The sequence below is a fragment of the Enhydra lutris genome, unplaced genomic scaffold (genome assembly GCF_002288905.1).
Source record: "Enhydra lutris kenyoni isolate GAN:26980312 unplaced genomic scaffold, ASM228890v2 scaffoldscaffold13, whole genome shotgun sequence".
Classification (NCBI taxonomy): domain Eukaryota; kingdom Metazoa; phylum Chordata; class Mammalia; order Carnivora; family Mustelidae; genus Enhydra; species Enhydra lutris.
The window spans coordinates 55,985,100-56,054,227 of record NW_019154097.1 but is presented as its reverse complement, the minus strand read 5'-3'; the positions used below and the strand labels follow the sequence as shown (position 1 = coordinate 56,054,227).

Sequence of the window (69,128 nt, the reverse complement as noted above, 5' to 3'; positions counted from 1 at the left end):
GGCCCCCGTTCAAGTCCTATCAGCAGCTACAGGAGCTTTCCCCACCCACCCTCCACCATCCACATGGGCAGCCTTGCTTTCAGGCTGTAATTAAGGAAAAAATAAACATTACTGGAGACATTACAGGATGTGACACTTCCTGCTCTGTTTCTGAAGCTGTAAACGTGATGGATGACCCATCGTGAGATTATTATGAAAGATGAACCCGCTTATGAATTTCAACAGAACCTAAAATATCATCAATGAGCACAGTCAGTTTAATGGTTCATAAACCAGCTGCTTAATTGTTGTGACACAGAAGGTCGAGAAAGATTGCCTGGCATTTTTCCAAAAGATGTTAGCCAAGAACATGGATTTCCTCAGTAGCCTTCCGGTTCGTTTTCCTTCGTGTCCTGCGGCCAGTGCTCTGGAGAGTTCCGGGGCCTGCTTTCTATGCTAGAAATGTTTTTCTTGGGCAGCAGCATGGCTGTGCCCAAGATGTTAAACTATAGGGGAGACAGCTCTGTAATGATTGTGGATTTGTTATTCCCTATGATTTGGTTCAGCTGTGTAAACAGAAAGCCAAAACAACACTGGCTAAAATAAGCCCAAAATGCATTCTCTTTCCGGGGAAGGAAGCATGGCCATTGGCATTCCCCGCTGGCATGGAATTTGCAGTGGGGCTTCTAGCAAGCGGGAATCCCTCCATCCCACTGCGTGCGCCTTCCGTTCTCCCTCCAAAAGTGGCTGCCGCAGCTCCAGCCTTCACATCTGGTCAGATAGCCTCTCGGGTGGTGGCCGTTCAATGCAGAGGAGAACCGTGGCAGGCCAGGCTGGGGGAGCATATGGGAGGACCCCATGGGCATAATGGTAACCCACAGCACGCATGGCACAGGCTGGGAGTACGTGGCTGTGAGCGCAGTGAGGGGCGTGTGAGCACAGCTGTGGGGAGCTAGGACCTGGGGAAGGGAGGCAGTGAGGCCACCCTGGAGCCAACCACACTGGGCATTTGGAGAAGGGGGGAGTTGGTGAGGGGTGTTTTGGGAAAGAATGGGACCCATGGCAGTGAGTGCTGCTGGTCAAGCAAAACCAGAGGGCGGCGGAGAGGGGCCTCATGGTCTGGAGGCCACGGTTTGTGGACAGAGCTCATCACGGCCACGAGGAAGGTGTGGTACTGGGCAAACCTGATGTAGGTCTGTGGGAGGCATTGTGGTTGACCTGAGGAGGCTTTTACCCCTTCTGAGCCCAGCCACAGGCCTTCCTGGGGCTTGGGGGTCTGAGTGGGAGGTGCTGGAGCAAAGACTCTCACCCCCTCTTTTTACTGTGTCCTGTTAGTCACCATGCAAAAATCATTAGTGTTTAGTGTGGTGTTCCATGAATCATTGTTTGCATGTAACACCCAGTGCTCCATGCAATCCATGCCCTCCTTAAAACCCACCACTGGGCTAACCCATGCCCCCACCCCCTTCCTCTCTAAAAACCCTCAGTTTGATTTCCAGAGTCCGTGGTCTCTCATGGTTCCTCTCCCCCTCTGATTCCCCCCCTTCATTTTTCCTTCCTTCTAATATTCTCCATGCTATTTCTTATGTTCCACAAATAAGTAAAACCCTATGATAATTGACTTTCTCTGCTTGACTTATTTCCCTCAGCATAATCTCCTCCAGTCCCATCCATGTCAACGCAAATGATGGATATTCATCCTTTCTGATGGCTGAGGAATATTCCATTGTGTATATGGACCACATCTTCCTTATCCATTGGTCTGTGGAAGGGCATCTCGGCTCCTTCTACAGTCGGGCTTTGGTGGACATGGCTGCTATGAACATTTGGGTGGCCCTTCTTTTCACTGCATCTGTATCTTTGGGATAAATACCCAGGAGTGCAGTTGCTGTCACCCCCCCTTTCTGTTCTCTTGGCTCCTCAGGTGGGTGTCCGGTCCCTGCTGGGTTTGGGGGTGGGCAGCAGGGTATGGAGGCAGAGACCTCCCACCAAGGGGTTGCATTGCTCCTTCTCCTGACACCTGCCAGAGAGGTTGCACGGGCAGGCACTGGAGAAGGAGTCACTGAGCTATCTTTTATTCTGCAAAATAAAAACAAAAAGCCCAGGTCCCTGTTTACTGGAAGGTAAAGAAATCATAGTTATCAAAGCTAGCAAAGTAGTCATTTAGCTTGATACGAGGCGTATATTTAAAGTGTCTGAATGTTTCCTGATGGAAGCGTTTTCAAGGGCATTTCAGCGGCTGCTTCTGTCGGCCAGCCGCACAAGGAGTGGACCCCCCTTGGAGGAGGGTCGGCGGGACAGTCCACGGGGACGCGGGAGCAGGAGAGCTTCTCCGCCAGGCACCACCCCTCCAGGAGTGAGGACCCAGGGCCTCCACTGGCATCAGTGCCTGCTCAGGCCATCCGCGTGGGCCAGCTTGGGCCTCCCAGCACCAGGTTTCATCAGCAGACACCTCGACTCTCTGGGAGGCAGATTCCCGGGGCTCCAGCCCAACAATCTCACTGCACTGCCACCCAGATGGGCATCTTTTCACAGCTCTCAACCTAACTGAACCTCACGGGGTTCAGATGGCAGGTTTTCTTAGAGGGAACTGTGCTCCCTCTGCCTCCCACCGTGAGAGGGAACGGTGGTCTCCCAGCTGGGAGGCTGACTTGTGGAGGACCCTAGGTTCTGGGACCTGAGCACACATAGACAGCAACTCCTGGGGCTTCATCTTATGGCGGGAGAGCCTCCCTGTGCCCCAGATAGGGCTCCCCCTCTAAGGGACTAGGGACGTTGCTTCTGGCCATTGGCCACATGACCCTTAGGACGCCCCGCCCCCATTTCCCCTCCCCCCTGGCCCACCCCCCACAGGGCACAGGTTGCAGGGACAGGGGGCGTGTGCGGTCCGTCAAGAGCACCCCCACGGGCAGCCCTTCACTCCCAACTGCACTGTAAACATCAGCTGGGCTCGACCACTTCCCTGGTCCAGGTGGTCAGAACCACGTGGGCCAGTTCCACAGGGTCTCTGTGACTGGCCACGCTTGCACCAGGACCATGTGGCAGAGGGATGCATCCTAGCCTGGAGCACAGAGCCAGGGTGGACAGAAGGAACCAGTCGTAGAGTGCCTCCCCATGGCCGTGGGTGTCACCCGGCCACCCGATCCTGCTGTCCGTGGCAGCACCCTTCCGTGTGACCACGTGCGAGCCCTGAGTTGCCGGCAAGACAAGCAGACGTGTGGAGACCTGGCCTGGGCGGGGGTGCCAGCCTGAGGCTCACAGGGTGAGTGGCTGAGGAGGCGGGGGTTGGGGGACGTGTGGTCTCTAATTTGACACGCGCGGGAGAAGGTACTCTCCATAGTCTGTGCCTGCAGTGAGGTCACGGAGGAAATGACCCCCTCGAGCAGCTTCTGTGGAAGAGCACGGAGCCCTTCCTCACAGGTCTGTGGGTCAGCACGGGTGTGGGGGTGCAGGCCTGTGCTTGGGTCTGGGTCCGTGGTGGCAGCAGGAGCTCAAGAAGAGAGACCCAACCCCTCACGCATATGGCAGGGCTGGCTGACATCACACCCACCAAAATCTCACTGGAAGACAGGGTCCTTCTGTGGAAGCCCAGGGCAGGAGGGCCACCTGGTCCAGGCAGCTGGGAGCCTCGCCTCAGTGCTGGCTACAGTTGTGTGCATGAGCCCCGGTTCGTGCCCTGCATGAGACCCTGCATTCCCAGGGGTTTCCAGACCCCTGCCTCCAAGGTCGAGTTCTAACTGCCTGAAGCAACACACAGGCCCTCGGCACTGCCCCCACGAGCCCCAGGTTCCCACACCATGTGTTCTACCAACCCAGCACGCAACCCCAGCTCAGCCCTCCTATCCGTCCATGCCTTCCGTCTCCTCCTGGAAACGTTCTCCTAAGCCTTCAGGCCCAGGGACCTCAGCAGCCTGTGTTTGGGGGAGGGTCTCATCCTGAGATCCAGCTTTCTGGACAGAAACACTGGGACGATGGTCCCACTGGGGAGGGGGCTGAGTGCCAGGCCCTGGGCAGGGGTGGGAGGAGTTCTAGTAGGAAGGGCATGGGGTAGGTGGTATGAGGACTCCTGCCCTGTGGCTCCACACCTGCCTGACTCTGTGTAGGAAGGAGGGTGGAGAAAGTGGGTTCCAGTGGTCAAGGGATCTTCCCACTGGACATCTGCCTGGGAGTCAGAGGCTCTTGTGCTCATGGGCAGGAACCAGATCCCAGATGAGGGGGACCAGGCTCAGGGGTTTGGGTCCCATCACAGCCACACACCGGCCTCTGCTAGCCCTGAGGACAGAGAGTTCTCCCTCCCAGGGACCAGGTCAGGTAGAGAAACAATATCTACATCCTACATCCATGAGGCTAAGGAGGGAAAACAGAATCAGCATTTATAAGCACTTGCTGTGTGCTTGATTCTACCCTGGGTAGCAACACAGTGCAGGCTCCGATGCATGCCAGCCCAATGCCCCTGGAAAAGCCTCCTTAGTCTCCCCAGGCCTCTGTCTGCCTGTTCTTAAAATGGGCAGAATAACCCTCTGGGCTGGGTGATTGGGAGCGTGACATGGGACCGTCCCTTTCTGGATCCAGGTCAGCAGCCCGGCCCACAGAAGCAACATTGTGTAACTCCCTTTGCATTTCCAAGAGTCCTCAAGAGTCTCTCTGGGTTTATGCCTCCTGCCCAAACAGGTAGTTAAGCAACCATACACTGAGACAGCCCCCCTCCCCGATCAGTACAGAGGTCATGGTAAGAGGCAGCTCCCAAGACCACTCTTCTGGGGCCGTCGGCCTTTGGTGCCCGTGAGCTGGGCCCCATCCTCCCGCCTTATAGAGACGAGACTCTGCTCCTCGCAATGTCCAAGGCAAGTCTCCAGGGCTGGTTGCTGCTAACGTTGTGGGTGGGAGCTCCCTGTCCTGTGTCGTGGCCTGGCCAGGCTGCACATTGTCCATAATCACACCTGTCTTGTCTCAGGAGGTGCTCCAGGCCCCACCAACCAGGGTCCACGGGGAGAGAAAGCCCATGCTGTCAGATAGGTGTGCCCTGTGTGCAGGGACGGCCAGCCCCTGGCAAGTCGGGGTCTCTAACAGGGTCCCTCCGATCCTGTAGAGCTATAGGGGCACGCCTGTGCCACCGGAAGGGGGTGAGGAAGGCCTTGGGGGGGTGGATTCCGAGGACCCACTCTTGGCAACTCCCTAATAACTCCACTGTGATATTTTCTCTGCTTTTATTGAAAAACCCATGAAAAGCAGAATATAAAATCATTGCCTCTAAAGCACTTGGATGTTAACAATCCAGAGGATTATTTCAGAGGGAAAACAGGCTTGAGTTGCTCCCTGCCTCGGGGGGAGACCCAGCCTGGGAAGTCTTTAAATGGAGCCTTGGGGAACGCAAGACCCTTAAGTCAGCCCGGCCCTGTCCTGACGCCCAGCTTGGGGGAGCATAGGTGTGTCCTTCTCCCAGGGCACCCAGGCCACGTTGGGGGGAGGGCTGTGCATTAGGCAGGCCTCAGAGGCCTCCTGCCAGGGGCTGCAATTTCCTAGTCCTGTGGGCTCCAGCCTTGCTTTTAATAGCACCCACAGCATTACCAGGAGGAAATGGGCCCTCTTACTTGGTGCGGAGAAGAATTCCATTAATGTTCTAAGAATTCCATTAACGTTCGCTCTGACCTTTGCTAATTCCAGCATCATTAGCCGTGCATACGTTTCAAAATCTCCTTAATGCCAAAAACCAGTAATGGGTGTCTGCTATGCTTGCTTAATGAGCCATAAAATGAACCAGTGGGTGATGTGTTTCTCGCCATCAAGCCCCTGGTTAAGTAATGGCCAGGCCAGTGCACCGAGGCTATGCGTCTTGTCGCCAGACAACAGCTCCAGGCACTGGCTTTTCTAATCACAATTGATTAAAAGGCAAAAATATTTATAGGCACACAGCTTATTTTCCATTATCTTTAAAAAAAATTTTCTCTGTAATTAGTTTCTCCATCATCATTTTGAGAGAATGTTAACATCATTGATCTTTGTTTCTTTCATGATGATAAATCCCGCAGAGACTGGGCCTTCCTCCCCAGGCCTGGCTCCCACCTCCTTCCCCGAGGTCCTAACTCCCACTGGCAGCTTCCCTGCTCAGACCTGGTCTGCACGCCGGGCAGGCCCCAGTCTCTGTGTTCACAAAATCTGTATCTTCTTGATAGGGAGAAATGTGAGAAAAACACATATCCCGAAGTTGGTTACTCTACCTTTTTTTTTTTTTAAACATTTGCTACATCAGGTAGCATGTTTAGTTCGAGCAGACATTTGAAGTGGTTTCTGTCTTAGTGCATATATAATACTGTTTTAACCTCTAATCCACACTGTTTTCTCAAGATCTAAGTCATTTTGAAAGCTATTATTATAAACAGTTACATCATATTCCAATAAGCTTGTAAGTCAAAGTTCACCTTCTATCTCTCGAATGTGGAAAGACTCTTTTCCCTCTGATATATATCCTTCAACAGATCATGCCACAAATATCTCTAAGAATGGAAGTTTGCCTTTTCATTGTTGTTATGTGTTTGTTTGCCTGTTTCTTCAGTTCAGTGATTTCTTTGTGGGGTCAGGGGTGACGAATAGCTTTATGGGTTTAGCTTTTCAAAAAGGCGGTGGCAGTCTGCAGGGTGGGATCCCTCTGGACGGAGCCGAGTGACAGGTCCTAGAAGAGGCTCTGGGGTTTGACAGGTCCCCTCCCCTCTGTTCTCACTCTGTGTTTCGTGAACTCCTCCCAGGCACTGCCCCATGTGGCCCCCGCCCCTTTGCATGGCCAGGACCCGGGGACTTGCTTCCAGTGATGGCTACCTCTTCCTTGGACACTGGGTCGTAAAGACTGTCCCTCCCGTGACTTTCCGTTTCCCCACTTTGCCCTCAGCATGATCTCTCTGGAAGCCCATTGTGTTGTGAGCTGCTGATAGAGAGACCCACGTGGCAGGGAACCGAGGGCAGACTCTCCAAGGCCCTGAGGCCCCGATGAAGACACTGAAATTTCAGCATGAGACGTAATCTCCCCCAGAGTCCAAGCTGCGGCCAGGTCAGGTCAGGGGCTGGTCTGTCTCCCCAGACCACAGGTCTGCAGGGCAAGTTCTGACGGGGCACCTCCCTCCCACTCCGACACCCCCTGTTGGGAGCCACCTCCCGATGGTACCTGGATCCCAGGCAGAGGCAGCATCGGAGTCCCTTTCTCTGGGCTCCTCGGCCCTGGCTTCATTCTGGAAGGAGAACCTGAGCACTCCCCACCTCCTCTGTCGGGCTGCTATGAGGGGACCAGTGAGTCTCAGAGAGCCGGCATGCAGTAGGGCCTCCACACTGTCAGCCCCCAGCCTCCCCAACCCATGTGTTCCTCCCCTGGGGCCTGACGACCTTGCACGCCCCTCTCCCACATCAAACTGTAGACAGCTGTCCACTCTCCCAGCACCCAGCCAGCACTCTGAGATGCCTGGTCAGCTAATAAGGGGGCGTGTGGACCAGAGGGTCCGTCAAGGCCTTCCAGGAAGGACAAGGTCCCCGGCAGCCCCGGGGACCGTTCCCAAGGGTCAGGGCTGGGAGGCCGCAGTGTAGCCAAAGTGCAGGGAGCCGGCAGGTCTGGGGACCGCCAGAGGTTTGGCCTGCTGTCCTCTTACGACATCTCCTCTTTTCTCCTTCCAAGGGCCTGAACCCAGATGATGTGCTGAAGATGGAGAGGGGCAGAGAAGTGGGGTGCGGGCGCTGGGGTGTGCGAGGGGAGGCTCACTGGGCCTAGCCCACTCAGACCCACCGCCCCAATGCTCCAAAAGTGAGGCTGGGTTGCTTGCCTGGGGCTTCTCCGGGAAAGACACCCATGTCCACCCTTCTGGGTGGGGCTGGGGCCTCGCCCATCTTGCACAGGAGCCCCATTCCAGGCCTGTGCACAGGCACACACACAGCGGTGCCCTCGAATATACGTGCATTCGTGCATACACACACATGTTTGTGTACATGCACAAACATGTGTGCAAAAAAGAGTGCATGCTTCGGCCTTGGCATCAGAGGGGCTTGCCCTAATTTCCTGCGACAGGACAGTGACAGGTGTGCAGCCTCCGAGGTCCCTGGGCTGCTTGGGAGATGGCCCTCTGTGCAGGTGGGGGCAGGCAGGGGACAGCCCCTTCACACTGCCCCCTGCCCATCAGGCCCCCAGAACCTGGGTTCACTCCCTGGCGGACTGGGCACCTGCCTGCTGGCTGGCCTCAGTTTACCCGCTTGTGCTGTGAGCAGATGGACCCGTGCATCACTGGGGTCGTTTCAGCTCTGGTGGTGAAGGAGGCTACCCACGCTACCCAAATCCTGGCTGGTTTTTCCTGCATCCCTGCGGTTTTCTGACAAAGAGGGGCATGCTAGCACTTGAAATGTTCTCACCTCTTGCTATTTTTGCAAGAGGCCTGAACGCAACTGTTAAAAATAGAAATAATGAGGGAAGGCAGAAGCTTCTGACCTTGAGTCACGAGGCCAGGACAGGTTCCCAGGATCCTTTCCGGCTCGTAATGATAGATGATGGTCGCGCTGCATGTGTCCTTAGCTAATTTATCCTTGGCCTAGAGAGAGAGAAAGTTTTCTGCCTGCTTTTTTTCGGGGAGAGAACTGGAAAAGTGCTCTAGGCCCAGTAGCTTTGCTCAATCTGTTTTAGGTGCTCTCTGGCTGACAGGGCTGGAGGGAGCCTGTCCCAGGTGCTCTGAGCTGCCAGGCCACCTGTACTGGTCAGAAGCCAGACAGGCCCCACCAGAAATCTGGCTGTGTGCCAGGAGTGACCACCCATATTCCTGCTCCCTTGAGCCACCCTGTCTCCCTGCAAAGGGACCCTGAAGGCTAAGGATCCTCCTGCACCCTCGGGAGGCTGGTTGTAGGTGAAACAAGGGCCGTCCTCCCCAGTGTCCCACGCAAAGCTGTGTAGGGTGGGGCCTGGGAGGTGGCGGGACCCCAGCATCTGGCAGTGGCAGGCCTGGCACCTCTTGAAGATACAGGAGAGGTTTGCATCTGGAAGGGTCCTTGGGATCTCATACCCAGGAATATTCAGGACACCAGCTTCTTTCCACTCTCCCCGTACACACATGGCCACCCCTTGTTCCATTCTGCCACCTCTCCCAAACAAGAGGATCCCCCACTCCCCAGGAACTCTAGAGAGGGGCAGAGTTTCAGGGAAGCTGGGACCCACCCCCCCCCCACAGCACCTGGAAGTGAGCTGAGATGCTGTCACCATCCAGATCTTCAGTCTGCACGATTTAGAGCTGCTTTTTTAAAAATCCGGGACGCTGCTCAAAGCTCACAGTGGTACCTCTGCCTTCAGGTGCTGAGACTGGGAGAGATTCAGTGAGAAACAAACCAAAGGAGTTTCTTGCATGTTATGGTGTGGAGAAGGGTGTGCAGATGTGGCCAGGGGGCGTGGGTCCACGCAGGAGGGCAGGTGGGGAACCCTGGCCAGAGTGAAGGCATGGGTGCATTTTGGAGACGGGGTGGGCACATTTCACTTTTTGCCTTTTATGAATTACTCCAAGGCAGGTTCTGGATCCGTCCCAGGAGCAATGGGACGATGGCTGGTAGCACGTGTCTTCTGTGACCAAGAGGACGCTTTGGCATGGGTGTTCCCGCCGTTCTGCTGCCCTAGGTTTGTGGGATTCAAGATTCACTGTGTGGTTGATGCTACAGGGAGGAGGGTGGGGGTGGTGTGTGTGTGTGTGTGTGTGTGTGTGTGCGCACAGAGCCACATGTCCATGCGTGTCCATGGGTGTCCATGTGCGGGGGGGGGGGCTACCCAGATACTCAGCTGTCCTTCCTGCCCTGAGCACCCCCGCTGGGCTCCCCAGAGCCCATGGTTGGCTAGGGAGTCTTGGTGAGGCCCAGTCCTTGGCTGGCACTTCCTGCTGCCACGAGAGAATGGCTCTCTTTGTCCTTCCTCAACAAGAACTAAACCTCTGATCTGGGATTCTCGGGGTTTCCTCTGCTCAGCCAGGAAGATAACAATAAGGCAAGACCCTACCAGGCTTTAACACGGTGTCCCAGTGGTGTACACCGGTGAGAGGGGTCCGGGAGTCTTGCTTTAAAGCCCGGCAACAGCTCCCCAAGACGGCCTGGGAGACAGATGCCAGCCAGATGGCCTCTGGGAAGCCGGGCTCGCCTGTGGTCGGCTCCTGTCACCACCCCAGGTCTAATGATTCCAGAATTGGGGCATACGGGGCCGTTCCGTTACCACACCAGTCTCCACAGGACAGAAAAGGAAGGAAGACATCTGCAGATGCCCAAAATAGAGAATCGGTTGAGTCACCCTAGGCCAGAAACAAGTGGTTTTGGTGAAGGAAGAGGCCCGAGGTCCCGAAGCTGCCAGGCATCTGCAACCTGGCCTCAGCCATGTGTTATGGCCAGAGCAGCCTGGGCTTTGGACCCCGAGTCCTCAAGACTAGCTGGACTCACCCATGCCCTCGAGAGGACACAGAAATGGCAAGGGGTGTGCAGACGGCACAAATGCAGGTGACTCCTTTTCCCAGGAGAGGCTGGGCATGGGCCATGGGGCAGCCGGTGGGAGTCAGGCCACGGCTGGTAGGTCAGCACCCGGGGCTGGTGGAAGGCTCTCATTCCTCGGGGAAGCCCCTCTGGGTTTCTCCTCCAAGAGGAACTTGCCGGCCCTCCACCTTCACTCCAGCCTCTCCCTTCTCGTTTCTCTGATGACATGTCAGCCCAAGGGGTGCCCCTTTGATCCCGGCACCAGGTCTGGGCAGGGGATCAACCCCCTTCTATCTCACTGATGGATTCAGACTCTCGGATGAGCTGAAACCCTAGTCCGCTCCCCCCACCCATTCATATATGGAAACCTGATGCCCAGGGGGATGGTGTCAGGAGGTGGGAGCCCCAAAGGATGGCATTAGTGCCCTTATAAGAAAAGACCCCAGAGAGCTCCTTTGTCCTTTCGGCCACACTAGGAGACGGTGTGAAGATGGCCATCTAGTGTCCAGGAAGCAAGTCCTTGCCAGACATCAAACGTGGGGGTCGGTGCCTTGATTCTGGATGCCCAGCCTCCAGCCACCCGAGCGGACTCGGACACCTTCTTCTGCACCCTGCCTGCAGCCGGCCCAGCCAGCGACCACCGTGCTGGGTCTGGGGGCTGACCAGCGACCGCAGGAAGCGTCAGACCGTGATGGCAGCAATACCCGCAGAGCCCGGGCTCGCCACCCAGTTTTCCAACAGAGACCAGGAGGGAAGGCGGAGCTTGGGGCCGGAGTGTGGAAGGAGGGACGGCCAGTCTGCCTCTTTCACATCCAGGGATTCAGTCCCTAAGTGTTCAAAATAACACCAACCATATCCCAAATTGTTGCTTTGTCCCTGATTCAGCAAGCACGACTGGGTCCATGGTTCAGGCTTGGCCCTGTGCCTGTGTGTGGGGCTGCTCCTCCCCCTCTGGGGTCTCCCTGGTGGGAAGGGGGGGAACACTGGAGCCCAAAGGCCGGGGTGCAGCGGTCACCTCCCAGGAAGTCAGGAAGTCCTGCCCCCAGGTCACACCCGAGCCTCTGTTGTTCTGCAGTGTTGGCCCCTTGCTTTCCCCAAGCCCAGATTACTGGGCAGGCCACACCCCCCTCCCAGTCCTAGGGCTCCCCCAAACCCACCGGCAGATTGAGGTGTGAGCACCCCGCTGAGGAGTTACCGTGGGCCCCAGGCTGCTGCTGGCCCTCGGCTCCTGCACCCCCTCTTTGCACTTTCCCCGTGCGTGGTCCAAATCGCCGAGGCCTCCCAGAATACCACAATCCTTGCAGCTGTGTTCTCCAGGGACCGGCCAGCCGCATGGAGGAGGGTGTGCTGGGCCGGGGAGACAGACCAGGGGAGGGGGCTGCATTTTCCGGGAGGCATCAAAGGCAGTCTGGGCAGCCCTGGGGTCCCCTGAGGGCTGGGGCTGGGGGTTTTCTAAAGGGCACCCGGTGTCCCCCAAGACTGTCCGAGGCTCCTCCTCATCTCCCCGGAGAACATGAAGATTGCCCTAAGGGCACCAGCACGGACCATGGTCAGATCCCATCTGGGGGACAGCAGCCTGGAGTAGGCTCTGCTCAGAGGGACAGAAGAGATGTCCCCTGGCCACGGGGTGGGGAGGGCGGTCTGGGAGGTTCAGGGCAGAGCGCCTGCCGGGGTGCCTGGGGTGCAGACCCTGAGACCCAGGTGATGAAAGTGCTCCCGGGGAAAGTGAGCGACCTCTGGGGTCCCTTCGAGAAGCTTCTGAACACCCCCACATCTGTCCCTGTCCCTATTTCTACTGCAGTCCCTCTGCCTCCCTGCTTCTAGATGGGCTCCATCCTGTAGCTTGTCCTGCCTTGCTCGCCCTGGCTGACGTTCCCAAGGTTCTTTCTCTGCCCCTCAACTCCAGCAGCACAGTTTGGGCCCTGACCTGCTCTCAGGCGGCCAAGCTCTCCCGCAAGCCTTTGGACAAGGAGCCCAAGCTGAATTTGGGATATTCAGACCATTCCTCTTTAGTCCAGTGCAGTGATTTCCCCGGACTGAGAAATCTTTTCCAACCCTGTTGTCATGCCAGGAGGCGCGGGAGCAGATCTGAGCCCCAGTTACGGGATCCCCTGGAGACAGGCACCCATCCAACAGGGGTCCAGGGGAGAGACGGAGGAGAATGGGGCTTTTGGCCTTGACCACTAGACACAGGTCTGAACTGCAGGAGCTCAACAAACACTGATTTCTGTCTTTTGGTAAAGAAAGCAGGTTGGGGGCACCTGGGTGGCTCAGTGGGTTGAGCCGCTGCCTTTGGCTCAGGTCATGATCTCAGGGTCCTGGGATCGAGCCCACATCGGGCTCTCTGCTCAGCAGGGAGCCTGCTTCCCTTCCTCTCTCTCTGCCTGCCTCTCTGCCTACTTGTGATCTCTCTCTGTCAAATAAATAAATAAAATCTTAAAAAAAAAAAAAAGAAAGAAAAGAAAAGAAAGCAGGTTGGGCAGGGAGGTCCACGCAGATGGCCATGGGGCAGAGGGTGGAGGAGGAAGGACAAAGGCCTCGGTGCGGGGACCTTGGGGGTGGGGGGCAATAGATCCCTGTGGAGACTGGCCTGTGCCGGGGCTGTGCCTGATACGGGGGCACCAGCAGTGGCTTGTCCTGCTGTGACGCAACTGGCAGGAAAACAGAGTGGGAAACGCCCCTCAACCGGTGTGGTCCAGAGACCCCCTACTCAAGGCCAGACCTGCAGGCTGTGCCCACGCCACCCTCTCAGGTGTCCATGGCCACGGGGCATCACCACAGCGCCGTAAGCGGTACTGCAGAGGTGTGATAAAAGCCATCTGTCATTGATAAAAGGCGACGTCGTCTGTTTGCAAAGCCATAAGCCATCCTGGGGCTCAGCCAAGAAATGGCCTATAAAATTCTGAGTAATGACCTCAAAGCATACTTTCCAATATAAAGAATATTCTAGGCAGCTGTTTCTAGGATTTATCTGTGGGCGGTAATTTTATTCCCAGAACGATTACTGATGCCCCTCTTCGACGGCACACTCCCTCCCCCCTCCATTAGCAGCAGGAAAGCGTCTAGAACGTGTTCCACAGCCCTGGGAGCACAGGACCCTGTCCCCTGGGGGACAAGTGGCCATGCCTGCCCATGAGCCGTACCCTCTGCCGTCAGATGCATCGGCACACGGGGGCCTGGGGGAACGCCGGCTGGCTTCGGGGTCTCCCAGTCACCGGGGGAGGAGCTCAGCCCGGTACTGAATCTGCTTCTACGGTAACACAAGAACAGCCGGTTCTGTCTGGGCTGGAGGAGGGCAGGCATCCTCCCCGGCAAGGAGCCCTCTGACCACGCGACCCGGGGCAGAGCCTGAGATGTGCGGAGGACAGGGAGCCTCGGAAAGACAGGCCTGCACAAACCTGCTTGGGCTCCCCTGGAGCTTGTGCCCGACAAACAGAGGAGACTTGGAATTTTTTTTTTAAGGTTTGTTTGTTTGTTTGTTTGTTTTTTAGATTTTATTTATTTATTCAACAGACAAAGATCATAAGCAGGCAGAGAGGCAGGCAGAGAGAGGAGGAAGCAGACTCCCTGCGGAGTAGAGAGCCCAACGCGGGGCTCGATCCCAGGACCCTGGGACCATGACCTGAGCCAAAAGCAGAGGCTTTAACCCACTGAGACACCCAGGCGCCCCGAGACTTGGAATTTTCATGATTTGGCTGAGGAGGTTGTCAGCACTGGCCGTTGGGGTCAACGGCCTTCTTCGCACAGCTGATCCCCCCAGGGAACCTGACATCCCCATACAGGGCAGGGTATCGGCAAGGAACATGTGCCCCAGACCCGGAAATTCTAGGGCTCTGTATAAGAAGTCTTACTGTAATTTAGTCTCTCACTTGCCTCCAAATATCAGAACTTACTTGTCTAATATCTGCATTTTCATCTCTAATCTGCAAAGCCGTAGATTACATTACACATAAAATAACGTTTGATGAATGCCTTTTAATTTCACAGAATGCCTCTTTCTAAAATTATTCCCCTCGACCCAGGAAAGGACAGAATTACGTCACTGGCAACTTGGAGGTGAGAATGTTTTGCAAGTTTTACCAATTTTGGCTTTTTCTCTTCAGGTGAGCAAACACGGATGGACATCAGACTGATGTCCTCAGTTGTTGAGAGGAAGGAGACAATGTAAGTGATACCACGTTCCTTTACTCTGTCCCTGTCCTCCCCCAGACTCTCCCCTTAGCAGGGGCCGTGGCTCCAGTGGTTGGTGGTCCCAAAGCAGCGCCCCAAGTGCCTTGCCGTCAGGATCTAGAGGCATCTGCCCCCAGATTCTCACAACTCTGTGTCTACCATCTCTGATCTCCAGGAGGCCCCAGCCTCTGCGGAACCAAGAACACAGTACGGGCTTCCTTGTGGCCGGCTCCCACCGGGCTACACTCGGCTGAAAGCTTTCATTTAGAGAAGAGACCCAGAAACAGTTCCTTGGGTTTACTGAGCATTTTCTGCCCTGCGCACAGGGCTGAGCCCTCACTTGGAGCTCTGGCTCCCCACTCGGACACAGAGACTCTACACTCCAGGGTCCTTCCCACAGCCCTGGGAGGAGGAAGGGGACGCCCGTCCACTCTTGCTCAGGGCAGAAGCCAGGCTCAGAAATGCAAGCAAGTTTGCACGCCTCGTGGGTGGGACGTGGCCGCAGCTGGATATAAACCTGGCTAGTCTGACCCGGAGCCCTGTCCCTAATGACCCACCGAGGCAAATAGGTGTGGCTCCCCAGGTATGGACTGACCCACAGGGCAAAGCATAAACATCCCTTTCACAGCAGGGTAAACCAAGGCCCCAGAAATGTATCCACATGCTCACCATTACTTTGCAGTGAGCGATGGACCCCACTAGACCCAGGTCTTCAGGGCTCCCTGCTCAGCTGTGTCCACAGTCCCCCCCCCCAGCACCCTGTCCCGGGGGTCAGTCCCCAGCCGCAGTGCACAGGCCACTGTGGGAGGAAGCTGTGGGTCTTCTCCCTTATAAGAAGTAGTAACAGCCCCCATGCTTTGTAAGGGCGATTTGCTCTGTGGCCGCTGTGGGAGGTTATCGGGGGGCACCACAGCCAGCTCCTCTATCCTTCCAACTGTGGTCCCCTCTGAACTGGTGATGTGGCCCCCGTGGAGGTCTGCCCCCTCGTTTTTTAAGGCCAGGGTCTGCAGGGGAAAGATCCTTCTCCTACCCCTGAGGCCAGGTTGGCTATGTCTGTGGGCTCTTTCAAGCGGGTCCCCAGGAAGGACCTGCCTCCCTGACACCAGGAGGGGGCCTGAGTGCCCCTGGCCCCTTCCCATTATGCCCAGGGTTTGCCTGGTCCTGCCGAATGCTCAGGAAGGAGAGACCCTGGCCATTTTTTGGAAATGTTTCAAACTATTAGAATTTGCTATTTTCAAAGTTCAGTCATTGCTCTAAGTGGCTTCTTGGTAGGAGTTCCAGGTGACAGGATAATGCCAGGCCTTCCAGCAGGGACCTGTCTGGCTCACTCCTTCTCTCCCCTGAATCCCTAGCAGAGGGCCTGGCACACAGTAGGTGCTCAGCAAACAGCGGCAGGTCCTCAGCAAACAGCGGTATGTCCGCAGCAAACAGCAGCTGAATTGAACAGGTCTGGGTGACCTTTACCCCCTTGCCCCCATCCCTACCACACCGAGTGCCCTGGATGTGGGGGTGGGGGGAGGTGACAAGACAAAAGGGACATGAAGCAATTGGGACCCAGCCTCCTGCAGAGGCTGGTGCCAGTCATGGCAGGAAATGACGCTCACCGAGACGATCCCGAGAAGGTGAAACTCAAACCCAAACCTCAGGAGAAGGAAAGAAGGCCGCATGTGGTGACCTCTAGGAGCGGGGTCACTTTGGCCCCACTGACCCACCAGGGTCTTCCCAACTGACCCAGCCCAGATCCTCAAACACGTCCTCCTTCCTTCCCATCTTCAGCGGCTGACAATGTGAACTCTGGGATTCTCCACAGGATCACGCATTCCCCACTAGTGTCCTACTGGTCACTAAGCATGGCTCCCATGACCAAAGGGTGACACACCATGAGAATCTTCTGGGACTCCAAGTTGTTCTCTTCCAAGGAGCTTAGCAAAAAGCCCTGGGCTGCCGCCTGCATGTGACCTTGGGTCCTCACTGGGAGGCGCAGTCTCCGACTGGTCCCCTAATGCTGCTTTTGCCCTGTGATTAGAAATTAAAGCCGCTTTTTGCTTCACTGACCCCAAGTGAGTCTGCTGAGAGCAGTTCTGTCAGCAGGGTGAAGGGTGGCAAGCGAGGGTGTGAAGATCTAAAAGAAATGAGAGAACAAGCCCACAGACATCTGGCCATAGTCCTTCAACAGTGCATGCAAAGGTCCTGGGGTAGGCACCTGCTTGCCTAGGAAGGAGAGGAGGGAAGTACAAGACAAGTCAGAGAGTGGGATGGAGGCTGATCCTGGATGGCCTTGCAGGTCGTGGGCAGTGCTTTGGATGGAGAGTAACTGAAGGGCATTGGGGGGAAAACTGACCTACTCTCTGTCTTAGTAGGATCACTCTGATGTCCTGTGCAGCACGCAGTGGGAGTGGGAGGGCAGGACAAGGACGGAAGACAGGAAACCAGGGAAGAGGTTATCCCAACAGTCCAGGCGATTGACTCCGGCTTCAATCAGCAGCAGCAGTGGTAAGGACGAGTTTTGGAAAACTGCATTAGCAGGATTTATATCCAGGATAATTCCAAGATTTCTCAGCCCAGGCAAAGATTTGACTAGGAGGGGTCCTGGGGTAGTGGGGGGCGGTGGTGGGGGGTGGCAGACAGATTCTGGTCTAGGGCATGCTAGGTTTGAGATTTTCATCAGCCATCCGAGCGGAGAAAGCCAGCTGGGCGTTCGGCCTGCAGACGTGGAGTGGGAGTGCACCAGTGACTTTCAGTGGGACTGGAGGAGACACCGGGGGCACGTGGAGACAGGGGTTCTGGGCCTGAGCTCTCATCTCCAGGCGCAGGAGCCGGGTTATCAGACTGCATAGCGAGGGCGGCCGAGAAGGAGCAGTGGGGGTCAGAGGGGACTGGGATCTGCTCAGTGTTTGGGATGTTAGGGCTGGAGCCAGGGAAGTAGGTGGGGCCCGGAAGCCCCAAGCCACGAGGACATGGGCGCATGTGTGTTTCCGAAGTGCTTCCTCCCTGCGTGGCGTGTTTGTAACAACCCTCTGGTGAGTGGTTGGAGCAGCAGGGTGCGTCGGAGAGAGGCGATTTCCTACCGTTTGTGGTTTGCTGGGTATGTTAACACCGACAAGGGCTGAATTTTACAAAGTGGATTTTTAGCAGCTATCGAACAATCAGAGGACTCTCTCCTTTCTCTATGAAGAAAACGGAGTGGCGTGCTCGCTGCTTAGACGTGGGATGGCCTTATCTGGGGACATCAGTGTCTGAAGTGGCCGATGACTTTCCACCCTTTTCCTCTACTCAGGAGCAAGTTCCGTAACATGCCAAGTATCTGTTCTTCAAACGTCTGATGAAGGTCCGGCAAACGCTTCTGTGTTTAGGGATAAATACTTGACCGTTTTTCACCTTCTACGATGATGTGTCTAGCCCTGTTTTCTAGACCTCCATTTGAACTTTTCTTTAAAAACACCTCTTCTGTTTGCATCATCAAGCTGGCATCGAGGCACTCTCTCCTCAGGGACCTCCGCCCAGCCCTACACCTCTCTGCAGGGCTCTCATCTGCATCCCCTCCCGTCCCTCACTCTGGCCTCACCACTCACTGGCTCTCCCGCTGGCCTTTTCCATCTTCTTAGCCACCTCCAGCCCTGTTCCCTTTCTAATGCACTTGCTTTTGGTTTGCTCTGCATGAATTCATCCCTTCTTTATCTGGGTTTTTTTTTAAATTGCTCTTCTAGTTTCTTGGACCGAAAACTCAGTTCACGTACATGTGGTCATTCCTGTGTTCTAGTGAGTGCGGTCATCACCCCAACCTCCCACTGAGCACCCTTTGGTTTAAATGGGTGCTGTTCTCACTTGTTTTCATTTTCATTTTTTTTTGAAGATTTTATTTATTTATTTGACAGAGAGAGATCACAAGTGGGCAGAGAGGCAGAGAGAGAGAGAGAGAGAGAGAGAGAGGGAAGCAGGCTCCCTGCTGAGCAGAGAGCCCGATGCGGGACTCGATCCCAGGATCCTGAGATCATGACCTGAGCCAAAGGCAGAGGCTTAACCCACTGAGCCACCCAGGCACCCACTTGCTTTCATTTTTAAAGAGTGTGTAATTTCCCTTCTGGTTTCCTTCATGACCCCCCAAATTATACATACGAGTTTTTATTTGTAGTCTTAATCTCCAGGTAGAAAAATTTTTAAAGCTTAGCTCTTGTTTCTGTTAAACTGCGTTGTGTTCAATGAAGGGACCACAGGTCGTGTGTATCTGCGTTTCTCTGTCAGTGTGTCCATGCACACACACCGTGAACAGACGGTAGACATTTGCCTTTGCAGTTTCTTAACATTTTCCTTATGGTCAACAGATGGTCAGTTTTTGTGGCTATTCCATGTATGCTAGAATATAAATCACGTATTTAAATGATCCAAAATCTCCAAAGTAAAGTCAAGCTTTTTTATGGTTTTATTTGTTCATTTTTGGCTTCTTGACCTGTTGCTTTAAATTAGAACAAAGAAGCTCTCTTTTCCAAAGACCCCTCAGGCGATGGCCTGGTGGCTGGAGAATGAACGAGCCAGAGGCCCCACCTTGTCCCCCTGCTCCAGGGGGAGTGGCTCAAAGCCAGCACAGAGGACGCTGGTGTCAGCTCACCGTCTCCTGCGGGGGCATTTCACCCGGTGGTGGGCCTTCCCTGTGTAAGTTCCGCTGCCCAGGCCCATGAGCCTGTCCCCCTGCCCACCAAGTCCAGTTCCATGTTGCCTGGTGCCAGTGGACAAGGGTTAGAACCGCACACCCCATGACGCCTGGACACGGGTCCCAGGTGAAGACCATGACCTTCTCCCTGCTGCCTGCCTGCCCCCAGCTCCCAGAATAGCCTGTGGCCAGGACTGGCCTGTGGTCAACAGTTCCAGAAGCCTCCCCGCTGGGTCCTGGATGAGTAATCCTTAGGAAAACATCAAGGGACTGAGACATGTCGGTGCCAGGACCTTGTGGGTGGGTCCCTCTGGGCCTCTCTCCTGGGCCCTTCTGGAAAGTTCTCCAGCCATTTGGGCAGGAAAACCAGTCATCCTCCGCTGCTGGGCCTGCAGCTCCCAGGACAGTCTTTCCCCAGCAGCTCTGCTTCGTCACCTGTTACACCAACCCCAAAGTGTCCTTGTGGTGGGGGTCCCACATCACAGACGACCACTGCTCTGGTTCCCCCGTCCCTCACTCCACAGCCAGCACTGTGCATCTCCTACACTGGCACTCTTCCTTGGCCTCACCTCTGCCCTCCTAAAGGAGCCCTGTATTCAGGGCACCTCCTTGGCCAGCCCAGCTGGGGGCTTCGCACACCCAGGGGTGGTTCAGGGTGGGAGGCTCGCCTCCTTTGTGCTTTAACCAAGACCGAGGAGTGACTGACTTCTGGGTTATCCTAAGCACTTTAGAGCAAGCGGCATCTCCTCGTGCTGCCTGTCCCCAGGGACCAGCCACAAAGAACCCGAAGGCCTTACATCTACATCCAGGGCCCAGGCTGCTTGCCCCCTCTCTCTGCCTGGAAAACCCCTCCCTCCACAGTCCTCTGGGACACCATCTCCCTCCCTAGCAGATTGCCTCAGATGGCACTCTGGGGACCACACTCCCACTGGGGCGTCCTCAGAGAACCCAGGGGCCCTGAGCACCTGCTCTGCTCCAGGGTAGAGCTGTGAGCAAGGCATGCTGGGAGGCTCCTACATAGTGAGGCCTGTGCATTTTAGGGGAGACCAGCCATAGACAAGAACAGAAGATGTTACTTTCAGGTAGTGGTGGGTGTTGCTAGGAAAACAGAGTAGTGGGACATTGAAACCATCTGGTCAGTAAGACAATGCCTCCTCAAGGTGATAGTTAAGGTGAACCAAGAACTAGGCAAGGGAGCCATCCAGTGGTGAACAGAAGTCCAACTAACACCTCAGCTTTCCTAAGAAACCATGGTGGGAGGGGGGTTGGGCTTGAGACCCACGGAGGCCCCCTACATGCTCTCCATGATTCATGGGGTCAGGCCTCCCCACGGCCACCCTGAGGCCACAGTCCAGGGAAGGGCAGAGGGGGCCAGAGGCTGCAGAACCCCAAGGCCAAGGGACACATTGTGGGGCTCATGGCTCTGCTCTCCCAGTGTAAGGGGGAGGGGCTCCTTCACCAACCTCTCATCTTGGACATCATCTCCTTGGCCTGTCCAGGTAACCTTGGCCAAACTTACCTCTTCTGCACACAAATGGTGCAGTGTGGGAGGGAGGAGGAGCTCTTGCCAGGTCAGATCCGCCTTCCCTTCCCGCCCCCTCCCACCTCCAGCTCTATCTTCAGCTCCAGATGGAGCCCAGTGACCTTTCCACTTAATTCAAATGGCTTCAGAGATCTTCACTTCTCTGGCCAGCTGGGCTGGGACACCTCTCCGTCACCAGCATCTGGTGGGTGCCTACTGCATGCAGAGTAGGGCCCGGGCCAGACACGGAGAGTCCATGAGTCCCAGGGGTGAAGCACCCTGAATGCAGGTAAGAGGAAACTGGCGTCCAGAGAGGGCAGCACAGCAAGTGGACAGGAAAGCAGGGGCTCACTCCCAGGCCCCCCGACTCAGTCCTGCCAGAGAGGCTGAACATTGGCGGGGCCTCCAGGGCATGGGGCAGACAGAGAGACTGTTTGCTGGGCCGTGGATATGTTTGGAGTGCCTCCGCTGGCCAGGGTCACCTACCCTCCTCACCAGGACTTTAGACTGACGTTCACATTAATATTCTCTACTGGGGGCTGGACGCCCAGAAGAGGCCACGTAGAAGTGCCACGCCCCTAGGCCTGGGTGGCTGATTTTGGCACCTAGCCAAGCAAATGAGACACACACAGAGGCCAGCGAGGTGCGGCCTCTGCAAACACCAGGTACCTCTCGGTGCCAAGCGAATCCTAGCGCGGGGGCGCCCGCGCCACCAGAGTCAAGGCGCAGGCGTGTCCCCTTGGTGGGGTGGGGCCCCAGCCAGGAGCGGGAGCCGCTCCGGCATCGCCTCCGGATTTGCTGTTTGGGCGAAATACCGAGCTCCTCTCGTTTCTCCGGCGGCGCGGCGGCGGCCGGTCGTCCCCTCCTCCCCCACGCCGGGTGCGGGGCGCGCGCTGGGGGCCTCCCGGGGTGGGGGGTACGAGGTCGCCTCCTGGCAGGGAGCTCATCCGGCGGCGCAGACGCCCGGCGGCTCCTGGGAGGGACTTGGCCTGGGCTCCGGCCCTCGGCTCATCTGGGGAGGAGCCCGGAGGCTGCAGCTGGCGGCGGTCGGCCCCAGGCGGGCGGAGGTCCCGCGTCCCGCGGCCTGGCCGGAGAGGCCCCTTCGACAGCGTCCGCGCGCGCTCCCCGTCTTGCGGGAGCCGGCTCGCCGCGCCCGAGCCCTCCGGCCTTTGTCTCTTGGGTCTCTCCGTCTTCTCTCGGCCACCAAGGGAAGAAGGCGCCCTCTCCTTAGCGGGCCGGGAGCTGCAGAGGCAACGCGGGGCGCGGCCGAGGGGAGGAGAAAGGAGAGGGAGCGGAGTCGGCTCAGGCCTGGCCGTGACTCGCGGGGCTGCGTCTCCGCCAATCTGCGGGCGCTGACGCGGGGGGCGGCTCCGCGGCTCTCGGATATCTGCCGGCCGGGGCGCGGGGCGCCGAGAGGCTCGGCCGCGCGGGCACTGCGCTCCGGGGACGGCCGCTGCACCTGCCCGGGGACTTCCCCGGCCGTTCCGAGCGCCCCCCAGCCCCGTGCCCACCACCTCCTTGTCCCCGCGGCTCTGCGCCCTGATCCCCCTCCAGGTCCCAGCCTCCGGACCGCTGCGTGAGAGAAACGAGCCTTGCCCGAAGGAGCCGCCCCTTCTCCGCCTGGCCGGCCCGGCGCCTGGCGTGGCCCACGGAGCCGCGGAGGGGACTGCACCGCGCCATCTCCACCGCCACCCACAGGCCGCCGCGCCCTGGCCTAGATGGGCCGCCGCGTCAGACCCCTGCGCGCCGGATGAGCGCAGAGACCCCAAGCCGACCGCTGAGTGCGCGGGGCCTCCCCCGGCTGCGCACCCAGCTCCGCGGACCAGGGCCTCTGGGCCTTGCCGCTGAGGGCGCGGCCACTCCGGAGAGGCGAGAGGGAACGGCCAGAGATGGCCGGGCGAGCGGGCTCTTTGGTGGTGGGCGCCCTACACGTGGTGTGGGCGGGGGGACAACCCTGGAGCTGGTAGCTGTCCGACGCCAGATGGACCTTGACCTGTGCCTCGGCACTGCGTTCGTGCCAAGCCGAGGCTAGCTGGGGCACGGGCGGAGCGCGCTCTGGGAGGGCGCCCGGAGTCCCAGGCCGCGCTCTCCAGCGCGGCCATGAAGATGATCCTGGTGCGCAGGTTCCGCGTGCTCATCCTGATGGTGTTTCTGGTGGCTTGCGCGCTGCACATCGTGCTGGACTTGCTGCCCAAACTGGAGCGGCGTGCCGTGCGGCCCTCGGGGGAGCCCGGCTGCTCGTGCGCGCAGCCCGCGGTCGAGGCTGCGGCGCCTGCCTGGGCCAAGGCGCGGGGCCGCCCCGGGGAGCCCCCGGCCGCCTCCTCCGCAGCCGGCGACGCGGGCTGGCCCAACAAACACACGCTGCGGATCCTGCAGGACTTCAGCTCCGACCCTTCCTCCAATCTCACATCCCACTCGCTGGAGAAACTGCCCGCGGCAGCCGAACCCGCCGAAGGCGCCTTGCAGGGCCAGAATCCCGGCGGTCCCCGGCCCCGCGATCCCGCTCACCGGCCGCTGCTCCGAGACCCCGGACTCCGTCGGTCGGCGCCGCCCCCTGGCCCCAGCGGGGACAGCTCTCTCCTGGCCCGGCTGTTTGAACACCCACTCTACCAGGTGCCGGTTCCACCGCTAACGGAGGACGACGTCCTCTTCAATGTGAACAGCGACATCAGGTTCAACCCCAAGGCTGCCGCGGAGAATCCTGACTGGTGAGTGAGGCGGAGGACAGCTCAGGGTGGGTGCTGGCAGGCCCCAAACCGTCAAGCAGCCGTTAACCTGTGCTCGCCTTCCCAGGAAATGGCCTTGCACATCCCAGGCCTCGTTTAAAGAGGCCCAGGAGCTCGGGAACCCCAGGCGGCAGGAACCCCCCTGGCAGAGTGCTCAACCCCCACCCCAGCACCCCTCTCCAGCAAGGGGAGGTTTGTGGGGCGGGAGAGCATGCTGCTTCTTGCTCAGGGCAGTGCCTTTGTCTCCAGAACGACTGCCTCCTTGAGAAGGGCTGCTGGGTGGTTTGGTTGCTGCTCCCTGCAGAGTCCAGGGAGGGTGGGTGCTGACTCTGCGGGAGGGCAGGGTGGCCTGCGGGGTCCCGGTTCCTGGCTCCCGAAACTAAGTCAGGCAGTGCATGTACAAGCTGGCAAGGGAGTGAATGGGAGGGCCTGCCCCTAACCTTACCCTGGGGAGCTTCTGGCCGCCAAGCTTTCAGATGCTCGGGGACATTACTCTGGTGGACACGTCAGGAGAGTCTGCAGAAGCCTAATGAGCCTTGTAAGCCGGTGGCTGAGAACAAAATTAGCAGAGGGGCGTGCTGGCCCCAGTGAGGCATAACAAAAGGGTTCTCCCAACCAGGGTGCCCAAAGCAGCTGCCCTTGGAACCCTGCCAGCTGTGTTGGGTGACATCTTCATAAAAGGGGAGAAGCATCCTCAGGAGCATCTCTTTAAACTGTTCTGGCTTAAACCACTACCCCCCGCCCCGGGCCCTCCTCAGCCACACAGACCAGCATGAGCCCATGCTGCAGCCCGGAGTGAAATATTAACTAGCAGCAAGGCCAGAACAAAATACTTGCCTGCAGGTAGATATCACCCCTGCCACTCAGGGGGAAGGCCGTTGCATAAAAATCCTTTCTACCCTGAAATTTGACCAGGCCCAGGCTTTTCTGTCTAAATACACCAAGGTGTTTGGTGGCCTCTGAGCTTTGTGTGCTGGCCAGGTTCAAGGAAATGCTCAGAAACTTGAGAATCGGAGCAGTGGCCCAGGCTCAGGGCTCCTCACAGGAGAGACAGAGCCCAGGATTGGGGGCCCAGGATGTGGGCCATGTGGGAGAGGACTTGGGGCCAGAAGGGTCTCGTCTGCAGGTGGGTTGGAGCTGAGACAAGTTCCACTTTCCGTCTGGCCCAGCAGCAAATAGGCTCTGTCTTCCCCCAGATGGGCCCGTTGCCTCCAGAGATGTCAGGGCCATGTGGGCGGCAGGTCCTGACTTTGGGTCTCAGCTGGAGCGAGTGCCTACCTCTTTCCTCGCTCCCCACCCAAGACTGCTCTCATTAAAATCAAATTTAGCTTCTTGCATCATTTCTCCCCTTGGTCGCTGGAAGCAAAACAGAGCGCCCGGGGAAGGTTTCTGACAGGCGGGGTGTGTCTCCAGCGTGCACACGGTTCATGGTCAAAGATGGCTCGCTCATCTGTCCCCAGGAAGAGCTGACAGCCTCTCACACCCCAAGCTGACGTCACACTTGGGCTGTTTCGTGACCCCAGGGCAGACACGGTAGGGCCTGGCACGGACGCTCTGGGCTCGGTCTTGATTTTAGTTATAGCTGTCTGGACGTCTCCTGATGGTAAGTGAGAATTACGGTTTAGATATGTTATTAGTTAGTGGAACAACAGCCGCAGAAAAAGTAGGGATGTTCGCAAGGTCCTGTTTGGGCAGAGGCATCTGTGAACACATCCACATTTGTCTGGAACCACAGTTAGAACCTCGGCTCTGGAATGACTCCGTTCTTTCCCTGCTGATTCTGGGTCCTCTGCGTGTCCTGTAGGCCACGTGAAGGCACTGAAAATGAAGACTTCTTGCCCACGGGGGAGGCGGCCGTGGACTCCTACCCCAACTGGCTCAAGTTCCACATCGGCATTAACCGGTATGAACTCTACTCCAGGCATAACCCAGCCATCGAAGCCCTCCTGCGCGACCTCGGTGCTCAGAAGATAACCAGTGTTGGTAGGTGTCCTCCCTGAGCTTTCCGAGGGCGTCAGGGGTGCTGGGGGCTGGCTGTCCTTTGCAGGGCAGCTGGGAAGCTGTTGCACCTTGATGGAACGTTGTCTCTGGAGTGACCGATACTGGCAGCCTTCTAGAGGGACACGCCTGCAGGGCCTTGAAGGGAAGGGAAGGACAGCCTCAATGCCGTCCGTGTGGTCCAGGGGCTACCGTTGCCCTCGCTAGGCTAGTGAAGGAGGGACAGGTGCTGCACAGCCCTTCCTGCTGCGTTCTGCTTACCCACCCCAGGAGAGGCACTTTCCCGAGCACAGGTCTCCGCCCCAGGGGTGAAAAGAGGGCTCGTGCCCCTGGAGGCCGGGGCCACTCCCTCAGCACAGCAGGGAGACAGGGCAGAGCTCTGGCCAGCTGCTCCTGCCACTTCCTGAGCACAGGCAGGGATCAGGGCTCAGCTCTGACTCGGGTGGAGGCCTGTTCTCTTAGTAATTCAGAGGCCACATTGCTGAGCACTTTGAGATCTGCTGAACTGGACAGAAAAAAGGCATCCGATTACTGATTTCAGGGAAATGTGTCCCCAGTGGTTTCGGAGCGTGGAGGTTCGGTGCCATTGTTCCTGGGCCTGTAGGCCTGTGAAGGTCCGCATTAGTCACCGGTGGCTCGAGGAGGCAGTGAGGGACGGGCTGAGGGCCTGGCATGGAAAGAACAGTCCTGGGGGCTTTGCAGGGAGCTGGCCTGGGGACACACAGCTGGGAGTGGGGTGGAGGGAGGCCAGCTGGGGTAACGTGAGGGTAGGTCCCCTCCCCTCCCAATGTGTGGAGCGGGCAGTCAGACTTCTCTAAACAGTACCGATGCCACACGGGTCCCCGTGTCCCCAGGCTCGGTCCACTCACTGAGACAGGGGAGTGCAGCTGGCAAGTGGGTTTTCCAGACGTCTCTCAGCACTATTTTTGGCTCTTTCTGCCCAGTACTGAGCTGTCTCTGGGGCACCTGTCTGGCTATGTGGCTTCTGTCTAGCGTGTGATCGCCCCCCTTCGTGAAGGGGAGCGCGCAGGAACAAGCCGGGGTATCCTCTTTTAGCTGATGCACAGGAGGGGTCTGAGCAGCTCCCCAGAGCCCAGCCATCCCTGGCCCTCCCCGTGTGAAGGCCAGCCCCCCTCCTGCCCTCCCTGCAGATGCCAGAACCTTCCAGGGGTGCTGGGAAGCAGTCCGTGTGGCACGACAGAGATTGTCCCGTGGAAAGCCTCGGCCGGGGTACCCCCTTCACTCCTGAGAGTAGATGAGGCCAGAGAAGTATCCGGGGACTTGAACGACTCGTTCACCCGTTCGGCAGCTTTCCTCGGACACCCCCTGCCCTTGAGACCCCTTTCTGGGTCGTGGGTATGAGCATGAATGAGCCTCAGTAAGATTAGGCCCTGCTGACCTGAGAGGCCCAGGCAGGGGGGGTGGGGGGGGTGGGACAGGAAATGGAGACTCGGTAGGGAAGACTAAATGCCTTGAACACGATTCACGTGGCTCTAGGAGGGGTATGGAGCCCCTTGTCTAAGAAAAGACGTCTGACCGGGGCTTAAACAAAGTGTAGGCGTTTGTCATGCAGGGCGGCAGGGAGGGCTGGGCTTTCTGGGAAAACGAGAGCAATGTTTGAAAATTTAGAAATGGTTTTTAGGGAAGTACAATGTTAAAAGATCCCGCTCCACGGCTGTCCGTGGCACCCCTCTCTGCCTCGGTTTCCCTATCTGTCAAGTGGGCTTGTGGCTGCTCGGGTACCTTGCATTTGTTCTGATAAGACGGTGCCCGTGACCAAGCTTATAAGTAGTAACTAGCTCTTTGCACCCTGTGCATGCCGGGTCCCCACTCAAGGGCAGGGTCTGGGGTGGACACCAAGCCTGGCCAAGTTCACCATAGCGCTCAGGGAACAAACAACCTCCAGCTGTTTGGAAGGTGGAAACAGAGCCCAAGGAGCGTCCCTGCCAGCAGGTGTCGGTGTGCGGGGAGGGTGGAGGGTTTCAGGGGCGGGCCAGGGCCTCCTTGACCGCAGCAGCCTGTGTGGAGGAGCCTGTGGAGGGCTTTACCCCGCTCTCCCTGCTGCTTCTCTCCCTGCTGCTTCGGTGAGCTCCCCAGTGAGTTTGCGCTTGTGAAAAGGCCCTGGTCCACAGGGAGCAGCAGGGGAGGGGCCGGCCCTGGGCTGGGCTGCAGGCATCCCTTCGCAATGCATGCTTTCCAGGCTATGTCTGCCTCCGCGTCCGGTCGGATGTTTGACCCAAGCCCCTGCTGGAGACAGCAGCCCCTGGTGGGCCCTTGGCTTCGCAGAGCTGGCTGGGCCGGTTTGGAAAGGGAGGCCCTGCTCCCAGCTCAGGTCTCTGTCCCCTCACCATCCAGCTGCAGTGGTCCCTAGGAGAGGCAAGCCCAGAAACACCGTTGGGACGGGGAACAGTGCCTGCAAGGTTCCCAGAGCTTCCTGACGGAAGAGTCCCGCTCACACTCCCCATTCAGAGCCACTGGATCCACGTGGCGAAGCCCGTGTGGCCTCCGGTACAGCAGCCGCTGCCGGCGGGTTTATTTATAGCCGGGCTCCTGGCTGCTCGGTAATGGCCATTCACTGCCTTTAAACAGGCTCGGGACGTTATCTACCTCTGTTCAGCCTGAGATTAGGCACGCGGCGCCTTTGGCTCCGGCTGGGGATCATTAAGTAGCTCTCGTGCACAATTACAGGTGCAAAGGATAAATGACACAATTAACTGTTTTGTAGCAGGGATTGCTGAAAAGGGAAAAGAAGTCACACCGACACGGAGAGGACTCAGACGGCCTCTGGCTGAGAGATGCCACCGTTGTTCCCCCCGGGTTGGGACACAGCTGTGGCAGGGCCTGAACAAAGGAGCTGCGCTCCCCAGGACCCGAGTCCTGGGCGTTCACCCATCTAGCTAGCATCCAGGACTGACAGTCACGAGCTCCCGGGGACAGAGGCTGCCGCTGGGGCAGCCCAGGGCGGGCAGCTGCCTGAGGGCCCAGGGGCCGCCCTAACTGGTTAGAGGCCGGCTCCCTGGAAAGGCAGTTCCAGCCCCAGAGAGCTCACAGTCCCCCTCCCACCCTGGGTGGTGGCAGTGGGTCCCAGTCTCCAGGTCCTGGCTCTCCCGCGTTGGGGGGTGGGGGCGGCGACAACTGAAAATGCTCAGTTTGCCGGAGGCACTAGGTCCTCTGGGAGGAAAGACGCAGACCACCCCAGACGGACCGGAGGGAAGACTGCCGGCAAGGCAGGCAGAAGGTGGCAAATAGCTGGGCCCCTCCTCAGTTTTCCCTCCAGCCGTCTAGTCCAAGATCAAGAACAAAAGCCCAGTCAAGGGCCCTGGGCACCTGCTTTCTCCATCTCTGGCAGACAACAGCTGGGCTCCGCTGGGTGTGTTCCCATGGTGTTCCTTCTAGCTCCAGGGAGGGTGCCGGATGCCCGCTGGGGCAGTGCCGTCTTTTCTCCGTTAAGTCAGTTTAATTATCCTGATGAAAGTGAGCTGTCTCCAAGAGCGGCCACACAGCAGTCTTGGGAGGGGCGGGAGGGGGCGCAGTGCAGTTACTGCTCCAGCATCCTGGGCGTGCGTGTGAGGGACTGACGTCTGGTGGAGGCCTGACAAGGTCTCACAGCAGGCCGAGCAGGAGGACCCCAGCCCTCAGAGTCTCCTCCAGTCCCTGGCTCGTAGCAGCCCCTCAAGGCCAGCCCCGGGGTGTCCCCCGATGATGGACAGATGGACACGCACCGTGCTGCTCTCTGAGGGCCCACGTCCCTCGATGCCCAGGGGCAGGAGAAGGGGCTTTGCGTGGTACCCAGGGCTCTAGAACACCGTGATCGGGGGGAGGCGTCTGGGGTGGGCAAGGAAGACCACGGCTGACCTAAGGGCTCCTGGCATCACATCCCTCAGATCTGAGCCATCTTGGGCCTTGAGACAAGGCAGGGCTGGGAAAAAATTCGGACCACTTGCCTGGCCATGATCCCTGAGGACAGGCATGGCTCACACTTCTCAGAGGAGGTGACAGAAGCCCCCATGGGTGGCCTGGCAGTGCCTTACACGTGGGCGTGTTTGCATGGGCCACCAGTCTCTTAAGCAGATTTCTTTCCTTTAAAAGTCAGGAGGTGGCTCACTAAAACATGGGTTGGGGGTTCCTGTTAGAAACGGGGAGCCTGGTGGTGCTGATCCTGGCTTCCACAGGAAACCAGTTGCTGAGTGACCCAAGTGACTTGTCCCTTCCAGCACCGAGGTGTGCAACGCGGGATGAGCTAAGGACAGAGCCCAGCATCCCGTGTCTCCCAGCACTCACACCTCCTTGGTGTGGTGCCATCAGGTTCCCTGGCTAGGATGGCACCCCTTTTCCTTTCGGGTCTGTCTCTCTCCTCCTGGGGCTGTTCTTGGTGCTTGGTTTACTCGACCCTTCCTAGGAGGACCCTAAGAAATGCAGTTCCCATTCTGGGTCTTCTGAGGGGAGCTGTGTTCTGGGGAAAGACAGCAAACCCCCCGGTGTCCAGGTGTCTTAGTGCTCATGGCATACAAATATGCAAACATTAGCATATTTGTTCTGTTAGTGTGTGTGAGCGTGTATAACTACTGGTGCGTGTCGTTAATGATCAGTAGGCCGTGCTAATTGACACCATATATGAACGCATAGCTGGCAGATACAGCTCTGGAGGGACAGCAGGAAAGACAGAGCTGACGTCCGTGGTCTGGATGGTGGGACGTGTCTGCAGGAGACAAGCAGGGGAGGGGAGAGCGTATATAACAGGTGCCCTCCATGGGGCTTGAGGGAACCAGACCCCCAGTTAGGTGCCCCTCGTGGGTGCTAGTGATTTGAGGACAGCGAGGCCCAGATTTGGGTGGGGCCGTGGAGATGGAGAGAAGTTGGCTGATGGGGCTTGTTTGGGGTGAGTGTCTTCTGGGGACATGGCCACTGGAGGCCTTAGTGCGTCCACGAGCCCAAAGTGGGCTCACTGCTCAGTCAGGTGCCTCCCAGGGCGGAGGTTAGCCAGTTTTCAACAGGCCTCTGTCCCCTGAGAAACATGGAGACCCAACCAGGTGAGGGGACGTCCACCGGCTCTCGCACGGGACCCCTGCTGCACACCTGGCTTCTCCCTGAAGTTGGCCTCTGCTCCCACGGCCTCTCTCCTACAAGGGTGCAGGCCAGATTTCTCAAGTCTGACTTCAGGAAGAAACCCCAAACTCACACACTCCTTCTCAAGGGCTGGTTAGTGTCCAGGCTCTGCCACCGGGGTCCTTGGCCCTGACCCCCTCCCCAGGCCCATTGGTGACAGCAGAGCCAGGACATTCACCCCAAGCACAGACCTGTGGGGGCATCTGCCTCCCACCCATCCCAGAGGAACACTTGGCCTTTGCCATGACTGCTGGCCGTTTGCATGTGGGTTTTGCCTGTACCTGATTTTCAAGTGGAATTCCAGGTGTCTTCAAGTTGTCGACCCCAGCTTGGCAGAGTGAATAGTGGCCCCGGGTGGGAAGGCACATGTCCCCAGACAAGAGAAAGGTGGTGTCTAGGGCAGCTAGCAAAAGCCTGGCCTTTCCAGAATTCTTAGTCACCTGGAGATGCTAAGGCCCATTAATTTCTAGTTACTTGCTTGGTCCGTGGAGAGGAACTGGTAATGCAGCAGAAAACACAGGTCAGCAGGGCACTCAGATCTGCTTCCAGAACAAGAATGACTCAACCGACCAGATTTGCATAATAATTTATTATTCAAGAAAACCAGGATTGCAGGCCCTAGAGAGAGCTGATGTGCTGTCCCCGACAGCACATGTGTGACCCCAGTTATTACATGGAAATGGGGACATCGAATGGGGCTTAATCAGGCCACTAATTTTCTTAATGATCACTTCTGTTTTCATCTTATTAAAAAACATAATAAATGTTCATTGTTGAAATTTAGAAAGCACAGATAAGGGAAAAAAGGAAATTAGAACCCTCTGTGGTTCTGCCCTTGGGGGGTGAGCACTGGGCTGGGACTGGGGCTTCTTACCTGGGTGTCCAGATTTTCTCACGCGCTTACATACACACCTTCCAAAAAAGGCAGCTCACACAGCACACACACTTCCTAAGCTGCTCTGCTTAATAATACGATAATGAGCAGTTTGCCACATCGTTCGAGAGTCTCTGGTACCGTTATGAGGGCTACATAGCATTCCCTCCGTGGGATTCCCCGTGCATTGTACTTCTGCCCCCTAGGGCTGCGCATTTTTACCTTATTTCCAGTGTTATGGAGCAAAGTGGAATTTGTCGGGGGGGGGTGTTTTCTGAGGCTGCAAGAGCCTCCCACAGACCCAAGTCACACACCGGTCTGGGGCAACGGTGCCCTCAGCTCCACCTGCTGGACCCCGAGACCAGGGCGTGTCCGAGGCAGCCAGGCTGTCCCGGCCACAGACGTTGCAGAGGAAGGAATGAGCAAGTGGCTGGGTCAGGAGCCCAAGAGTGGGGCTGGGTCTTGGCCCTCCCAGAGGCCACGAGAGCCACCCAAGATACTCAGGGAGCTCAGGACGCCTGGTCCTCCTTTGCAGTCCCGTGACAGTCTTGAACAGGCCATGGGCCCTGCCCCATGCCCCATTCTAGATGCTTCACGAGCATTACCCGCTTGCTGGCAGTGGCAGCCGCTCGAGGTAAATGTGATTGTCCCCCACCCCAGCTCCGCTTGCTCATGCTGTATATGGTCGACCTGTAGAACTGACAGATCAAGTCATGCATTATCCTTACATGTCTTGATATTCACCACGGCACCATGAAGGGGGCTGGGCAGGCACCCACCCCCATGTGGCTCCCCCAGCATGGCGCCCCTCACTCATCGCTACTCGCCTGGCCTCGATCTTCACCTCTATGCACGTTCCTCCCCATCCGTCACTGCTCAGGCTGGAGTCCCAGAGTCAACCTAGGTTCCCCTCTTCCCTCCACACCCACACCTACTCCCAGATGGTTCCTTGGACCCCCTGGTATTTCTTTAATTTTTCCATTTCCCCCATCTCTGCCATCCAAGCCACTGGTGTCCGCTCTGGCTGCCTTAGCCTCCTTCCCCCGGCTTCCACCTTCCATCCTTGCAGCCAGCCCCCTCTGTGGTGGGGGACAGCGCTGCTGCCCAGCGCCGACCACGCCCTCCCTGTGGGAAGGACCCACTTCCTTCCTACCTGCTGGGCCGGGTGGACCTCGGGACCTTCCTCCAGGCTGTGAATGCACCTGGCTCCCTCCTTCTTCAAATCCTGTGTGTTCAGGCCAGCCTCTCTCCTCGCTGAAAGCAGCGTTAAGTGTCACCTCCCCAGAGAGGCCTTTCCGAGGGCCCCTCAAGCCTGTTGCCCTCTTGCACAGAAGCCTGAGGTCATCTCCATGTTTACACTTTATAGTCTGTCCTGCCACACGGGCGCAGACTCTGGTGGGGATACCTTGCCTGTCCCTTGTTCCTCTGGCAACAGTGGCACAGCTGGTGCCTGGTGTGGTGGCAACAGGCCATGTGGCCCATTTCCCATGGTCTGGGGCCCTCACCACGCGGAGGTGTGGCGAGCAAGCCAGCTCAGCTCCTGAGGGGGCCACAGGCCAGGCCCAGCCTCTCACCCCACAGCTCATGGAAACCCTTGAGTGTGCTCCTTCCTTCAGCTCCATCAGCATAAAGGAGAGCCACAGTTTGGGGAAGAGCAGGCATTTTCAGGAATTCTTTAGCCTCTGAGCTGGTGTGGCAGGTGAGAAGCCACCATGATGCTTCTGGAGCCATCCACCCCCCATAGCATCCATGTGGAGCCCCCTGTGATGAGTGGGGTCTTCGGTCTCCTCAGACTAACCCCACTCAGGCTTCCTGTAGAACCCCAGAAACTCAGACTGGGCAAGCAGTTGGGGGGGGGCGGGTGGGTGAGTAGGTCATGCAGGTGTCTGGGCAGGGGAGGTGTTGCTGGTGGGTGCATGTACTTGGCCAACCTTCCCGGAAGCTGCCCTCTGGCTGTGGCTCAGACCGTCTGAGAGATTCTGCCCCAGCACCTGATGTCAGGTGGGAGTGTGTATCCGCATCATTGCAGGAAACCCCAAACTTCCCAGGTAACATGGGGGCCCTCAGCCACACCCAGAGGCCCAGGTGGGGCTGTGAGACCAGGGTGGGAGCTGGTCTCACTTGCCCACAGAGGGGGGAGTCTGCACGCAGCAAGTAACCCCATGTCTCTTTCCCTCTCCCTTGCAGCCATGAAGTCGGGGGGCACGCAGCTCAAACTCATCATGACATTCCAGAATTATGGACAGGCGCTGTTCAAACCCATGAAGTAAGTGCTGGGGACCAGTTGGGACGGGGGTTCCAGGTGCCGAGACGGGTCTGTGCTGGAGGGAGCGGCACCAGGTTTCTGGTGGAAAATGCAGCGTTTCCTCCCAGAGGTGTTGTGGGTTGAACTGTGGGGGACTGCTCTGGGCTTTCTCCCCATCGAGGCAAGTGAGCAACCCGGGGTCCAGCCCCCTCAGCCCCTCCTCTCCCTGGTGTCCCCAGTCCTCCCCTTCCCCACCCTCATCAGATCATTCCTACCCCAGTGAGCTTTAGTGTTGTAAACAAGGAACCCAAATAGGGACACCAAAGAATGCTCCTCAAGAAGGTGACTTTGGCCTCTCCTACATGGCTCAGGGATCAGGCGACTTTCTTTATAAAAGGCCCACCGATAGGTATTTTAAGTCTTGTAGGCCATATGGTCTGTTTCTCAGCTCCTTGGGTCTGCTGTCCGAGCCCAGAAGCAGCTGAACAATGGCTATCTGTCAGTAAAGCTTTATTTATAAAACTAGCAGGAGCTGGATTGACCACCGCCCCCCCACCGACTGTAGTTTCCTGTTGCATAAAATAGAGACCATGCTACCAAAATAATTAAGGCCCTCAGTGGCATATGAAAATCTGTTCCTGGTGGAGGAGTATTTGAAACCCAGGCCACCTCAAGAAAATTCACGAGGAGCATCCATGTTCTTTTTTTTTTTTTTTTAAAGATTTTATTTATTTGACAGAGAGGTTACAAGTAGACAGAGAGAGAGAGAGAGAGAGAGAGAGAGAAGCAGGCTCCCTGCTGAGCAGAGAGCCTGATGTGGGGCTCGATCCCAGGACCCTGAGATGATGACCTGAGCCGAAGGCAGAGGCTTAACCCACTGAGCCACCCAGCATCCATGTTCTTGATGACCCATCCTGATGATGCCGGGGCTTGGGTATCCCACTGGGGCCCAGGTTGCTCCGCCGTCTCCTGGGAGGCCCAACAAAGCCATTTGTGTGCTGGCTAGAGGGAGTTCATTGCATTTAAAGTGTGGGTTGCACCCTCCAGTGCCCACAAGGACCATGCAAGTTGTGTGAGCCCGCTGGCAGGGGGGCAGCGATCTGCCAGGCACGGACTCCACCAGAAGGGGCAGCTGCCTGTGTTCACCAGATCTTGGCCATCTGTCCTGATATGCAATTTTCAGGATAAGCTCTCTTTTCCTAATAATGGCTTTCTTTTTCTGCTTAACTTTCAAATTTCAAAAATGGTGGTAACTAATGGAGAGGCATCCCAAATGCCTTGGAGTCCACACAGAATACAACTGCGAGTTGGTAACTTGTGACCGAAGGTATGATCTTGGGTCCAGGGTGTTTCTGGGACTCTTGCTCCCTTGCCTTGGGACTAACGTCCTGCCAGGGTCTTCCCTGAGGATCCTGTCTGGGATTGGGGCTGCCTGGAGTCTGGAGCAGGTGGGGCTGAGAACATCATTCACACAGGCAAGAGGAAGGACAGCCGGGCAGGTTGGAAGCCCAGGACTGTGGGGATCTGGGGCAGATGCCCGATGCCAGGGTGTGGTGAAGCCACCCCTGCTGCTGTCAGGGGTCCGTGAGCACAGGCACCTCCTTCCCCTTGTCTATGCAGAAAGGGTGGTTCCCATCTCCTTCAGGAGAAATGGTAGAGAAAAGGGAGCTGCGATGGCCTTGGTGGTCTCAGGAAGACGGCTGGATGCAGGAGTGTGGTCAACCAGCCCTCCTCAGGAGGGATGATTGGGGCGGGGTCCACACAACTGGAGGGTATGCAACCTAGGGCTGGGTGTGGGTTCCTCGTGGAACATTCTGGAAGGAAACGAGGCCTGGGACGGGCATGGGCTCTTTGTGGAACTTTCCAGCTTCCTTGGGCTTCTTCGTGGTTTTGGCCCCACTGTTGAGGGGAGACCGTTGGGAGGCTGCGGCCTCTCACAGGGGGGCTGAGGCAGAAGGGCTGCTTCCGGGTTGCTCGATGCTCACATCCCACCGTGGGATGACCTGCCGTGGGCTACCAGTACCAGCAGCAGGAACAGTGTTCACGGGCGGTGGCAGCAGTTTCCAACAGGCTGCAGAGGCCGGTGCACCCCGTGTCTTCACGACTGGCCCAGGTTCTTGTTGTAAGCTTCACACCTCCAGATTCTTGTGGAACAGGTGTGCTTTCCAGGGCTGAGGGCATGTGAGTGTGTCTTCTGCTCAGCGTGTGTTACACAGGGTCCCCCAGCCCCGTGACGACTCTACCAGGGTCTTCCCACTCTTCTAGGCCTTTCTGTGGCCCTCACTCTCAAAGTTTCTCTGGCGTGCATTGCCACGGGTGTGGTGAGCACTGATTGGGGGAGTGGCCATGCCCCCTTTGCTGCCACAGAGCCCCACAGAGGCTGCTGCAGCTCCAACAACATCGGTCAGATCCAGAGAGTCTGGTTGGATGAACATGTGCCAGAGGATCTGAATATGATGAGCGTGTTTTACTAAACAGACAGACCCCCCACACCCACACGGGGCCAGAATTAGCAGGAAATACTCAGTGGGCCTTACGGCTGGCTGAAAGGTCATGCTAAACTAGCTGCCAGGGACAGGCCTCTCTCTCTCCCCTTCTAGAACATCTGCCAGCAGAAAACCTGATATTAAACAGCTTAATATATCTCCTTGATGGCAAGGTGGTTGTTTTCTGCTGTGTGAGTGATGGGAAAATTACCCAGGATGGAAAGGCTAATTTTTGCTTCTGTGCCTTCATTTGGTGAGTCAGGGATCTGCTGTGTTCAGGAGGAAAAGGGAAAGCGTTCACCTTGTCTGGTGCTTTGCCTCCCCGAGGTTATCCCTGGAAATGGGAACCGGGGCCCCCAGGATATCAGACCCTGAATGCAACCTTGTGTGTCCTTGTAAGAGGGGAGCAGGGAGGTGGTGATGGGACTGCTCCGATAAAGCTCTGTACACAGTCGGGTGACGGGCTGATTTGTCCCAACACCCGCAGCTGGCCAGCTCCTGCCTCAGCCTGTGAGTGGGGCCAAGTCTGTCCTTTAGAGTAGATAGTCAATGGTCAGAGCATTCCAGGGATAACAGTTACATGCAAAGGGCCTGGGGCACCAACACAGGCTCCTTCAAGTTCTGCCGACTCTCATCACAGTGGACAGATGGTGAGAAGTGGGACTTGGGTGGCAGCAGGTGGGGGGGAAATCGTGATCCTAGGTGTGTTGGGGTGCCATGGGGTGCCCTCAGGGCGAGCAGGAGTGACGTGAGCCGCGTTGTTCCTGGTGATCAGGGAGGAGACACTGGTGGGTTGTGCTTGTGGATGTGCCCTGGATGGGATCCCCTTAGGCAGGAGGTCCTGGGGGTTGGCGGTCACCCAAGCAGCCACACTAGGTCCTCATCTGGGGAGGGTGTTGGTGGGGAGCCCTGGTGAGCAGGGGGCCCGGTACACAGGAGCCATGGCGGCCTGCCATGTGTGCCAGCACGGACACACGTGTTTCCCACTGAGGTTGCTTGCCCGGACACCATTGATGGGCTTCCTGGGAGCTCCTCCCAGGCATTCCCTTCTCTCTGCTTCTGTCCTGCAGGGTTTGGCAGGCAGTGCTGTTTCCTGATACACACAAAGTTTAGGTGTGGCCCTCCTCTGTCAGGGCCTCAATTTCCCATCTGCAGGGATCTCAGGGGACCCCTAGCTCTGCCTAAGATGCCTGAAACAGCTGTGTGACAGCTGTCTGTGCCCCGAGCAGTCCCCCAGGGGCCCCTCCCCCAGAGTCCGACCTGGCAGTTGGCTGTCGCTTCTGTTCTAGCTCTACGTTTGCCTGGTCTCAGTCCCCGTGCTTGCCGTGTGGCACCCACTGACCGGGCCAGCGTTCAGCGCCCCCCACCCCTCCCGGGACTGCATGCCTACTTCCCTCTCCGTAGGCCCAGAGGTGTGGTGGTGGCGGCGGCGGCAGCAGCGAGGGAGAAGGACCACGGGTCGTCGCTGCTCCCCGAGGCATCTCCCCTGAGCTGCCTCCCCTGCCACGCTGCTCCGAGGGGGGCTGTGGACGCACCTGCTTCCGGCCAGCCTGGAGAGGGCCACGCAGGGCAGGCCGACCCCTCTCCACCAGCTGTTCTCAGGCGTCAGTGGAGAGAATGGGGCCCAGCCCACACCCCACGCAGCCTCCCACGTCAGAGCCTTTCTGGGGCGCCATGGGGCTGATTCAGGCCCGTGGACCCGAGTGCACAGCCTGAACCAGGCCTCCCGCTTGAAGGCTGAGACCTCTCTGACGGGCTGGGATCTGGGGGGGATGGGGACACTTCGCAGGCTGTCATGAAGGTGGAGGGAGTGACTCCGCACACACAGCTTAGCTCATAGTAGGAGCTGGAGACGGTTGGCTTTGCCTCCCCCGCAGGCTTGGGTAAAAAGCTGCGAATTTCCTCTATTTTTAACCAAGCCCAAGCTTTCTGTTTTCCCACAACTTAAAGAACACTGAGATGTTAATAGTGACGGGGGAACGGGGCGGGGGTGGGGAGCCTGCTTGTAAAGGAGGAAGGGAGGGGTTCTGCAGTGTTGAGGACGAACTTGAGCGTGGAAGTCACAGCTGTTGGGAGCCAGGACCTTTCTGGGGCCCGGGGGACTGTTCCTGCAGCCAGACCTCCAAGCCTGCACACAGCCTCCCCAAGTCCCCAAGGGAGTGGGGTACCCGACTGGCTCCGGGCCCCTGGGGCCATCCCAGTACCCGGACCTGGAGCCGTGTCTGACCTTGGGGGATCCCTGAAGAAAGAACCCAGCACCGGCCATTTCTACCTGTGTGATTCTGCACCTGCCTTTTCCCCTTTGCTGACCTCAGACTTCCTTGTCATTAAAATGGGGAGGGGGATGGGAGCCTGGGGGTGGGGGGGTGGGACTCACCTGCTACTTACTGGATTCTGCCTCTCTTTGGCTTCTGGGAAAACAGAGGCACCTTCTCCCCAAATGTTCTGCGTCAATTCCTCAAAGTCTCAGAAATATCGCGGGGATGGCATGACCAGATCTGAGGAAACGGGCCGGATTTCATAACCGTTCCAAGGTTGCTAAATCCCGTGTCCTTCCTGCTGCTTCGGGGCTGCCAAAGGTTCCGTATCCGTTCCCTGTGCTTCTGCGGCAGGTTACCGCAAATGCAGGGGCGTGAAGCCACATGAACGGTCCTCCTGCAGGCTTAGAGGTCACAGATCTTAATGGGATCTGCCAGCTGTGTTCCTTCTGGAGGCTCTGGGAGACTGTGTGTTTCATTGCAAAGGAAGGCAGGCAGCCTCTCGAAGCTGGAGGAGGGGAGGCAACAGTGTCTCCCAGAGCCTCTCTTTGAAGCCACTGCTGTGTCCTCTTCAGCCATTAGACCTCCCTCTGCTTCCTTCTTATAAGGACCCTCCAGATGACATTACCCACCCTCCACCCCAGACAGTACAGCATCGTCTCCCCATCTCTGGATCCCAGATGTCATTCCATCTGCAAAGTTCCTTCTGCCCTTTAAGGAAATTCAGACCAGAGATTTCCTGGGAGAGTCCAACATAGCAGTCATTCTCACTTAAGTATAAAAATGCATGATCAGCTTTATGGTACTTCCTTCCCAGCAAAGGGACAGAGTTTGGGTGTGGTCAGCTCTGGAGACGGGGAGAGAAGGAATGTGGAAGTGTGGGAGGTCCCCAAAACTGGCCCTGAGCAGCCCCTTGCCAGGTTTAGCAGGCCTGGCGTAGGGTGCTCTGAGTACCCCTGAGGGCTGCCTCCACTGCCTGCTTTCTCGTGGCCCGTGGGGCCCAGTGTGCTCATCTTCCCGGCTGGAGGTGTGAGGTTTTGGGAACTTCCTAGAGAGCAGGACCGAGACTTCCCGGGATCCAGGCCTCCTGAATTCGCCAGGCTCTGCCCGTCTTTCCGCCCTGACCCTCCGTCGCCGCTGCCAAGGTTTTTCCCTGAAACCGTGCACTTGGCTGTGGTTTGGGCCTGATTCCTCAGACGCTGTTTTCCGAGGAAAGTGAGTGTACGCTTTTCCATTTCCCCGCTGCTCAGGCCTGCCCAAGGCTGGGGCAGGGCGGGGTAGGGGCTCACTCTGACCTCAGCAGCTCCTGCCTCAGCCTGAGGCTGCCTCAGCCTGTCGGGGTGGGGGGATGGCTCCCAGGTTCTGACTGCTCCGTGTGTGGGGGCAGTGACCCCCAGGAGGGTGACCAGACTGGGAGGCTCCTCCTGCCCCTGGGCCCGTTGGAGAGGCTGCCGCCCGCACCCCCCCAGCCCTCTCAGTCCGCAGGAAAGGATGGCGACTTGCTGGCTCTGTGCTCCCAGGTACCCAGTGTTCTAGGAAACGCTCGTCCTCAGCCCGGTCTCCCCACCCCTTGCCAGGGCAGGCACACGCTCTGGGTGCCCAGCCAACCCCAGGGTGTCTGATAGCATCTTCTTTCCACATTTCCATGCCCCACACTCCAGGAAGAAGCCCGGTGCCCCAGGCAGGCCACACCTTTCATCTGCCCTGCACCACTGCGGCTTCCTCCACGACACCTGGAGGAAGGAGAGGCTGCCGGGTAACTGGGTTCAGCTGAGTGCAGTCTCCCGCCCCGTGCAGCGAGCTCAGTACTTTTCCAAAGGGTTTTCCCTAAAAGGCCAGTTGGCCGCAGCCCCTTCAGCTCTCCAGCAGCGCCCGGGATGTGGCAGGAAGTGGGCGGACCTCGCCACCAAGGGCACCATGTCCCATCTCCTCCCGGTCCCCACTCCACTCCGCACAGATGCCCCCATGCTGTCCCCTGCTCCATGGCCTGGGCCTGAGAAGAGTCCCCGTGCCCCCTGCCCCCAGCTCTCAGACCCCCCAAGTTCTCCTCTCTGGCTGGTCGGGGCTCCCTGCAGGAGTTCTGCTGATGGCCCGTGTCTCAGCAACCGACCATGCAGGTGGCAACCAGCTGAGTGGACCCCGCACGCCTCCCTCTGTCACCAGGGGTGCAGAGCTGGCAGGTTTCCACTCCCTTGTTGATCTGGGCACGGACGCTCAGCAGGAAGACCAGCAGGGAGCCAGCCTCGTCCTCCCTGAGCGCCCCACCTGCCCGTCCCGGGCCTCTTCTGGCCATTGTTCCTACTTCAAGCTCCCCCGTGTGTGGGAGTCCTGACCACTCTGAGGACAGGAGCGGGGTCCGCTGGCCACACCCAGAGCACGGAACCCCCTCCCAGGCTGGGGAAGCTGAGGGTCGGGGCTGAGCACAGTCCCTCAGCACCCCCGGTGGCCTTGGGGAGCCGGGTCCGCATGGGGCTGACCTAGCCCTTCGCTCCGGCCCACAGGCACAGTGTCCACAACAAGCAAGCGGGGAGGCCCACGCTGGAGCCCACCCTCCCCTTCAGGTGTCTCCTGAGTTCCCTGCTCCATCCTTACCAGCACTGGTTAAGCGGGGCCCCTTCCCAAGTTGCTCACAGTCTGAAGGAGCCTTAAAGCCACTCACAGGCGTGTCACACATCTGGAGATGCGCCCAAAGAACACAGAGGCCCCGGGAGCACCTCGGAGCCTCCAGGAGGGGAGACGGGCACTGAACGCACAGACAAAGAGCACTTCATCTCCACTTCTCCACCCTTCCGGGTCGTTCTGGGGAGGGGCATTGGGAAGCTAAGAGGGCCAAGCCAAGGCCTGTGTGTGGCCTTGGGGCGGGGGACAGAGCTGCTCCTGGTGTGAACAGCTGGGGCGCAGAGGTCGCTGGAAAGCCCTGAGGTGGGAGACATGAGGGAACCAGAAACTGTTCTGGAACCTAGTCACAGAGCCTCTGGGCTTGGCTCTTCCTGGAGCGGCAGAGCCCAGAGCCACCTGCTTTCCAGGTGTGACCTGATCGGAGGGAGGGGTGGGCTGGCGTGAGGGAGAAGGAAGCAAAAGCCAGAGTTGGCAAAGAGAAGTGCTCCCTTGTTAGCCTCATGGCTAACGCCACTGCACGTGGTGCTGGTGGTGGTGATCGTGATGAAGGTAGAAACTGAAGACGTGGGGGTGGGGAGAGCTCGGGGCCGCAGACCGATTTGTGCGCATTCCCTGTCCTTCCTCTACCCGTTCCTTTGTTTATCGTCCGCCTGCTCTGAAGCAGGCACGCGGCCCAGCACTCTTGCCCCAGGCCCTGCAGACCATAATCTAAGGCAGCAGTGCCCTGTTCCTCCGCAGAAGGCCCCAGCCAGGGGAGCCCTGCCAGGCTGCCCAGGGAAAGCCCGTTGGGGCTGAGGCCGATCTTGGGGAGCATGGGGGAAGCAAGTCCAGGTGCAGAGCCCCGCACAGGAAAGGTGCAGAGGTGGAGAAGTCCTGGGTTCTGGGTCTGGGAGAGGTTTGTTGATGCTGGAGGAGGCAGGGGTGAGGAGAGAGGAGGGCAGAGCTGAGGAGGGGGCCAGGAGGTGTCTGGTGGCAATAGTCGGCGTAGGGAGTAGGCACTAAGGAGATGGGGAGATGAGGCGTGTGTTGGGGTGAGCCTGGCCAGCACCCTGAGGCTGTCTGCTTCCCCCACCCCTGCCACCTGGGGGCCGCTCCCTCCGCTTCCCTCCTGCAGGGGCCTTCGGCAGGCTGATCTGGCCAGGAGGCCGTGGGGCTGAGCATTCAGGAGCCGAGATCCGGCCACAGAGTGTGCGGTGGGGCTGCCCCCAACGGCCTGCCTGCCTCTAGGCCAGGAGTAGGGCAGGGGGCGGTGGGATGGGCCAGTCCCGTTCCTCCGGCTTGAGCCTGGAGTCTCTTCCCCGACAAGGAAATGGAAAGATTGATTCCCGCCCCCAGAGGCTTCTTCGTGGGAGGCTGGCTGTGCCGGAGAAAAGGCAGTGGACGGGGTCCTAGTTCTCTCTGAGATCCTTCTGACGGCCTGCGCCGGTGAGGGGGCCCGCACTTGTGTGTGCACGTCTGTGCACGTGTGCGCATGTGGCCTGCGGCAGGCCCCACCCACAGTGACTCTCAGCGTCGTCACTGAGCCCACCGCTCCCTGGGTCTCAGTGGCCCACCTATGAAGACAAGGCTCTGGGGGCCCTACTGGTGTGTGCCCGGCTGGGCCTGAGGACCCCAGTTACTAGTGTGCGTGTCCCCACACTGACAGCTGGCAGTGGACCTCCGCCCACAGAACCCCAAGAAGCAGCTGTTCCCACTCCCCCATTAAGGTATAGAGCTGGGCCTGGGGACACGCCTCTTCTGTGGGGCAGCTGGGGGAACGGGGATGTGGATACCGGGTGCCCTGTGGGGCCACCCAGGCATAGATAGGGAGAGGCCTCTGAAAGGACAGAACTACTCCAGAGTGCCTTCCTGGAGGCGGTGGCCACAGATAGACCTGGCTGAGAAGGTGGAGGAAGGAATGTCCAATCTACAGAGCAGGCAGAGCCACATCAGGGCAGGGGACCCCCAGGGTCAAGTGCATGCGCATGGCCCTGGAGAGACCAAGCCAGAGAGACGGGCCAGCAGAGAAGGATCTGGGCCCAGTGTCCTGCTCAGGTGAGGACAGACACACACAGAGTGACAGAGGCACTAGAAAAGCCTCATCCGCTCAAGCCGCCTGCCCAAGACAGCAGCCAGAGCCAGGCCAACCTCTTCGCGTTCAGTCAGAACGGAGCACACACTTGGGCACCTTTCGAGTCCCTTGTGGCCGCATGTGGGCTGGTGAGATGGAGAACATGCTTGTCCCCATGGAACGTGCTTGGACAGCGCCGGGCAGGGGCCGGGGACAGAGGCCACATCAAGAAGCAGGCTCAGCCCCGCAGGACAGTACCCGCAAGGTGGGGAGGTCCGCAAGGATAGCTGAGCCCACACGGTGGGGAGGTCTGTGCTGCCCAGCAAGGCCAGCCGCAGGGCCTGAGTGGGCATCATTCAAGCCCCCATCTTGTGGGCTGCGTCCCTTGTGAGGCCCTTGGTTGTCCCCATCCTGTGTTTGCAGAGCGGGGAGGGTCCCTGGCATTTGGTAAATCCTTACCAGGTCGAGGCTGAGCTCCATCCCTGGCCCAGCCTGGAAGGTGCCTCCTGTGGACACTGCCCCCATAGGCGCAGGCAGGGGCACAGAACACACCTGGATTTTGTGCTGGGGGCGTGTTTGCCCTGACACGATTTTGTACATCCCTGGATTGCTGAGGTCCAGCACTTGCTGTCGCCATGGGTCCCTGCTGCTCGGGTGTCTGCTAAGTACCTGTATTTACAGAATGATATTCCCCCTTCCAGAGAGTCCTGTCCAGTGGCCAGGGCAGAGGGCCACGTGTTAATCCTGGGGGAGGGGCTGTCTGCAGCTCACTGTGGGGCATAGATGTCAGACTCAAGGGGGTCCTAGAGTTCGTTTGTCTCCTGAGGGGGAGACCTGGAGGCGGGGAGGTCGTGGGTCGTGCCAGGGCTGCACACAGAGCCAACCTGAGGAGACCCGGCTGTGGTCACCGCCCCCCAACCCCAATGTGCTACAGGGGTGTGGGGCGGCGGCTGGGGCCGGGCTCTGGATTTGTGGTGGGCCATCGTGGGTTGGAGCACAGCATTGCTCTAGACAGAGCCTTCCTGTCTGCTTGCCAGTCCAGGAGGGTCCAGGAGGAGCCTGGACATCTTTGCTGTGGCATCAGGAAAAGTAGTATGAAGGAGTTTGCCTTTGAGCAGGAGCCAGAAATGGGGCCAACCAGCAGTTCTCGAAAGTTCAGTGTGATAATTTGTTTTGAACAAAATGGGTTACTGTAGTCAGTATATAGCTGCAGGCCTTGTCAAGACCTTTACGGTGCTACTGGGCACTGTTGAGGCCCCAGAGGGTGCTCCAGTATGCATGTTACCCAAACTCCAACCTCTCTGAGGACTCCTTTTGTGCTACAAGTCCCTGGGCAGGTGGGACACACAGTTGGGAATGCTGACTTATCCACTGGGAGACACGAGGGGAAGACGGTTCCAGGAAGGTGGAACAGTTGAGCAAAGGCAGTGGGTGTGGGAGAGCAGAAGACAGCAGATGGTGCTCCCTCAAGCTCAGGGGAAGGGGAAGGGGCAGAGGGAGCTGACTGTGGTCCTAACCAGCGGGGGCCCTGATGGAACTTTGGAAAATGGATCACCTCCTGTAGGGCTCAGAAGTGGCCCCAAGAGAGCCTCCCTCGAACCCTCGCAGGGGGGTGCTGTCTGGGCAGGTGGACTGCTAGATGGCTGAGAGTGGGCTGAGGGAGCATCTGTGCAGCCTGAACCTGGCCCCCAGCTCACGCCCCAGGAAAGTCCCCTCATTCTGTGGCTGCCCCGGCTCCCTGGGCTCCGGAGCCAGGGTCTGCCTTCAGCCTCCGCCTTCCTGGAGAGCCCGCGTCTGGGTGGCGGTGGGGACCTGGTGGGTGGGGGGCTGCACAGTGTTCAGTAGCCTGCTCCTTGCTAAGGGAAAGCCTGGCCGGAAGAGTTGGCCCATCCCCATCCCGGAGTCCAGACACTTTCTCGCTGGCTGATTTCAAGCTGGTGTGGGGGACACGCGTCCCCTCACTCTATGCTGTTGGCACCTGCAGAGGCGACAGGTGTCAGCGGCCCCAAGAGCACTCAGCATGGTGTCGTAAAGTAAGCGGGAAGTGATGAGGTTTCAACGTTTATTGCTTTTTTAGGCTGACTTATGTAGTTGTGTGTTTATACAAGTTGGTCTTCAAGGATGACTTGGACAGCAGGCTCACAGCGCTCTTGGAAAGCATGACAGCCTGTTTTCGCTGGCGGCACAAGCCACCAGAACCCGCCTGCGGGAGGGTTTTGACAGTGATCAACCTTTTGTTTCGTCCCGTTTTCTCTAGGCAAACGAGGGAGCAGGAGACGCCCCCTGACTTCTTTTATTTCTCGGACTATGAGAGGCACAACGCGGAGATCGCTGCCTTCCACCTGGACAGGTGAGCCCTCCCGCCTGCACCCTGGGTCCAAGCTCCGTACGTCAGGGGGCCGTCCCCCCAACACCCCGCCGGGAGGGTCCTCTCATTACCCCGTCGTGCAGAGTAGAAACTGAGGCAGGCCGTGCTGGTAACCATTCCCCTGCAGCACAGAGGTGGGGTCTGCCCTGTGATGGCCTAACCCAGACAGTCATGCTGTGCGCCCCATACCAAGGACGGTGCCGGGCGGGAGAGGACCCAGAGCAGCCAGTGACCTGGGCAGGCATGGCCCACCAGGGAGAGAGGGGAGGAGTACGAGTGCTGGGAATTTTAAGGCAGGGTGTTTCGGGATGTCAGCCCTGGGGCCGTGTGAAACCAGGGGACACGAGTCTCACACCCGCTCCCCCCATCACCCATCTCCTAGGACAGCCCTACCAGGCCGCATGTGAATGCCCTTTCGCGGTCCACACTGCCTCTCACTGCTGGGGAGCTGGGCAGGGGGTGGAGGGTGGCCGTGTCTTAAGCCTCTCAGCAGCCCTCCTGCCTGCCCAGAGCTGTGCACCCTCTGGGGCAGTCATGGGCCTGGTTCCAGGGTCAGTTCCCAAAGTCCAGGGGGTGGGGCACCCTGCCTTGGAACGCAGAGAAAGGGGTTTTCATTCCACACCAGCCCGGAGCTGGCCGGGGCACGGAGGTGAGACCCTCTCTCCATCCCTTTCCCGCCAGGATCCTGGACTTCCGCCGGGTCCCGCCCGTGGCCGGCAGGATGGTCAACATGACGAAGGAGATCCGGGATGTGACGAGGGACAAGAAGCTATGGAGGACTTTCTTCATCTCCCCAGGTAAGCTGCCCCTCGCCAGGCTTCCCACACACGTCACCATGAGCCTGCTTCCCTTTCCAAGATGGAGGAGAGAAACTGGGAAGAATTCTTGTGTGATCCAGCCTGCATCCTGGCCCCGCGAGGGGTGCCCCCCTGGGGGCTGGGCCACGCCACAGGACCCCTGGCCGCGTCGCCACTCCTTGTCAGCCATTTTTGCAGGTTCTAGTGCACGCTTTCTGGGGATGTTGCTCAGTGTTCAGAAGTTAAGATAAAACATGACCATGTCCCCACACTCACCCCCAGGTTACCCGTCACCAGCGTCCTTCCACGTGAGACGGCCGCTCTCCGGCTCTGTCTTGGACTAGTTCAGAGGCTCTCTGAGGGACTGGTGTAGGGCCGGCAGAAAGGGCCGGCCTGTAGCTCTCAAGAGCACGTCGTGCCTGTGGTGACTCGGGCTGGAGAGCGTCTCTGTAGCCAGAAACGACCCCATTCTGTGTGGTTGGCCCCCACACCCCGCGGATGGGGCCCGCCCGGAGGTCCCACACACAGGGCGCCCTGGGCACCGTGTCATCCTACGATGGGTAGGCTCTGGGCTGTGCTACCACAGCAAAGGGACATGCACGTTAGTGAGCGCCAGCGGCATACCAGGCTCTACCACGTACCTGCTAGAGGGTTCCCCATTCGATTCCTAGGCAGGAGTGCGGGAGCACACTGTCTCCTCATCCCCACTTGTGCGTGATTCTATGGAGGCATGGCTGACACGCCGTCACTAGTAGCCAAGGGCAGAGTTCCATGAGTTTCGATGAGCAGAGAAGCCGTGCACTGGTCCATCCTCCCCGGTCCCGTCCTGCCCCATCTCCCCAACGATGCAGTCTGTTCCCTGTCTCTGAGGGTTACTGAGCCTTTCCTACAGTTGTGCACAAGTGGGGGCGGCACACGTCTCCTAGTACCCGATGGCACCATGTCGAGAGTCCCCCGTGTCGTTGCATGGTGTCCCGTGTGCTTGTTGGAGTCCTGTTGTTGTGGACAGACGCACTGCATTGGCTTATCCCGTCGTCTGCTGATGGGCCCTGGACACAGGGGACTCAGTGACTTGTCCAAATGAAGGGGAGGAGCTGGAGTCTGAGTGTGAGTGAGAAAGACAAACAAACCAAGAAGCTTCTCTATTTTGCTTTCCTGGTGCAGAGGGAGCTCCCCTTGGGCACCTGCCTCTGGGTCCAGAGGTGCTCGCCCGGGCACGTGGCAGCCTCGCTGGGGGCTCGCAGGGAAGGGGCCGTGTACCCGGCAGCGTCCAGAACCCCACCACTAATGTCTCACAGGGGCGGCTGAAGGCTCGTGGATTCCTTTTTATTTTTTTTTTATTTTTTTTATTTATTTGTCAGAGAGAGAAGGAGAGAGAGCGAGTGCAGGCAGACAGAATGGCAGGCAGAGGCAGAGGGAGAAGCAGGCTCCCTGCTGAGCAAGGAGCCCGATGCGGGACTCGATCCCAGGATGCTGGGATCATGACCTGAGCCGAAGGCAGCTGCTTAACCAACTGAGCCACCCAGGCGTCCCATCGTGGATTCCTTTTTAGACACAAACCACGGAGCTGGTTCTCAGTCTGAGCGGGTGACGGCACGGGCCTGTCCCACTCCGGCAGTGTGCCATTCTGTGCACCGCAGCTGTCATGTTCCCAGGTGCCACATGGCAATCGCGGGGATGCATGGTTTTCTCTAAAGCAGCGGAGTGGCAGGAGCAAGCTTTGACCCCGTTCTAGAAAATGAAGTCTGTTCAGATTCACTGGTAGCCTTTGTGCTTTGCCTACCCTTCTAGAACCCTCCATCGCCACATTGCCACAGAGCTTTGCTTGAGAGCCAGGTGCATGTTGGGATACGTTAATCGGCGGCGGACATCCCCTCCACCTCCAGGGGCCCAAGTGGTTCCGTCTGGGGTCAGTCAGGAAAGGGGAACGTGCCAGCAGCCGGCAGGGGAGCTTGGCGCTGGCCGGGAGCTAGATGGGCGTGTGCGAGGTGGAGACAGCTTGACCCTCAGGCCTCACGGGTGGAGGGTTCTGGTGCAGAGTCACCTGCTTGCTAGGTCCTTCCTTGGCCTGTCTTCCCCCGAGGTCAGGTGTTGGAGGAGCTGGTCTTGGGGTATGGGGAAGGCAGGTTTTCTCGGCTGACCGCCTCGATTGTCATCACTGAGACGGAAAAGGGCTCACCTTCCTTCCTCCTGCTCGCCCACTTCTGCCCAAGTGCAGGGCTGAGCCAATGACTGCCCCTCTGCGCCAGCCTCTGACTCGCTTGCTAGACCAGTGTCCACCCGGTCACCATATTCAACACTCGGCCCACGAGCATGTGCTGCTGGGGCCCTCGGTCAGGTGGGGACACTGAGGCACGAGGCGGGGAAGCCCCACACCAAGGTCGTACCCCTGGGAAGCCCTTGGAGCCCCACCCCGGCCATTCCTTTAGAACAAGGCTTGGCTCTCCGGTGAGGATGCTGTGCCCTTACGACGCGCCTTTCTCTCGGAGCATTAACCGTCTCACAGAAGCTTCTGCCCTTAGATGGCAGAGCCCAGGGCTCCAGCCCAGGGGATCAGATAAAGGTTTCCCTCCTGAAGGAGGAGCCGCCACCTGGCCTGAGGCTTACGGTGTGTCAGTGGGACGTGGACGAACATGTCAACACAGGCGAGCTGGTAGACGGTCCATCCCACGTTGTCCTGCTGCGCTGGTTCTGGAATCTCGAGGTCCCAGGGAGGCAGAGAGGCCGGTGCAGCAGGCGGGGGCTCACTGTGCACAGTCAGCACGGTGGGAGCCCCTGAGCTGTCTTCCCGTGTCCCCCAGATGGCTGCTCACCAGCCACAGAGACCCTGCGTGGTCCAGAGAGGAGACCCCTCATCTGGGAAGCTGGCCGTTTGCACCGCTGGGAAGGGGCCTGAGTGTGGTGGCCGCCGTTCTGACCGCAGTGTCCCTACACATTTCAGGCGCTTGAGGGCTCCCCCACCCACTGCAAACACACAGTCACTGACCACGAGGACGTGAACCTCACCACTGTGTGCACACAAGTGCCATGGCGTCCTGGACCAGTAGGGGACACCTGGCCAGGCGTCTGGCAACAAATCAGCAAACTAGGCAGCAGGAGATGCACGCTTCATAAATGACCCATGTTCCCTGCGATTGGAGTCCCGTACCATAACGTTCACCCTCTTTTTGCGGCAACTAAACGACCCAGGCATTTTATTCTTGTTTTTAAAGTAACGTGCCCATACCGCCTGGTTAAATTGAGTAACATTTGCTCTGCTTTTTTTTTTTCTTTAAAGATTTTTATTTATTTATTTGACAGACAGAGATCACAAGTAGGCAGAGAGGCAGGCAGAGAGAGAGAGAGGAGGAAGCAGGCTCCCTGCTGAGCAGAGAGCCCGATGTGGGGCTTGATCCCAGGACCCTGAGATCAGGACCTGAGCCGAAGGCAAAGGCTTTAACCCACTGAGCCACCCAGGCGCCCCTCTGCTTTATTTTTTTATGAAGTTCATCATTTTGGAGGGTGCGGTTCTGCGGCTTCTAGTGCATTCGCAACGTGCCACGTCAGCACCTGTTCCAGAACGTTCTGTTCACCCCTGTTTGCCATCACCCCCCCCCCCCCCCCTGCCCCCCCGGGGTCTCTGTGTGCCTTTGCCTGTCTGAACATTTCACACACACAATGCGACAGCATGTGGCTTCTGTCACCAAGTGTCACGTTCGCATGGGTTGTCCCCGGTGGAGGCTTCCTCCTGGGTAAACAGTGCACCCCGTTCTATGGTGGGACAGCCCCCGGGGGGACGTGTGGGTTCTGTGCACTCCCTGGCCCGTGGGAACAGAGCCGCGGGGCCCTGGGTGCCCGGCGCTGCATGCACGTGTGCTCACTTCCCTCGAGGGCAGCATTGCTCTGTGGTGGGTCCTTCCACACAGCATTCAGACAGGCTACCAGCCTGGCTTCCACAGCAGCCACACCGTGTCCAGCCCAGTGGCACTGAAGCAGCTCCCGTGTCCCCACGCCCTCAGCGATACCCCTTAGTGTCTGTTCTCCCTACTGAAACTGGCTGGGGGCGTAGGAAACGGGTCTCACTGTGGTCCCCACGGCACTCCCCTGATGACCAAGATGGGGTCATGTCCGTGTTGGCTCTTTCTGTAGTTTCTTGGGGGGAAAATCTGCGGAACTCCTTGGCCCATTTACAAGCGGGGCTATTTATCTTAGTGGGTCGTAGTAGTTCTTCGTGTGGGCTGCGTGCTAGACCCTTGTCAGAGCTGAGACTGGCAAGCTTTCTCTCCCGCCAGCAGCGTTATACTTTTTTCATGGGGAGAATGCTTCTTTTAAGCCACTGAGCACGGACTCTAGAATTTCAGTAGGTGTCAGTCCGAGATCCTAGTGCCAGCTCCCCAAGCTGTGTGGCCTCGGGCAGGTCAGCCCCCCTCTCTGGGCCTTAGCATTTGTACCGTGGGCAGCACTGATTTGTGAGATCCAGTGGGAGAAAGTCAGTGAGCCTGGCTGGTCAGGTGGACGGTGTGGACTGGGCCTGGCCCATTGGGTGGATGGTGTGGACAGGGGCCTATCGGACAGACAGTGCAGACGGGTGGACAGTGTGGACGGGGGCCTGTCAGACAGATGACGTGGACAGGGCCTGGCCTATCAGATGGATGGTGTGGACAGGGGCCCATCAGGTGGATAGTGTGAATAGGGGCCCAGCCTGTTGGACAGATGGTGTAGACAGGAGCCCACCCCATTGGGCGACGGTGTGGATGGGGGCCCAGCCCATTGGGCGGACAGTGTGGATGGGGGCCCAACCCAGCATGGATGGTGTGGATAGAGGCCCATTGGACAGACAGTGTAGACCGGGGCCCATCAGATGGACAGTGTGGATGGGGGCCCATCACATGGACGGTGTGGACGGGGGCCCGTTGCACAGATGGTGTGAATGGGGCCTGTGGGGCAAACGGTGTGGATGGGGGCCCAGCCTGTCAGGCAGACAGTGGACAGGCCCAGTCTTTCAGGCAGACAGTGTGGACAGGGGCCCATTGGGCGGATGGTGTGGACGGGGGCCCGTGGGACCGATGGTGTGGAGGGGGGTCTGGCCCAGATGGGTGGTGTGGAGGGGGGCCTGTGGGGCGGATAGTTGGACGTGGCCCATGGGGTGGATGGTGTGGACGGGGGCCCGTGGGACGGATGGCTGTGCGACAGATGGTGTGGACATGGCCCATGGGACGGACGGTGTGGATGGGGGCCCATGGGACGGACAATGTGGATGTGGCCCGTGGGACAGATGGTGTGGACTGGAGCCTGTGGGACAGATGGTATAGAGGGAGGTCTAGCCTAGGATGGATGGTACGGATGGGAGTTCAGCCCTGAATGGACTGTGTAGACAGGGGCCTGTGGGACAAATGGTATGGAGGGGGACCATGGGATGGACAGTGTGGACAGGTGTATGGCCCAGGATTGATGGTGCGGACAGGGACCTATAGGACCAACGGTGTGGACAGGGGCCCAGCCCAGGATGGATGGTGTGGGGGGCCCGTGGGACGGACGGTGTGGACATGGCCCGTAGGATGGACAGTGTGGACAAGGGCCTGTGGGACGGATGCCTGTGGGACAGATGGTGTGGACGGGGGCCCATGGGACAGATGGCATGGACGTGGCCCGTGGGGCAAACGGGCCTGTGGGACAGATGGTGTGGACGGCGGTCTAGCCCAGGATGGACAGTGTGGATGGGGGTTCAACCCAGGATGGACTGTGTGGACGGGGACCTGTGGGACAGACAGTGTGGACTGGGGCCCAGCCTGTCAGATGGATGGTGTGGACAGGGGCCTGGCCTGTTGGATGGACGCTGTGGACGGGGGCCCGTGGGGCAGATGGTGTGGACAGGGGGTTGTAGGACAGACAGCGTGGACATGCCTCATGGGACAGACTGTGGACGGGGCTGGCAATAGGGCATTGCCCCCCTCACCTGTGTGCCTGTGTGTCCCCAGCCAACAACATCTGCTTCTACGGGGAGTGCTCCTACTACTGCTCCACAGAGCATGCCCTGTGTGGGAAGCCGGACCAGATTGAGGGCTCACTGGCGGCCTTCCTGCCTGACCTGTCCCTAGCCAAGAGGAAGACGTGGCGGAACCCCTGGAGGCGCTCGTACCACAAGCGGAAGAAGGCAGAGTGAGTGTCGGGCAGGCCCTGCTGTGCGGGGCCCCATCCTTCTGCTGGCATCGCGGGGGTCTGAGAGGCTTCTGCCCACTGTGCTCAGACGGGCCTCGAGCCTGCTGCCGGCCTCAGGCTGGAGGGAGTGTCAGGAAAGGGGGGCACACACAGCTCTGCCTGTCCCCAGTGTGGGCGACACCGCCCCTCATGCATAGATGGCAGGAAGGGCGGCCTAATTCTGGGAACAAGACGCGTCCCCCATGTGGTGCTGGCCGGCCCAGTGCAGGCTGGAAACACAGCCTCTCAGGACTGGAACTCTGCATTTGCTCCATGCCCTTCTTGTCCCTGAAGAGATGGCTGTGAAGGGGTCTCTGGGGTGTGGTGTCCAGGTTCTAACCCTCCAGAACCCTGGTATCTGGGGTGAATGGCAGCCTTCAGACATGGCTTGATCACCTCCCAACCCCCTGCTCCTGTTAATGCGGCCTCAGCTGGCAGCCCTGCTCTGTGGTGACACCTCTCTCCACCCCAAGTCCTCACTGCAATAATCCCGCTGTGCTGAGCTGGTCGGGGCCTCCTTTCCAGAGGAGGAAACTGACCTTCTCACATGGGGTCCCCTGCAGGTGGGAAGTGGATCCCGACTACTGTGAGGAGGTGAAGCAGACGCCACCCTATGACAGCAGCCACCGTGTCCTGGACATCATGGACATGACCATTTTTGACTTCCTCATGGGTAAGTCGGCAGCCCAGGCTTGCACCGGGAGTGCCCACCCTCCATGTGACCCAGCAGTGGCCAAGCCCCTGCTTTGCTCTGTCCCTTGGGCTCCAGGCTGAGGTGGGGAGTCAGCCCCTGAGTTTTCAGCTTGCTTCTCTCCACAGGAAACATGGACCGCCATCACTATGAGACTTTTGAGAAGTTTGGGAACGAGACGTTTATTATCCACTTGGACAATGGAAGAGGGTGAGCCGTGTTCTTACTCCTCCAGACCCAGGAGGACCAGGCTCTGAGTGGGGGATGGTGGCCGTCCCCCACAGATGCTGTGTGTGTGATGCAGGGTGCTGACCCTGGGCCTCCAGCTCCTATCGGCAGGAAGCATCGGTAGTGTTATTCCTCCTGGTCCCCAGGGTCACCCCTGTGTGCTGGGTCCTGTGATGTTCTCGTGTTGCCCAGGAGAAACTGAGGCCCAGAGCAGCTGCTTGCCCAGAAAGGCCGTGAGGTGCACTTAGCCCCTCACATAGTCACATGGGATTGGCTAGCTGGGACGTGTGGCCCTCCCTACCCCACAAAGAGGGCCTGTGGCCACTACAGGCTGGGCCCTGGGCTGTCCTGGGCCACTGAGGAGAGCCGTCTGCTGGGTGGATGTGCGTAAAGGGACCTGCCTTTCCCAAATGGTTACTAGTGCTGGTGCTAGGACAAGTTGGCACCGGGCACCTGGACAGTTGGGTGTGGGGGCTGCGGACACCCAACTGCCAAGGACAGTACCGTGGCTGGACCCTGGGGGCGCCTTCTCCACTTAGCGTGCCTCAGACCCCAGTACAGTGGCCAGAACACTAGGGTACTTTCAGGGACATGCCTCATCCCAGGGCCTGCGTCTGGTGCTGGGCACAGCAAAGACAAGACCACACAGCCCAGGTGCTAGGGACACAGTGCCGGAGTGCTGGCGACACTCAGCCGGGGGTGCTGGGAACCTAGTGTTGGTGTGCTAGGGAGAGCCAGCTGGGAGTGCTGGAAACACAGTGCTGGGGTGCTGGGGACACTCAGCCGGGGATGCTGGGGCACAGTGCCGGGGTGATGGGGATAGTCAGCCGGGGGTACTGGGGCACAGTTCTAGGGTGTTGGGACATTCAGCCAGGGGTACTAGGGCACAGTTCTGGGGTGTTGGGACACTCAGCTGGGGATGCTGGAACACAGTGCTGGGGTGATGTCAGCCAGGGGCACTGTGGACACAGGGCTGGGATGTTGGGGACACTAAGCCAGAGGTGCTTGGGACAATCAGCCAGGGGCATTGGGGATAGTGCTGGGGTGCTGGGGACACTCAGCCAGGGATCCTGGGGCACAGTGCTGGGGTGCTGGGGACATAGTGCTGGGGTGATGGGGACAGTCAACCAGAGGGGGACACAGTGCTAGGGACAGTCAGTTGTGGGAGCTGGGAACACATTGCTGGTGATAGTCAGCAGGGGGCACTGGGGATATAGTTCTTGGGTACTAGGGACACTCAGTAGGGGTGCTAGGGACAGTCATCTGGGGGTCTGGGGACAGTCAATCCAAAGTGCTGGGGCACAGTGCCAGAGGCACTGGGGACACAGTGCTGGGGACACTCCACTGGGCATACTGGGGGCACTCACCCAGGGGTGCTGGGGACAGTGTTGGGATGTTGGGGACACTCAGCCAGGTGTGCTAGGGAGAGTCAGCTGGGGGTGCTAGGGACACAGTGCCAGGGTGCTGGGGACAATAAGCCATGGGTGCTGGGGCAAGTGCCAGGAATACTGGGGCAAGTGCCAGGAGTACTGGGGACAGTCAGCCGGGGACCCCAGGACACAGTGCTGGGTGCTGAGGACAGTCAGCCAGTGGCACTGGGGACACAGTGCTGGGATGCTGGGAACTCAGCTGGGGTGCTGGAGACACAGGGCTGGGTGCTGGGGATAGTCAGCCAGGGGCACTGAGGACATAGTGCTAAGGTGTTGGGGACACTCAGCCAGGGGTGCAGGAGAGACAGTGCCAGTGTGATGGGGACAGTCATCTGTGGGTTCTGGGAACACAGTACTGGTGACAGTGAGGGTGCTGGGGACACTCAGCCAGAGGTGCTAGGTTACAGTGCCAGGGTGCTGGGCACAGTACCGGGGGTGTCGGGACACTTAGCCACAGTGCTGAGGATAGTCAGCCTGGGGCAATGGGGACACAGTGCTGGGATGCGAGGGACACTCAGCCAGGGGTGCTAGGTTACAGTGCCAGGGTGTTGGGGTCACTCAGCTGGGGGCACTAGGGACACAGTGCTGGGTGTGTTGGGACCCTAACCCGGGGGTGCTGGGGACAGTCAGGTGTCCTAGGGACACCCAGCTGGGATGCTGGGGTCATAGTGCTAGGGCCACTCCACTGGGGGGTGCGGGGACACTCAGCCAGGGGTGCTGGGAACACAGTGCTGGTGACAGGTGAGTATGCTGGGGACACTTAGCCGGGGTGCTAGGTTACAGTGCCGGGGGTGCTGGAACACTTAGCCATGGCACCGGGGACACAGTGCTAGGATGCTGGGGACACTCAGCCGGGGGTGTTAGTGACAGCTGGCAGTGCTGGAGACACAGTGCTGGGGTGCTAGGGACAGTGAGCTGAGGGTGATGGGCACAGGGCTGGGTGCTGGGGACACTCAGCCAGGGGATATGGGGCACAGTGCCAGGATGCTGGGGACACTCAGGAGTGCTGGGACACAGTGCTGGGGTGCTGGAGTCAGCCAGGGGTGCTGGGGACACAGTGCTAGGGACACTCCACAAGGGGGTACTTGGGACAGTCAGCCAGGGGCACTGGGGACACAGTGCTGGGGAGTCAGCTGGGGGTGTGGGGGACACTCAGCCAGGGCTGCTGGGGACACTTAGCAGGGGATGCTGGGGCATGGTGCCAGGGCTGCTGGGGAGAGTCAGCTGTGGGTGCTGGGAACACAGTGTTGGTGACGGCCAGCTGAGGGCACTGGGGACCTAGTACTTGGTGCTGGGGACAGTCAGCTGGAGGCACTGGGGTCAAAGTGCTGGTGGGCTGGGGACAGTCAGCCCAGGATGCTGGGCATAGTTCTGGGGTACTGGGGACACTCAGCCAGGGGTGCTAGGAACAGTCAGCTGGGGCTGCTGGGGCCACTCAGCCAGGGGCACTGAGGACACGGTGCTGGGGTGATGCAGACAGCCGACAGCCGGGGGTGCAGGGGACATGGGACACAGTGCCAGGGTGGTGGAGATAGCCGGGGGCGCTGGGGATACAGTGCTGGGATCCTGGGAATACTCAGCTGGGGGCGCTGGGGAGTCCGCCAGGGATGCTGGGGACACTCAGCTGGGGGTGCTGGGGGTCTAGTGCTGGGTTCTGGGGACAGTCAGCTGGGGACACTGGGGTCAAAGTGCTGGGGACAGTCAGCCAAGGGTGCTGGGCATATAGTTCTGGGGTACTGGGGACACTTAGCCAGGGCTGCTAGGGATAGTCAGCTGGGGGTGCTGGGGCCACTCAGCCCAGGGCTCTGGGGACAGTCGGGCAGGGGCACTGAGGACACGGTGCTGGGGTGATGCAGTCAGCCGGAGGTGCAGGACACTCAGCTGTGGGTGCTGGGGACATGGGCGGGGTGGTAGAGACAGCCGGGGGCGCTGGGGACGCAGTGCTGGGATCCTGGGGACACACAGCCAGGGTCACTGGGGAAAGTCAGCCAGGGATGCTGGGGACACTCAGCCAGGGATAGTAGGGACAGTCAGCCGGGAGTGTGGGACACAGTGCCAGAGTGGTGGAGACAGTCGGGGCCACTGGGGAGAGTCAGCCAGGGGTGCTAGGGTCTGCCAGCTGGGGGCGCTGGGGACACAGTGCTGGGATATTGGGAGCACTAAGCCAGGGGTGGTGGGGGCACTCAGCCAGGAGTGCTGGGGCACAGTGTCGGGGGTGCTGGGGCACAGTGCCAGGGGTATTGGGACACTTAGCTGGGGTGCTGGGGATACAGTGCGGGGGGTGTTTGGGACAGTCAGCTGTGGGAGCTGGGAACACAGTGCTGGTGACAGCCAGCGGGTTCTGGGGACACTCAGCCAGGGGTGCTAGTTACAGTGCCGGGGTGGGGGACAGTCAACCGAGGGTGCTGGGACACTCAGCCAGGGTGATGGGGAAAGTCAGCTGGGGGTGCTAGGGACACAGTGCTGGGGTGCTGGTGATAGGCAACGGTGTTGGGGACACTCAGCAGGGATGCTAGGGATAGTCAGCAGGGGGTGCTGGGTGCATAGTGCTGGGGTGATGGGGACAATCAACTGGGGGTGTGGGGGACACAGCTGAGGTTGCTGGGGACACAGTGCTGGGATGTTGGAGACAGCCAGGGGCGCTGGGGACACAGTGCTGGGATGCTGGGTACACTCAACTGGGAGTGCTGGGGTCACTCAGCCGTTGTGCTGGGACACTCACCTGGGGGTGCTGGGGACACAGTGCTGAGGACAGTCCACTGGGGGTGCTGGGGACACTCAGCCAGGGGGCTGGGGACAGCTGGGGATTCTGGGGCACAGTCCTGGGTAATGGGGACAGTTAGCTGGGGCACTGTGGACACAAAGCCGGGACTTGGGGGACAGCAGTGTCTTGGGGACACAATGCCCCATCTCCATGGCTGTGGTTCTCCAGTAGGGCACACAGGGCACTACCCACTGCCCTGTTGCAGGCTCTGCACACAGGTATCCTGCGTGTCGTGTCCCCAACAATTCTGTGCTTCCTCGACAGGTTTGGGAAGTATTCCCATGATGAGCTGTCCATTCTGGTGCCTTTACAGCAGTGCTGCAGGTATGGCGCCCCACTCTGCGCCCCCCCGGGGAGCCCCCAGCCACAGATTGGACAGAGGCCCCCAGCCCCACTCCCATGGCCCAGCAGCGTGCGGCCCAGCACCTTCCCGGTGCACATCTCAGGCCAGCCGTGATGGTCCCCGTCACAGATGAAGACACTGGGTCTCAGAATGGCGTCCTGCCCCCCCCCAGCGCTCCGTGCCCCTCGCTGCCACCCTCTGTGGGGCTCCCCCCCCACCACCTCTCCCTTATGGGTGGGGAACCGGGACATGGGGCAGAACCAGAAGCTCGCTGCCCAGGGAAGGTGTGTGGGGCTGAGGTGGGCTCAGTCTCCCGGATGCATGGGTCATCCTCCCCGCCCTGCGTCTGCCTGGAGTGTCAGGTCCCTGCGGGCACTGCCAGGCCTCCCGTGGCCACCTGCTCTGCCAGGCAGGACCCTACCGCAGCGCCTCCGGGAGGCAGTGGCTGGATCAGGCAGGGACCCGCCTGGGACTGCCCCTGGCTTGGCGCCGGTGTCCCCTGTGCCCAGGCCCCAGAGGCTGGAGCCTGACCTGTCTCTCCCTGGCAGGGTCAGGAAGTCCACCTACCTTCGGCTACAGCTCCTGGCCAAGGAGGAGTACCGGCTGAGCCTGCTGATGGCGGAGTCCCTGCGCAAGGACCGCGTGGCCCCCGTCCTGTACCGGCCGCACCTGGAGGCGCTGGACCGGCGGCTGCGCATTGTCCTGCGGGCCATTGGGGACTGCGTGGAGAAGGACGGGCCGCACAGCGTGCTGGAGGACGACCTGGATGCCGAGCACAGAGTGCCCCCTGGCAGGTAGTGACCGAGAGCCGCCGGCCTGCCGTGGAGGAGGGACACGCGTGTCCACGCTGTGATTCAGTGACTGCGGGAACAGATGGACCGCTCCTGGGGTCAGGCACCGCAGGCCCGACGGGACTCACCGTGTCCGCTTTGAGACCAGAGAAGGCTGGGGAGGGGGCGCTCTCTGCTCATGGACAAGGCGGCCTGGCGGCGGGGGCCACCCACCCTTCTGTATGGGAAGGAAGCCTTTACTGACTGTTTTGTATTTATACTTGGTGTCTATGTATATAAATAGAGCGACACCTTGCAGACCCCAGACCACCCACCAAATGCACACATGGGGGCCGGCCTGTCCTACCAGGTGTGCTCCCACTCTGGACCTAACTTGAAACAGACTCCCACCTGTCCTCCCTCCTGGGAGGCCCGCGGGCAGACGGCTCACGGTCTCGGCCCAGTGCATGGCGGGGCTCCCGATGGCTCCATAGGCCGGTCGGCGGGCAGACTCCCAGTTTCAGAGTGACGTCAGTGACCACGTCTTCCGTTTCTCAGAGCCACCCGGCAGTGCCTGGGACCTCCCTCGGAGGCCCACGGTGCTGCTCGCCTCCTGACTTCGCTTTGATCATTGGTGCAAAGACATCACACGGGCTCCTTCAAGGGCCTCGGCAACAGGCTGAATTTTGCAACATTTTTGTGGAATAGTTTGCAATGTGGTAAAAGTGCAATAAAAATAGAGCAAATGTATGCTGGGGTCTGGGCCCCTCACGTCCTGAGCTCAGCGACCACCCAGCCTCCCTCCACACAGGTCAGGCCTGGAAGAGGGCAGAGCCAGGCTCAGCTTCCAAGGTCCAAGGGGCTGTGGCTGGGAGGCAGGAGGTTGGGGAAGCTCCCTGTCCCACTCCTGGTGTGGCTGACCAAGCTGGGCAGGGGGGTCCCTGAAGACATGGGCCAGTTCCAGCAGCAGCAGCATGTCTACACAGCCCAGGTGTGCCCAGTGGAGCCAGGAGAAGTCCGGCCCTGTAGGCTGCAGGGCCTGAATCCTCTCTGGAGCCCTGCCTGGGGGCTCCCTGAGATTGTTGCCTGCAGGGGCTCAGTGTGGGCACAGGGCACTGTGACAGGCTAGCCCCAGGGGTTCCAAGGGGAGGACACCGCTGAGCACTGACATAAACCCCAGAGAGTCCCAGGGAGTGTCAGAGCCCTGGCCACCTCTGGGGCTCCCAGCCCCTCTGGTGCCCCAGGACCACTGGTTTCTGTGCACCCGGCCCCATACAAAGCTGCCACCACAAATTATTCCTGGTCTCTAAGGCAAAACAGCAAGGTTGATCTTTTCCTCATTTCACAGGTGGGGACACGGAGGCTCAGGGAGGGGCTGACATGCAGCACAAAAGTCAGTTTAGGTTTCCAGAATGGCCAAGCCATTGGCTGCCAGGCGGAGGAGGTAAGGCCCACAGCAGAACCACAAAGGGACCTCAGACTACAAAGGAAGTTAATGGGGGGATGATAAAGTGAACCTCAAAGGCAGCCCCCCATCAGTAACCCACCTGGCATTGGCTTCCCACCCAGCACTCCCCTGGTGACACCACTGGCTCAGGCGTCCCTGCCCCTTCCTACCTGTGGCTGTACCTGCGTACCTATGCCGCCCCCCCCCACCCCCGCCCAGCCTCCTGCTGGGCCCCGTCCCTGCTGCACAGGGAGTAGGTAAGTGCCTGGAGGAGGGCCTGACGAGGTCCCACGATCAGAAGCAGCCAGTTCTGCCGCCAGGACAGCGTACCCCCCAGCCTCCTCCCAGGCTGCCCCAAGAGAACAGAGGGACTCTGAGGCCAGGGCAGCTGTCCTCACCCCCCAGGCCCCTGGTCCATGTGCCACGGGTCCAACAGTGCTCACTGGGTGGCTGCTGGAGGCAGGCCGGAGGGTCCTCTGGTGACCTCGACGGACCCTGGAGGTTTGCAGGGTGGTGACGGGGACACACGGCCAACTCCCATGTGCGGCTTCAAATAACATGGATGGCGAAGGGACAGAGGAGATGGAAACCCCGGGGCAGGGCCACATGCAAAGACAGGTCTCCCGGGTTCCTGAGTGGAGGCCCGACCTCCACCGTGCCAGCATTCACAGACGGACCTTCAAGGAGGCAATTCAAGTTGACGGTGGGGCAATCCCCCAGGACTGACATCCTTGCAGGAGGAGGAAGCAGCCCTGCAGATCACCCCCGTCACATGCAGGGGCAGGCCACACAGGGCGGGCCACGTGGGGACAAGCAGGAGACCTCACCAGGAGCCAGCCCGGCCCCTGGTCTTCAGAGTCTGGCCTGCGGACAGTGAGAGAAGAGACGCCCGTGTGTCCGCGGCCCCGCGTGGGAGCTCTGAAGCAGCGCCCGGGGCTCGGTGGGACATCCACATCTGGGCTTTTCCCTCGGGTCCCAGCACAGGACTCCCAGGTCTTTTGGAGCTGCCTGAGCAAAGGTAGGAGGAGGAAAGCAGGGGGAGGCCAGTGACAGGGCTGGCCAGGAAAAGCGTCGTAAGCAAGCACACAGTGGTCACCCAGATTCACGTCAGAACCTGTCTCTGGGACCTGGAGTCAAATCAAACCGAACCATTCCCCGGCGCACCCACAGCTGTGGGAGAGAACTCAGACCCAACACCCAGACCAGCCTTCCCTCCGGGGCTCCAGTGAAAGCTCGTGGGGTGCCGAGAGGCCAGAGCAGAGCGAGGGGGTCCCGAGCAAGCAGGAGAAAAGAGGGCTTCCCATTCAACTCCTCTTGGTGGAAGTCAGCTTTCCCAGGACCCTTACCCACCCGTCCGGCCCTCAGACCAGACAGCATCTCACCAGAGGTGGCTAGGGGAAAGTGCGGGCAAGAACTCAAACAAAACCCCCCTCAGTCGGCCTGGGAACTCCTTCTGGAGACTCGAGGGGCAGGGACGGCGGCAGGCAGCACCTTGCCCGAGGCCACAGGGGGCAACATGCGTGCAGCGGGGCAATGCAGGTAGGTGGGGACCCCCTCATTTCCCAGCCCCTCCCCAGAAGTCTGAGATGCACGAAGGACAAAGGACACCCCCATGGCTCAAGAGAAGGATGACAAAGGCGCCTCACGAAACGCAGGCCCTCCCAGGTGCACCCTCTGGCTCCCGGGGCCAGCTGGGAGGAACCTGAATGCACAGACTGCGGGAGCCAGAGCCTCAGAGGCCAAGCGCCCGGGCAGAGCCTTCGGCAGGCTTCCAGGCAGTCCAGCCACAAAGCTTCACCCCAGCGGCTTCCACTGTCACCCAGATCACAGAGCCACCCCCACACATCCATCCCAAATCCTGACCAGTTTCCGAGGAAAATTCCGCTCCTCCCCGCACCCCACCCAGAGGGACCTTAACAGAAGAGGCGAGCAAAGGAGGTCGCAAGCAACCCTCTGCCTGTGTGTGGGGTGTGGTGAGTGAAGGAAGACAAAAGAGCAGAATCCCAAAGCCTCACCACGTGGCGAGGAGCTGCCCATATGCACGGAGGGAACTTTCTTACTCTTGGCATTTGGAAGGAAGGGTTCAGAGCTGGCTGGGACCTGCCCACCTGGGAAGTGGGAACAGCGTCCACTCTATCTCACAGGGTAAGGACAGCTCCTGGCCTGCTGGTTTTAAAGGGTCAAATGGGGTGAAGTCGTGAAAGGGGTCAGCTGCCAGGTGGGGTCTGGTGGGGTCCACACTGGGGCCTCGGCCCAGATCAGGCTAGGCTGCTGTGCCCACCCGAGGCCCCTGGTGTGGCCATCCCTGTGGGTCGCAGGGCTTTAAGAGGCAACTTCTCTTCACCAGGCTGACTACTGCAGCCAGATATGTCCTGTGACCACCATCAGCCAGGAAAGGCCCCCACCCCACCCCTAGGGTGGGGGTGGGCACCAGAAACACTGCCCAAGACTGGTCCACTTGCACCACCTAGAGGAGAGCCCCAGAAAAGCAAGAGCCACACCGCAGGGCCCAAGGACCACACCCAAATTCAACTCTCAGAAAGCCGGTCCAGACGGTAAATGTCTGCTCTTAGCCTTAAGCCACTAAGTTTGGAGTGGCTCGTTATGCAGCCTGCAGAACAAAATGCACCTGTCAAGACTTTTGAATGGACTTCAAGAACATCTCCATCCATTCACAGTTGCTCAAAGCTCACTTGCTAGGAGCAGAAGATCACCCTGACTCCATTTCTATATCCTAGCTATTCCTGTTTCTACTGAGCTACGGCTCAGGTCCTTGCAATGAGGAAACACAGGACGGTTTGCTCTCCTATGTTGTTTGTGCCGACAGACTGCACAGTCTGCTATATGCCTGCTGCCCGGGGCCTGCCTCCCCTCGAGAGACAGGCCTTCCTCTTACCCGCTATAGAGGGTCCCAAGCCCTTGTGAGCCTCAGGCGTGTGGCTTGATCCACGGGATCTCCGTGGGTAGGAGTGAGTGTGAGGCAGGGACAGAATGCAAGGGGGCAGTCTCCCCACCCCATCTAGGCGCAGGATTTACATAATTAGCTTTGTTCTTTCGTTGGCCATTCATCACACCAAAGTATAGGGTTCTGGAAAGGCATGTTTAAATATTTGTGAATGCCCTGTTTTGCTTCTGATTTTAAAAGAGCCATGATCGCTTGCCAAGAAGAAATCCCAAGATACTAATTGCCTCCATTTACCTTGGCTGCCAAGAGCGCACACTCAGCCACAGCCATCAGAAGCTTATTCTAATGCCTATGGTGTTGGTTTGGAAAAGTGAAATGGATGTGATTTTTATATTTCTTCTTTATTCTCCCCATGCATCACTCATGGAAAGTTTGGGAGCAAAAGAACCAAATTCCCCCTCCTAGCTCCAAAGGGAGCTCCAGCCAAATCACTGTGGGAAGACTAGGACCTTTCCTCCGTGGGAGCTGCTGCACACTTGCCCAGCTGGAGAACTTCTCACAAGGTCTGGAACATGGCACGCTCCACCAATCCCAGCCCAGCACAAGCAAGCCTTGGAAGCCTCTGCTCTTTAGGGTTCTGGTTTGATTTTTAAGGAAACTGGGCATTAATAAATCTATAAGCCCAAATTAGCAAATGATTATCCACATAAGGAGTTTCCTAAAAGTGTTTACATTTAAAAAGATGACTTCTAAAAGAGTTCTGATACGTTCAATATCCTGTAAGGTTAAAAATCAAAAAATTTTTTTAATTTTATTTATTTATTTGACAGACTGAGATCACAAGTAGGCAGAGAGGCAGGCAGAGAGAGAGGAGGAAGCAGGCTGCCTGCTGAGCAGAGAGCCTGATGCAGGGCTCAATCCCAGGACCCTGAGATCATGACCTGAGCCGAAGGCAGAGGCTTTAACCCACTGAGCCACCCAGGCGCCTCTAAAAATCAAATTCTTGAAGAATGTTCTATGTTAGCCATTTTGCGAACAGTTCCCACTTTCAGAAATCGAAACTGAATATTCAGCCTGTGGACGGAGGCTGCTTCTGAACAACTGAATTACCGGTGGTTTCTATTTTCATACCTTTCTCTGTTTCATACACTTTCTGTAACAGACACAGCCTTTAATTAAACAACACAGCAGGGTCCGAGCAAGCCGTGACTTGGCGTAACAGAGAGTGTCTGAAGGGCCCCGTGTCCCCTTCCTCTCTCCATCCTCTTTCCCGCTGCTCCAAACATAAAAACAGATTAAGTGTTTATCAGGACCAGAATTTTCTTCTTGCCATTTAGGAAAGCATCCCAAATGGTATAAGTCACCGCTGCCCTTTTGAGATCTATGAGTGGCACCGCATGGCCAGTTTGGGTGGGCAGGTGAGAACCACCGACAGGCTGGCGTGGAGACCCTTCCCGAGGGCTGGCGGCCCGGGGATCTCCTGCATGTGCCTGTGCCATGTCTCTGCCCAGCCTCCCGGCCACACATTCAGACACCTAGAGTCTCCATCACCTTCCTGGAGGGTCTGAGTTCGAATCTTCTCCCTGCCACACCCAGGTGGTGTCACACAGGCGAGACCCCGTGCAATGGAATCACCAGGCGTGTCCAACTCGAGGGACCGTCCCGAGAGGTGAACCAGTCAGTGTACGTAAAAACATCGCAGAACCTTGCTGACTATGTTTGCCGCTGACACCACTGTGTTGAGTAGTATTTCAAGGACGTTTCTGGCTAAAAATCAGAGAAGACTTCCTTCTCACTTGCCAGGCCCCATATTAATAAGTTCATTTTAAAGTAAGTCAGATAAATGCTCCAGAAGTCTAAGAAACTAAAATTCGTTAGGCTTGTTTCTGAACTGACCAACCGGTACTTCCTACTGAACCGAGGGAACCGTGTGTAGGTCCCGTCCTTTCCTGCTTTACATACTCGCCCGCCCACCCCCTGCGACCTCACTGGGAGAGTCCAGGACGGGATCAACCGAAACCTCGGAGGGGGTGAGTGACCCGGCCTGCACTCCCCTGCCCAGGTGGCCCGACCAGACTGTCCCCTGCTGCCACCCCTCCCCCAATCCCTGCCAGGACCCCAAGGCCCCTGCTGACCTCTCCCGGGGGCTGTGCCTTCTCCTGCCCCTCCGAGCCTGGCTTCAGCATCTCCTCCTCCTTGGCCACGTGCCGCACCGGCCACAGGCAGCTCTTGTCAGCTCGGACAGGCTGCTTGTCCTCTTGGTGGGTTTCAAAGCAGCTGACAGGTGCCTCGTGCTGGGTTCCGGGTCCAGAGGAAGCTCCCAAGGATCAGCCAGAACCCGACTAGGGACCTGGCGCCCCGACAAGGTCTCAGACCCAGCGGCTCTGAAGGTGATCGGCTTGCACCCACAAACACAGACTCCAGCAGAACCAGCCATCCCGTTGAATGTGTCTACTGGCTTTACACAGAAGCAGGATTCCACCAGGGGCGTCACAAAGTGCATCACAGGGTTTGGGACCAAATGCCCACCCCAGCAAAGGAGCCCAGCTGCAGCTGGGAGGGAAGGTTGCCTCCTTATCATGCTGTTATGACATTCAGGGTTTTCCATTGGCCCCCAGAAGTGACACCTGGAGGAGGGCACAGTTTTCGGTAAGGAGAGCTCTTCATTGGAAGTGGTCTTGGGCTCTGATCATCACCACCAGTGGGGTGCAGGGCTCGGGATTATTGTCATCTGCTTCTCCATGGGCCAGTATGTGGCCTTTCCAAGGGAAGGGACCATTTTCAGGGGCTGGGCCAGCTCACATGATGTGTAAGGTGCTGAATGGGCCAGGAGGTGACCAAGGCCTGGAGGTGATAGCTCCCCTGAGAGGTGCATCTCTGGGCTACTCTAGCTCAGGGCTCCCTCCTCATGAGGTTCAGGGTTGGGTGGCCACCGGAGCCATTCGCCAAGGGGTGGAAGGTTGGAGTGAAGCCACCATGTGGTTTCCTGCTTGTCTATCATCTATGTGACAGAGGCTTCAAGGTCCTTCTTGTAGCCCGGTGCACAGGGTCCCCTGAAGCTGGCTGACCTCGCTGGCTGGGACAGGCCTCCAGCCCATCCTACCTGCTCCCACTACTTCTGCCTGACCATACAGCTCCTGGGGAGGCCAAGCCTCAGAACCCAGACTCTCCGAGAAGGCAGCTGGAGCTGGACAGAAAGATGTGGAGGGAAGGAGGAGGACATGAACAGGAGCTGGCAGAGAAAGCCCCTGTAGAGCCGAGGGGATGGGATTCCCTCTTCGGCACAGACGGCCTGTCTCCAATCTCATTCTCGAAGCCTGGCATCTGGGGTCTCCAAGCTGCAGGGTCATCTAATTAACCTTTTCATTTTGAGATAATCATAGATTCCATGCAGTTGTGAGAAATGAAACAGAGATCCCAGGAATGCTTTACCCAGTCCCCCCTTGGGGACATCTTGCAACACTCCAACGCAGGATCCCACGACCAAGACCTTGACCCTGACGCAGCACACGCAGAGCGTGGCAAGGCCACAAGGGCCCCTCGAGTTGCCCTATTACCACTGCAACCATCCCTCCTGCCCGGACCTTCTCCTCACCCTGGAAACTACTCCTCTGTTCTTCATTTTACCATTCTGTCTTTTTGAGAAGGTCCGTAAATGGCAGCATGTAGTAGGTAACCCTTTGAAGCTGGCTTTTGCTCTCAGTGGAAGTTCCGTCCAGGCTTCCAGAGTATCGGTGGGTGGTAGCTTTGCGTCGCTGAGGTATCCCTCCGCGTGGAGGGGACCGAAGCTTGCTCTGCCATTTCCCTGGGGAAGGGCGTCTGGGCAAGATCCGGTTTGGGGATGCCAGCCGAAAGGCGGCTATGTACACGTGTGTGCGGGTATCTGGTGACTTCACTTCTCCACTTCTCTGGGATAAATGGCCCAGAGGGCAGCTGCTGCTCAACACTCTGGCCACCTGTTTAGTTTTTAAAGAAGCCACCAGAATGTTTTCCATGGGGGCTGAACCGTGTTATGTTCCCACAGCCTAGCTCGTCTGATTTTGGCATCTGACAGAGGGGACAACACGGAGCTTCTGAATGTCTTTGAGCCCAGTGGGCTTCGGATTGTCAGCAGAAACTGGCCTCCCAGGTGGTGCTGGGGGAACCTGGAGGCACCGAGTCAGGCCTGCCCACCCTTCCCCGCCAGCGGCAATGGGCAGCATCAAGCTCTCGTGAGGCCAACTGGCTGGACAGAACAGAGCTCATTTCTGGCCTAAAGGTCGTGCTTTGAAAGCAGAATTTTCTGGCACTGGACCAGAGCGGGGTCAGAGGGAAAGGGTCCAGCATTTCCTCCAAAGCCCTGGGACCCAGCTGCACTGTCTCTCACTGCACAGAGGGGTGCCTCCTCCAGATCCCACGAGGGGCTCAGGAGCCTGCTCACTCAGGGAGCCCGCTCACTCAGGGAGCCCCTGAGTGTGAGGGGCACCGAGTTCTCTGTCCTGGGAGCACAATCAACGTTTCCAAACTCTCAGGCCTGGACCCTGCTGCTCCCGGGCAGGAGGTGGGGCTGAGCCTGTTGGTGGAGGAGGCCATAGTCCTGGCCCTGCCTGTGGCCTGGCAACCTTAGGGTCCACTCTGGGATCCAGGGCGCGGGAGAAGCTAGTGTCTCCCTGCGCGTCCGGGGCGCACGGACCCGCGAGTTCCGAGGAAACATCCGCCAGGACAGGGAGCCCAGGAGGAGCCCAAGCTCTGGCTCAGGGGCTGGGGGTGGGAGGGATACCCTCGGCTCTGCCTGGAAATCTGGGGCCCCGCGCACGGAGCGCGGCGACGCGCACCCGGGAGGGAGCGGGAGGCGGGGGTGGCGTCCCCGCCAGCCCGTCGGACCACCCAGAGCGGCATTCCCTCCTCCGGCGGTCAGAGGGTCACCAAGAGCCCCGCTCGGCTCCCCTCAGCCACTTTACTAGTGGCTGGGGCCTCCCCCGCGCTGGGATTGGATGCGAGAGAACGGGGTGGGCGCGGGCGGGGGGACCCCAGAAGCCCAGGTTCCCAGTTCGGGCTTAGAGCAGCCCGCAGTGCAGACGCTGCCGGCCGGCGCCAGGGAGAACCTCGCACCGACCTGGCGGGCTGGCGGGCGGCGCGGAGGCGGCGGCAACGGCAGCGGTGGCCCCCGCAGGCGCCGGGCGCGCCAAGATGTTTGACAGCTCGAAGTATCCCTACAATTGCTTCAATTACGATGCGGACGACTACCCAGCTGGCAGCTCCGACGAGGAGAAGCGACTCACGCGGCCCGCCTACAGGTGACCGCGGGGCGCGTGGTCAGAGCCTCCCCGCCAGCGACCCTCCTCCTCAAGGGCCAGCCTGGGATGGAGGGAGGGCTTGCTTCTCCGGGGGGCGGGGGTTGGGGTGGTGGGGGGATTCAGAGGAGGAGACACGTTCCCTCAGCAAAGTCCCAGGTGTGAAGATGAGCTTCCTGGGTCCGAGCAGAAACGGGAGCGGGGGCCTCCAGGGTTCACGCTCCCCTGCAGCCCCTTCCTGTCTGCACCTTCCACACACCACCGAGCCCTGGGGGTGGAGGAGCCCTGCGCTCCTAGAGTGGCCCCTGGCTGGAGGGGATTCCAGATTCCGGGGCGTCCCCTCCTCCGCCCCGCATGGCCCCATATGCCCCTATTTGCAGCTACATCGCGCTGATCGCCATGGCCATTCAGCAGAGCCCCTCGGGCAGGGTCACTCTGTCCGGTATCTACGACTTCATCATGCGCAAGTTCCCCTACTACCGAGCCAACCAGCGCGCCTGGCAGAACTCCATCCGCCACAACCTGTCCCTGAACAGCTGTTTTGTCAAGGTGAGCCCTGGCCCCAGCCCTCCACCCTGCTCCCGGGAAAGGCCCCTGAGTGTCCCGGGCTTGAGAGCTCCGGGACCAAGGCATCCCTGATTCGGGGTAGGGGCAGGTTTTGCAGCAATAGCTGCTGGAAAGTTCGTTTTCGGCAAATCGGAGTGCCTCCAATTTGCTCCATGACCAACGCCATGCACCGCAAGGACAGGGACCTCTCCAGCGCTTGCCTAGAGGCGGAGAGGGGTGGGCGGCGCGC

At 58.9% G+C, this 69,128-nt stretch overlaps 2 protein-coding genes across 2 annotated transcripts in view; both read left to right on the top strand.

The window, feature by feature from the left end:
* Positions 1 to 22,107: 22,107 nt before the first annotated feature.
* On the top strand, positions 22,108 to 59,457 carry LOC111145961 (FAM20C, golgi associated secretory pathway kinase). Its single transcript, XM_022501296.1, has 10 exons — positions 22,108 to 23,485; positions 25,308 to 25,486; positions 33,669 to 33,747; positions 45,397 to 45,489; positions 46,189 to 46,304; positions 52,262 to 52,442; positions 53,045 to 53,154; positions 53,301 to 53,382; positions 57,859 to 57,918; positions 58,486 to 59,457. Exons 1-10 carry the CDS (start codon positions 22,878 to 22,880, stop codon positions 58,733 to 58,735), a joined length of 1,758 nt encoding a protein of 585 aa, XP_022357004.1. The 5' UTR covers positions 22,108 to 22,877; the 3' UTR covers positions 58,736 to 59,457.
* Positions 59,458 to 68,228: 8,771 nt separating this feature from the next.
* LOC111145515 (forkhead box protein L1) overlaps positions 68,229 to 69,128 on the top strand; it is a 1,335-nt gene continuing 435 nt past the window's right edge. Inside the window, exons 1-2 of the mRNA XM_022500405.1 lie at positions 68,229 to 68,335; positions 68,713 to 68,881. Of these exons, the coding sequence (XP_022356113.1) occupies positions 68,229 to 68,335; positions 68,713 to 68,881 (276 nt within the window). The remainder of the gene's footprint in view (positions 68,336 to 68,712; positions 68,882 to 69,128) is intronic.

Excerpts from the sequence above, each read along its gene's own strand:
- LOC111145961 (XM_022501296.1), top strand. The coding sequence starts at position 22,878 with ATGAAGATGATCCTGGTGCGCAGGTTCCGCGTGCTCATCCTGATGGTG. Across the intron at positions 23,486-25,307 it reads GCCGCGGAGAATCCTGACTG|GCCACGTGAAGGCACTGAAA; the intron begins GTGAGTGAGGCG and ends CGTGTCCTGTAG. Across the intron at positions 53,155-53,300 it reads CATTTTTGACTTCCTCATGG|GAAACATGGACCGCCATCAC; the intron begins GTAAGTCGGCAG and ends TTCTCTCCACAG.